Source organism: Neofelis nebulosa, chromosome 10 (genome assembly GCF_028018385.1).
Source record: "Neofelis nebulosa isolate mNeoNeb1 chromosome 10, mNeoNeb1.pri, whole genome shotgun sequence".
Classification (NCBI taxonomy): domain Eukaryota; kingdom Metazoa; phylum Chordata; class Mammalia; order Carnivora; family Felidae; genus Neofelis; species Neofelis nebulosa.
Genome location: NC_080791.1, coordinates 54,620,003 through 54,680,950, shown reverse-complemented (window position 1 = coordinate 54,680,950; position 60,948 = coordinate 54,620,003). Strand labels below are relative to the sequence as shown.

At 39.9% G+C, this 60,948-nt stretch overlaps 2 protein-coding genes and 2 long non-coding RNA genes across 5 annotated transcripts; 2 read left to right on the top strand and 2 right to left on the bottom strand.

Moving 5' to 3' along the window:
* Positions 1–265: 265 nt before the first annotated feature.
* Positions 266–7,009, bottom strand: LOC131487218 (uncharacterized). Its single transcript, XR_009249663.1, has 2 exons — positions 5,274–7,009; positions 266–3,521 (listed from the first exon to the last, which is right to left on the bottom strand). It is a non-coding gene; the product is annotated as an uncharacterized LOC131487218 (long non-coding RNA).
* A 56-nt stretch (positions 7,010–7,065) lies between these two features.
* AQP11 (aquaporin 11) lies at positions 7,066–21,054 on the top strand. Its single transcript, XM_058687670.1, has 3 exons — positions 7,066–7,982; positions 15,142–15,258; positions 20,714–21,054. The coding sequence occupies exons 1-3, from the start codon at positions 7,361–7,363 to the stop codon at positions 20,791–20,793; spliced, it is 819 nt and encodes a 272-aa protein (XP_058543653.1). The 5' UTR covers positions 7,066–7,360; the 3' UTR covers positions 20,794–21,054.
* An 11,572-nt stretch (positions 21,055–32,626) lies between these two features.
* CLNS1A (chloride nucleotide-sensitive channel 1A) lies at positions 32,627–51,610 on the bottom strand. 2 transcript variants are annotated; one of them, XM_058687671.1, is made up of 7 exons: positions 51,377–51,609; positions 45,888–46,024; positions 42,699–42,806; positions 41,939–42,046; positions 40,653–40,826; positions 35,886–35,975; positions 32,627–33,368 (listed from the first exon to the last, which is right to left on the bottom strand). In XM_058687671.1, the coding sequence occupies exons 1-6, from the start codon at positions 51,499–51,501 to the stop codon at positions 35,908–35,910; spliced, it is 720 nt and encodes a 239-aa protein (XP_058543654.1). In that variant the 5' UTR covers positions 51,502–51,609; the 3' UTR covers positions 32,627–33,368; positions 35,886–35,907. The 2 variants fall into 2 exon arrangements, with proteins under 2 accessions (XP_058543654.1, XP_058543655.1); XM_058687672.1 differs by lacking the exons at positions 32,627–33,368; positions 35,886–35,975 and adding an exon at positions 36,019–36,040 and having other exon boundaries at positions 51,377–51,610.
* A 57-nt stretch (positions 51,611–51,667) lies between these two features.
* Positions 51,668–56,286, top strand: LOC131487220 (uncharacterized). The gene is made up of 3 exons (XR_009249665.1): positions 51,668–51,920; positions 52,207–52,264; positions 55,938–56,286. It is a non-coding gene; the product is annotated as an uncharacterized LOC131487220 (long non-coding RNA).
* The last annotated feature ends 4,662 nt before the right edge of the window (positions 56,287–60,948 follow it).

The window sequence follows — 60,948 nt, the reverse complement described above, 5'->3', positions numbered from 1 at the left end:
TTGGGTAAATTCCCAGCAGTGCTATTTCTGGGTCATAGGGTAGATCTATTTTTAATTTTTTGAGGTACCTCTACACTGTTTTCCAGAGCGGCTGCACCAGTTTGCATTCCCACCAAAATTGGCAAAGATAAAGTTAAGCTTTCACTTTTTGCAGATGACATGACATTATACATGGAAAACCCGATAGACTCCACCAAAAGTCTCCTAGAACTGATACATGAATTCAGTAAAGTTGCAGGATACAAAATCAAAGTACAAAAATCAGTTGCATTCTTATACACTAATAATGAAGCAAGAGAAAGACAAATAAAGAAACTGATCCCATTCACAATGCACCAAGAAGCATAAAATACCTAGGAATAAACCTAACCAAAGATGTAAAAGATCTGTATGCTGAAATCTATAGAAAGCTTATGAAGGAAATTGAAGATACAAAGAAATGGAAAAACATTCCGTGCTCATGGGTTGGAAGAATAAATATTGTTAAAATGTCAATACTACCCAAAGCTATCTACACATTCACTGCAATCCCAATCAAAATTGCACCAGCGTTCTCCTCGAAGCTAGAACAAGCAATCCTAAAATTTTTATTCAATATTTTTATTGAAACAGTTATCCATGGAACCTGAGTGGTCCCCAAACCAATGAGTAAGATGCTGCCATCTTGTGGCATTATTTTGTAAGGCCAGGTGTGTAATCCAACAGTGAGGAGAGCCCAATAAGCAAAATTATAACCATACCTAATACTTTGCACTTTTGTTGTCTTCCTAATTGTAACATAATTTTGTTTCTCCAAATATATTATTAGGAATGAATCAATACAACAACATAAGAAAATAGGTAATAACTGACGACAAAATAATAAAGTTGCCTCTCCTACTCTTTACTAGTAGTGTATCGCCTTGTCAATTTACTTAATTTTTCTGGGTCTGAAATTTTCTTATCTATAAGATGGGGACAATAACACCCATCTCATAGTATTGCTTGAAAGCCAAATTAAAATATATATGTCAAGATCCTGGAAAATTGTGGACATTTGACATGTATTGGTTCCTTACTCCCTTCCCTTCTTTCCTGATCCTTTTCCTTTTCTCTATTTCTGAGCTCTTCCCACTGAAGATATCCTAGCCTTCTGTTTTCTGACCGCTTCCCTAAGTATTTTCCCCATTGTTCTTTCAGTTTCCGGGCTCCACCCTATTCCCACCCCCTCGAACACACACACAGAGGGGGTGTCCACATTTAACACACATGGACCCTTACCTTGGTAAGGTAAAGCTCAGTAAGCCTCTCTCCATTATCCAATATGGCTAACCACTCCTCCACTTCAGCATTTGTGCTGTTGTGGGTATTGCAATGCAAAACACCTGCTGGGTTTCACTGAGCAGTTTTCCCATTGCTAATAGCATTCATTCTATGATCCCATCAGAGTCTGGTCCCCTCAGATTCTATCTCTTACCCCTGACCCTTTCACCTCAACCCTGGGACACCTGACACACATACATCTCCCTCTCTGGCCTCATTTCCTACCATTCTCTCACCTTACTCACTCTGCTTTGCCCACTGGCCTCCTCCCTTTTGCTGCTCCCTTTGCCCTAACAGCTCTCCTAGAAAACCACATGGTTTGCTCCCCTACTTCTACAATTTTCTTCTCAAATATCACTTTATCAGAGAAGGCCTCCTTGATAGTCTGTATAACTATATAAAATAACACAAACACACAAAGTCCCAGTAACTGTCCATCCCCCTTATCCTGCTTAGTTTTGATTTGTAGCACGCCTTACCACTCATCATGTTGCTATAAAGGTGAAGGAGCTGGTAGCTTCTTAAAGTGTTCTTGTTGGGAGGGAAAGGTTCACTTGGTGGGGCATTGGTTCCTCCATAGGGGATTGTTCCAGGAAGCATTAATTATGTATGTTGGCTGGGGATAACACATGTTAAAATAAATCTGTGGAAACGTATTTTTCATTCTTGCTGCTCTTACTCCTCAGCACCTTGTCTCTCTTCCCCTTCATATATTTTAGGATTCCTGCTTCTTCTGGTTTCATCTGATTTTAGTGTTTTTCATTCATGGTAGGAATCCTAAACCCAGAGTGCATGGAAAGGCTTCAAAAGGACACATGAATAACTTGAAATTATTGGCAAGATTTTGAGGGTATGTTTGTTTTCTAGGGCAAAGGTCTATGACATTGATCAAATGCAAGGAGTCTATGACTTCCCCCACCTAAAAAATGAAAAACCATAACTGTACAGATGACAGCTGAATATTCCCCTATCTTAATATGCATAATACTTAAACATTGTTTAATACTGTCTTTCTCAATAGCTTAAGCACCAAGAGTAAAGAGATAGTATTTATTATTACAGTGCCTAGTGTACTGGCTGACACCTAATGCTCAATAAATACTTGTTGAATGAATGAAGACTCCATGGTGATAAAAAGCCTATTAGTCATTCTGTCCATAACCTTCATTGAACAAGTATTGTTCTGGGGCTAGGGTGTCTCTTGACAGATCCATTTAGATTTTGTTCTGCATCTAGAGATAAGGGAAGAGTTATCCTACTAAAAAATGCAAAACTCACTTTTAACATAAAAGAGCCAGTCATAGTACACACTGTAAGAAAGGTTGAGTAAAGATGAAATAGCCAGTTGAGCATCAGAAATGGAACAGTGAAAAGGAAGTTAGGTGGAGTGAAATTCAGAAAGAGGTAGCTCCGTAACTAGAACTCAAAGAGTTGATAAACCTGGCAAGAAATCAGATTTGTCCAGTTAAATTCTAAAACAAAAATTTAGGCATACATTCAAAATCACCAGTCCCATCATTAACGACAAAAGGAAGTTGAAAAACAAGTTGGTTGAGGTTTATATTTCTAATAGATGAGGTGTAATGAAAGGGACTTCTGGCATCTGTGTACTTAGTTTTAACTTTTATATTAAAAAAAAATACACTCTGACTCAGGTAGTTAAATTGCATTTGGGGAGTGTGGGTGTGTGTGTGTGCATATTTTATAAATTTTTATATTTAACAGATTTTAAAGAGCTTCACAGATACCTTAGCAATAAATCCTCTTAGTTTGTAGACCTGTTTTTCAGGCAACAGCGTCCTTCACAGTAAATAAGGGACTGCAACAACAGTTGCGAAAGAGTAATTGGTTGGCTCTGCTTCCATTCATTCTGCAGGAAAGCCAAACTTCCTTATTTTCTCCCAAATGGTTTTGTGAAGTCCCAAGTGCCCCTCCAGAACAGTTGTCTTCACTGCCATTTTCTTCCTGACTGCCCCAGCTCTGGCTCTCTGTAGAAACCCCTTTTATTCTGTTGAGGCTTAAAGGGCAGGCAGCCCTCTGATAGCTGCCGAAAGAACTCAGCAGTTGCTGGTGCCCACACAGAACTGTCCCAAGGCAACTGAGATCTTGTGCTGAAGCTTTTCTTCCTAAATAGTTGTGGTGATTTTCACCATCTCTTGTCATTGCCAGAATCACCGGGGCCAACTCAGGCTCTGTTGAAACCACCTGGTGTTCCAATTCTACTAAAAAAAAAAAAAATTTAACAGCAACTCCGATGCTATGTGATATTTTATTTTTAGCAAACTTCTAATTTTAGTTATAGATTAAAAAACAAAAATAGTTGTAGATTTACAGAAAAGTTGCGACCGCAGAAAGTTATATGCCCCACACAGTTTTCCCTATTATTTTGTTTTTTTTGTTTGTGCTTTTGTTTTTTAAGTTGATTTATTTTGAGAGAGAGAGAGAGAGAGAGAGAGAGAGGAAGGGAAGGGCAGAGAGAAAGGGAGAGACAGAGAATACTTAGCAGGCTCCACGCTGTCACTGTCAGTGCAGAGCCTGATGCGGGCTGGGCTCAATCTTACAAACCGTGATATCATGTCATGACCTGAGCTGAGATCAAGAGTCCAACGCTTAATTGACTGAGCCACCCAGGCACTCCACAGTTTTCCCTATTATTAACATCTTACATTACTATGGAACATGTCATACTTAATGAACCAATATTAATATGTTACTATTAACTAAAGTCCCAATGTTATTCAGATTTCCTTAGTTTTTATCTAACGTCCTTTAGCTGTCCAAAGAGCCCATCCATGAAACTACATTTGTTTGTTTATTTAAATTTTCTTTAAAATTTTTTTAAGTAGGCTCCACGCCCAATGTAGGGCTTGAACTCACAACCCTGAGATCAAGAGTCAGATGCTCTACCAACTAAGCCAGTCAGGCACCTTTATTTATTATTTTTTTTGCGTGCATTTATTTAATCTCTACCCCCAACTTGGGGCTCAAACTCACAACCCCAAGATCAAGAGTCGCATGCTCCTCCAACTGAGTCAGCCAGGCATCCCAAGACAATACATTACATTTAGTCATCATATCTCCTTAGGCTCCTCTTGGCTGTGACAGTTTCTCAGACTTCTCTTTTTATGACTTCAGCAATTTGAGGGACACTGGTAGGGGCATTTTGTAGAATAGCCCTCAGCTGGGATTTCTCTAATGTTTTTCTCATGATTATATTGGTGTTATGTGTTTTGGAAAGGAAAACCATTCTCATTACGGGCCATTCTCATTACGTCCTATCAAGGGTACATACTGTCAACATGACATCACTGTTGATGTTAACCTTGATCCTTTAGCTGAGATAGTGTTTGTCAAATTTCTCCACTGCAAAGTTTCTCTTTCTCATCTTCCCCCCACCACACCTTTCCATAGTATTCTCTTTGAAAGTAAGTCAATATGCATAGCCCACACTTAACAAGCAAAGAGCTATGCTTAGACTCCTTATTCAATTATTTATGTATATAACTTCATGGATATTCAGTTTATACTTTGAGTTATAATCCAATACTAATTTATATTCTCAATCCGTGTAAGTCATTCTTTTTCACAAAGATACTGGTCTTGGGAATTGGAATTTTAAGATCTGCGTTTGCAAGATGCACCTCTGTCACCCATATCAACAGACGATTTTGCTGAAGGAATTAGGGTAATTTGAGATTTTTGTTTCTGAATATAGAGATTGATTTATGTGATGTGAAATACTCAATTACAAGTCATTGGTTTTCTTCTGCTCTTGTTCTAATTGAAATGATGCCCCAGATCTTTTTAATGACAATATATAATATTAAAATTTCTAATCAAAGTTCAAAAGACTAAGTTTTCTACATGGCTCTTGCTAATGACAGTGAATTATCAGCAGAGCAGTAAACAAAATATATTCACATTCTCAAGTGACTTTTAGTAAAGGGGAGCAATGAAAGGGTTACACTCACAGGACTGATTTAAAAGCTACCCCTTTGGACAGCAGCGACTAGTTTTAATTTACTCTAAATTCTTCATCAGGCACCAATGCAGGAAAAAGGAAAGGTGCAAGTGGTTCTTTTCATTATTTTTTTAATGCTTATCTTTGAGAGCGGGAGTGGGGGAGGGGCAGAGAGAGGGGGGCTGAGAGGATCCCAAGCGGGCTCTGCGCTGACAGCAGCAAGGCCCATGGGGGGCTCAAACTCACACACTGTGAGATCATGACCTGAGCCGAAGTCGTCGCTCAACCGACTGCACCACCCAGGCATCCCCACTACTTATTTTTTAATGCAGAGAATGTCTCTCGGCATCCCCCCCCCCCCCACACACACAATTCGGAGTTGTAAAGAGAACTTTCATTAGTTATAAAAGTGCAAGTTGAGGGGCGCCCGGGTGGCTCAGCCGGTTGAGCTTCCGGCTCTTGATTCTGGCTCGGGTCACGATCTCAGGGTCCTGGATCAGGCCCCTCAACAGTCTATGCCCCGAAATGTGGAGCCTGCTTAGGCGTCTCTTGCTCGCTCGCACTCTCTCCCTCCACCACTCTCCCCTGCTGGTGTTTGCGCTCTCGCTCGCTCGCGCTCTCTCTCTCTCCCTCAAACGAAAAAACAGGACAAGTTGAGAAAGGGGAGGAAAGGTGAAGAGAATCATCAAGAACACCTGCCAAGTGCCCTCTTATCACTGGAAGCTCAGGCTAATTATTCCTCTCATTTTGTTCCTCTCTCCTAAGAATGTGGACTCTTTTCTTGGTCAAGAGAGCCCGGTGGCGGCAAGACGGAGGTGGGACAGGGCTGAGGCATTTGAGCCTGCCTCCCACCCGCCTCTCCCCTCCGCAAACTCTGACACCTGTGGCATTAGCTCAAAACCAGACTAGGTGCGAGGTCGGAGGAATCCCTGACCTTCTCCAACAGCTCACTCACAATGGGCCGCCCCAGATAGGTGAGCTGTTGAGAGTGAGCCGCGGCGGCAAGAGCCCTGGACTCTGGCATTACCAGACTTTAAGCTAGCACTTACTGAACACTTTCTGTGTGCTCGGCTCTCTTTGCTAGTGTTTTCATGTTATGTTGTTATTTGAGAGAGAGGGGAGAGAGAGAGAGAGCAGGGGAGAGGGGCAGAGGGAGAGAAAGAATCCTATGCAGGCTTGGGGCTTGATCACAAAACGCGGGGATCATGACCTGAGCCAAAATCAAGAGTCCAGTGCTCAACCCACTGAGCCACCCAGGCGCCCCTTCATGCTTTTCCAAACAAATTGAGGAGGTCGGTCCTATGACCCACAACCTGCGAGGGAGCTGAGGAAAACTAAAGCTCAAGGAAACCCAGTTACGTGCCCATGTTCACACAGGTCAAACCCCGTTCCCTCGAATCCAAAGTCTACTCCCGCTAACCACCCCTGGCCTCTGCGCCCCACCTCCGTCACCTCCCGTCTTCTCAGTCGCTTCATTAATAAAAACGAGGTGGTTGGCCGAGATGATCTCTAGGAGTCATTCCAGTAGGGCGGTTTTACCGGTTTAGGAACGAGGAAGGAAAACCAAGGTCTTCCCTTCAAACCAAGTGTCAAATCGCAGCGAACGCGCGCGTTTCCATTCCGTGCGGTTCGAAAGCGCCCTCAGCCCCGGCCTGGGGTCCTGGGGTCCCCGGTGCGGCTGCTCGCAAGGGCTCACGGGCCCCCGCGCGCATGCGCAACGGTCCCGGCGCGCGGCGTCCCTTCGCACCCTGCCGGACTCGCGCCCGCTTCCAGTCCCTAAAGGAGGCCGAGGGGGCGTGGGCGCCTCCGACCCCCGCAGACCGTTGGCCCTTCAGCTAGTGCCCTAGCAGAGCTTCCCTTGCCGCCCCTCCTCTCCCCTCCTCCCCGGCTCTGGTCCCAACACCCTAGCTCCGAGTCGGGGAGGGGGGGAGGACTCCTCCAGCGCGACGCCCGGGGGCCTCCTTCTGGCCTAGAAGTCGGCCCGCCCCAGGGGCGTGAGGAGGGGGCGGGGCTGACGACTTGGGGACTTCGGACTCCCGCCCCTAAACTGCCTTTGCCAGAGCCAAGCGGGCAGCCTAGTCTGGCCGGGAGCGAGCCATGACCGCGCTGCGGGGCCTCTGGCCCGAGGTGCAGGACAACTGCACCTCGCTGGGGCTTATGCTGTTGCTGGTATTGTTCATGGGGCTGGCCCGCGTGGTCACCCGACAGCAGCTGCACAGGTTCACGATGATCCACACCTTCGTCTTGGAGTTTCTGGCCACCTTCCAGCTCTGCTGCTGCACCCATGAGCTGCAACTGCTGAGCGAGCAGGAACCCGCGCACCCCACCTGGCCGCTGACGCTAGTGTACTTCTTCTCGTTGGTGCATGGCCTGACCCTAGTGGGCACCTCTAGCAACCCGTGTGGCGTGATGATGCAGATGTTGCTGGGGGGAATGTCCTCCGAGACGGGTGCCATTAGGCTGTCGGCTCAGCTGATTGGTGCCCTGTGCAGCAGGTACTGCGTAAGCGTCCTGTGGAGCCTGGGGCTGAGCAAGTATCACCTCGACGAGAGGAGCTTCGCTTGCAGGAATCCCATTCAAGTGGACTTGCCCAAAGCGATCATCACGGAGGCCATCTGCTCCTTTATTTTCCACAGCGCTTTGCTGCACTTCCAGGAGGTCCGAACCAAGCTTCGTATCCACCTGCTGGCAGCAATCATCACCTTTTTGGTCTACACAGGTTTGTTATTCCCACAAAACACATGGCATGTCCGGAGCCTCTATGACCTGAGGCTCTAAATTCATTACCAAGGCACATTTGAAAGCCCTACACATCTGCGATGTCAATATTGGTATCTCCATTATTCTGACCATTTTGCAGCGTGTTCTTTACCAGTAGTGCAGACATCTAGATCCTCCATTTAGGAGCCATTACTGTGCTGAAACTGAGATCTTGTGAGATATTGCCAAGGGTTCAAATATCCTACAAAGGGATAGTTTTAATGGTAGAGAAGAAAGATAACTTATCAGCTACCTCTTCCCTCATGCCAACCTGACACTCTGACTGAAAAATGATCGTGAGTTTAAAAAGCTCCTTCCAATTTAAAGCACAGGCTACATGACTGGTTAGTAGTCAGAGGGAGGAGTAGAAGTTCTGTAGTTTTTAGTTCTTTTTATTTTTTTAAATTTTAATTTAATTTATTTAGTTCTTTTTCTACAGAATTAAAGTCATTTCTTATTTCCTTAACAAGTCATCTTCAGTTATAGAAGAACTTTTAAGTGGCCTATAAAGAAAGATGTGTTTTGAAATTAAAACTTGCTTGAAATTAAAGATGCTTTTTAAATACAAATAACTTGAGAAATCTGCTGATTTCTGGCAACCGATTTGTCTACTTTGACAGATGTCAGATGCAGTGGGTAACCTGGATATCCTAAATGGGACAAGAAAATCCAAAAAACAAAATTTTAATGATGAAATGTGTCATTTTAAATGATGACAACAAACTAGCTTCATTGAGACTATATAAAATGTTTTGGAGACAGGACTCTGATAAAAGGAAATTAGTGGTAAGAGTCTATCTTCTACCCATTGGAACTATGAATAGAAGCAAACCTAAGGATAAGGTCTCCTAAACATTTGCTTGGCTTCCCAGGATAAAAATGAAAGACTTTTCAATCCAGCTTCCCTCCTTTAGATCTAGTACTATACTTTGTGTAGACACAGATGGAAATAAAAGGTATAGAAGAGAGGGAAGCATATATGTATATTTGAGGGGTTGGTGAATAGCTGCTTATTAAAGTTTTAGGTTTTGGCTAAAGAACAAGCATGCCACATGGAGGAAGAGAATCATCTCTTGCAAAAAGTTATGTCACTGGTTAGCTCTGTACTTATATAATTAATGGTGTATCCTGAAGTTTTCCAGATAATCCCAACATAAAACTAGAGTTGAGAACCACTGCTCTCATCCAGACTTGTGCTGGCCAATTTGGAAGCCACTAACCACGTGTTTATTTAGATTTAAATTAACTAAAATTAAATATTCAGTTCCTCAGCTACAGTAACCACATTTCAAGTGGTCAGTGGCTAGTGGGTTAAGTATTGAGAGCACTGGAGACTGTTTGCAGGGGTAGAACCTAATAGACAACTATGAATTACTACTGTTACAGAAATTGATCTATTGTTATCTTTCTTTTCTGCCAATATAAGGGAGATAAGAATATTCATCAGGCAATATACCAAGAATACAGGAAATATATATGAGTTATCTTAGTTAATCCTTAGAAAAACTCACTGATGGATATATTATTCCCATTTTAAGTAAAGTGAGGCTCACAAAAGTGAAATGTCTTATCCAAGGTCACACAGCTAGAATGTGCTGGAATCATGGTACTGACATTAAAGGTTATACTCATTTCATTATCAGCATTCCTACACTGCATTCCTCAAAAGTAACAAAAATATGTACATACAATTGAACATTCTTCAGCCATAAAAAGGTATTAAGTTCTGATAAATACTGTGACATGAATCAACCCTAAAAACATTATGCTAAGTTGAATAAGCCAGACACAAAAGGACAAATGTTGCAGGACTGCACTTATAAAGAAATCCAGAATAGGCAAATTCTGGATAGCCAGAGAGTATAGCCAGAAAGTATAATAGAGGTCACTAGGGACTAGGGGACAGAGAGGAATAGGGACTTTCTTTAATGGGTACCGATTTCCTATTTGGGGTGATGGAAACGTTGTGGAAATAGTGGTGATTGTTGAACATTGTGAATGTAATTATTGCCACTGGATATACACTTAAAATGGTTAAAATGGTATGTTTTATGCCATACATATTTCACCATAATTAAAACAATTTAAGTTACAAAAATATTCTGTTGGCAAATAAGTTTGGCAAACACTGGATTAAACAGATTTTCTAATATTAAGACTTTAAAGAGCCTTTACTGCTCTGTATACACTGCTGTATATTGTGGAACTACAAAAGGAGAATATGGAAGTTTTTCAAACTTATGGAATCATTTTGTCTAGGAGTATGTAGCAGAAGAGAATACACTTTGGGTGTTGCTATACTAAGCCATTTCACTCTCCATTATTTTCTATGTATATGACATAACTTTAGACCAAAGTTGTTCCAGATGGAATGAACTGTCTTGGGACTGGTTGAGTTTCTGTTTTATCAGGCAGAAGTGAGGCTTTTGTAAGAAGGATTTAAGAAAGGATAGGGAAGGAAAGCCAGGGGAAGGGTCAGCTAAGTCAGGTCTCATTACAAGCTTGATATGTCTTTTAACTTCTAAGATACTATTGGTACTGATTTGACATAGTTGCATGCTGGGATGTTTCTTTAATCACTTGTACTTTGAGAGCACTGAGAAGTCACCAGTACAGGTCGCATCAAGGTAACTGGTTTTGTATTTTAAGATTACAGAACATAGCAGTCCAGCAACATGGCCCAGGCTCCTCCAACAGCCAGTGACCATGTGTCTGGTTCTCTATTTATTGATTTAGCACCCTCGACTTTTGATGTGCACATGGAGGCCATTGATGTTATTACCACTTAACATGTATTCATTGTCTTCCCAAATAAAGTAAAACAAAAATGCTATGTGATTTATTAACATATTAGAGCTATAAAACTATTAATGTAAATTTCAAGCAAATCTTCCTTAATTTAGATTTTGGGAGAATTTAGTTCAATGAACAGGATAAGACAGAGGTGCATTCATTGTATAATTACAGTTGACCCTTAAGCAATGCAGGGGTGAGGGGCACTGACCCCCTACACAGTAAAAAATCCATGTATGACTTTGATTCTCCCCCAAATTAATAGCCTACTGTTGACTGGAAGCCTTAACCATTAACAGTTGATTAACATGTATTTTGTATGTTATATGTACTATATACTATACTAAAGTAAGCTAAAGAAAAACATTAAGAATATCATGAGGAAAATATGTTTACATTACTGTACTGTATTTGTCAAAAAAATCTGCATATTAGTGGACCCATGCATTTCAAACCCACGTTATCCCAGGGTCAACTGTAATTAGACATTGAAAAAAAATCTGGTATTTTACACGTCTAAGTTGTCTTTATTACTGCACCTTTTCATTTCCTTTGTAGAATTTTTAATTATATACTTGTTTCCAGAGCTCTTCCTCCACCAGACAGAAAGCTTTATGAATACAGAAACTAAAATTGTTTTATTCATTATAACATATAACCAGGTCTTAACATTGTGTCACCTGTTACAAATATATAGCATTTTTGGAATGAGTGAATGAATGAATTAGCAAATACTCTATTCACATTAAAAAATAATGCTTAAGAAATAATATATATCTGGTATTTTATATTTTACACCTAAGGGCTTTAAAATTGGCCTAATACATTGTTTGAATAATTTGTAGTATTTTTAATTCATTTCATTACTACATTCAGGAGTTTTTGGTATCCTTCTAAATGATGAAGAATATAGGTAAGGTTATTTGTCAAAGGAGAAGGGAACTAAGTCCTTTACATGTGTTTGCTTTCAATACAATAACCATATGAAATAAGTGCTAAATTACAAATGAAAAACTGCTTCAAACAAAGGTCCAAAACATTTATTAATATAGTGGCTAAGGGCACAGGTTTGGAGTTGTACTATGCCCTTAGAAGAGATGCTTAATTTAGGCCTGCTTCCTCATCTTTTAAATGGAGAATAAAAAAAATAAAATAAAATAAAAAAAATAAATGGAGAATAATAGCATCTATCTCTTGGGACCATTATGAGGAATATAAATAATGTGTTTTAAGTTCTTAGCATAGTACCTGGCACAAATATTCTGGTCACTGGAAAGGGCTAGCCTCCACTGTAAATTAGTTCATTGACGTTCTGGCTTATACATGAGTCTTGTGATTGTAATTAGTGCATCCTGTCATAGAGAATTTGATTCCCTTTAGGAGTATTGAGAAACATTAGTATCTAGAATTGCCAGATTTGTAACTTGGACTTTGACACAGTCTTTAACTGTGGTAATTTCACCAAGTTCGTGCTGTCCTGTAAGACTCTGGGCAATCAGCCAGCTCTATCTTCCCACTGATACCTCTTCTTCAATATATATTTTTTATGACTTCTCCCCTTCAGATGTCAATAAATAGTAACATTTTTCAAAGCCATTTTGTTAGTCCTGTGCCTGATGAATTCACATTTAATTACACAATGCATGAATGTGTTTGTTCTTTTTGTAAAACATTTGAACACTACCGATGAGACTAAAAGTGCCTTTTGACTGCCACCATCCATGCCTGTCTCCTCTCCCTCCTTGCTTGCTCTTCCCACAAGGATAGTCCTCTGCACATGCATGTGTGTATGTCTTTCCAAACTCTTTATGTGATTTATTATACATACAGTTAAGACCCTATATAAACTATTGTTTTATGTATGTTCATGTTAATGTAAAAGGTATGATGCCTTTTTGCAGTTTACTTTTTTTGGTGGTGGTCATTTAGTGGTATCTTGGAGATCTACCAGTGTTAAAGTAGTAAAGAGATTTCTCTCATTATTTCAAAATACTGAATGTAATTCCAAATTATGAAGCTTGCTTATTTAGCTACCTTCTTATGAATGGACACTCAGGTTTCCCCCAGTTCTTTGCTACTATAAACAACGTTGTGTATGTCTACTTGTAAACAAGTATCAGTAGTTCTCTACAACAGCAGTTTTCAGCGGGAAAACTCCCCAGGCAACACTCAGCAATGTCTGGACACATTTTTAAATGTTACAATGGTGGGGGAGATGGCTGTGCTGGCATCTAGTGGGTAAAGACCAAGGATGCTGCTGAACATCCCACAATGCATACGACAGCCCCATGCAAAAAGAGGTATATAGTCTAAAATGTCAAAGCCAAAGCCACATGTTTTGGGCTTTTGTTGACACAGAACCTACTCCTGATAAAGAATTTCTGTATCAGTTAACTGTTGCTTAAAATCATGATTCTGTGGATTAGATGGAAATTCCTCTGAGATCTTATAGCTGGGCAGTTGGCAGTGCTAGAAGAGCCCAGGTAGCCTCACTCGTGTCCAGCAGTCGGTGGCAACTGTCAGCTAAGGTGCCTCAGTTATACTCCATGTGGATTCTTATCCTCCAGCCGCCTAGACCAGCTTACTTACATGGTCAGGGCACTGTTCCAAGAGAGCAAAAAGTGGAAGCTGATGGATTTACTGAGACCTGTAATTCACTCAGCGTCACTCGTCATGTTCAGAATTAGCACAGCATCACTTCTGCTGCATTCTGTTTGTCAATGCAAGTTGAAAGCCAGTCCATATTCAAGAGAGGGGAATAGACTTTACCTCTTGGTAGGAGGAGCAGCTTCACCATGTCACATTCAATAGAATTAGACATGTGAGGATTAGAAGATAAGGAGAGTAAAGTAGTTTGAATTTTATGATGGCAGAAGACTGATAGATCGTGTTCTTGGACTTAATGGAAATAACAAAGACCTAATGGGAACACCAAAGTGAGCTAATTATGAGGGTGGTGGTTTTCTATTTTACTGATCCATGTCTTAAAAAAAAAAACCACAGGTAACTAATATTATAATAGCTTATATTACATGGTATTATAAAGACCTGTGTAAGTCAGTATCTTTTTACCCATAATGTCTAGTATGTAGGAACTCAATTTTTTTATTGAACTGAATTGACAATCCTGTTGGTGCTTGGCAGTTGCAGGTCTAACATTCCAGGATTGACTATTCAAGAATGATTCTGAAGGTCCATGACATGGTATCATTTAGAATTGCTGAGACGTGAATATGAGTCATGCTGTGAGGCTGGTGTGCTAGGAAAAACTCTTAGCCACGGAGTGAACTTAGTTCACTGGTCAATGTGTTCATCTTGACATGGCTTGTTTTCAGCCTTATCAAGTATGAAATCTCATTAGTGAAATCTTATGAAAGGGTCACTTAGTTTCTAATTTTACTGCATTTTATAAAGGCAACATACTCTAGTGGCACATGGCAGGGTAAAATTTGTGAAGATCTTGGGATCTGTCTCTGTGGCTGAGTCAGAGGCAGATGTGTGTGCCCAAGCTTCCACACGGAAGAAGCAACAGAAATGTCATTGTCTCAGGAATATTCTTAGAGTGTGTTCTGAAAAGCTGAGCCACACGTCTGGTACCACCAGACAGGAAGTCCAGCCTCCTCTGCTTTTTCTCACTTGCTTGTGAGGCCAGCCAGAAGTACAAACTCCTAGGCCCCATGTCAGAGAACCTGGGTGTAGAGCTGTACCATGAATCCTGAAAAGCAATCAACAGTTAGAATTTGTGCTTATCTTTCCCAGCTGCACACGACCACTCTTTTTATTTAAAAAAATTTAGTAACCACTTTATTCACATGCCATTCACAGTCCCTTCTTCAGGGTTCTCTCTGTTGACAAGTAAAAACAGAGTCAGTGATAACACTTTGGTCCATTTTACTTTTGTTTTAAACACAAAGATATACTTAAGTCCAAGAGGATTCTGGGGCATTGTATCCATTTTAAATGTATTTTCATTATTATTCATTCATTTAAATTGGTGAATGTTAAGAAGGGCAGCCAAGTCTCCCATTTCATAAACTTGTAGGAACAATAATAGAGTAGATTAACTTTCAATGTGCATTCTGTAATACATAGGAAAAGCACTGGATTAAAACTCTTATGTCCTTTTTTAATACCTGGCATATTATCATCTATAATCTATTTTTATACTCTATAATATGCACGGTGGTTCTGCAAAGGAAGATTATAGCATAAGAATACTTAAACACCTAAAACAAAGTAGTTGTATCTAGTAACCCCTTTATTTCTAGTTACATGAAAATGTAAAATATATGGTTTGGTATCATTCTGCTTAAAATGTATTACAGGAGGAAGTCTAACAGGAGCTGTATTTAATCCAGCTTTGGCACTTTCACTACATTTGAAGTGTTTTGATGAAGCATTCCTTCGATTTTTTATAGTATATTGGCTCGCTCCTTCTTTAGGTAAGCATATTTTTATTAATATGATTAAAAGATTAGGGTATCTTAAAATACGATAGGAAGTATCACTGTAACATGTCAATTACCAAAGCCAGAGTATGTACAAAAGGAAAATGAAAAAGGTAGTTAACATACCTGAAATAACGCTTTATGTGTACAGTATCCTTTAGAACTTTTTATCTTCAAAGAAACAAAATTACGTAGTTAAGGGTAGTCCATTCCATGCATGATACCACCTTAAGAAACCCTCAGATATATGGGCCAAAAAGTGAGGAGTCATTCCTTCCATTAAGAAAATAATTTTTCTGGGGCGCCTGGGTGGCTCCGTCGGTTGGGCATCCGACTTCAGCTCAGGTCATGATCTCGCCATTCGTGAGTTCCAGCCCTACGTCGGACTCTGTGCTGACAGCTCAGACCCTGGAGCCTGCTTCAGATTCTGTGTCTCCCTCTCTCTCTGCCCCTCCCCCGCTCACACTCTGTCTCTGTCTCTCTCAAAAATAAATAAAACGTTAAAAAAAAAATTTTTTTTTTTTTAAATAATTTTTCAAGAGTGCCTGGCTGGTTCAGTCTGTAAAGCATGCGAGTCTTGATCTTGGGATTGTGAGTTCGAGCCCCACACTGGATATAGAGATAACTTAAAAAAAAAAAAAAAGCCTTTCTTTCGTGCTAAAGGAATTTTTTTTTTCCAAATTTGACTCATTTTGCAGAAGAGCATCTCATGAAACAATGGGTACCTGTAATAAATATAGTTTTAAAATTATCCACAAATTGTATTCCTGTTATTACTATCTGGATCAGTTATATAAAACAGATATATGAAAACAGATATGTAAGATATATAAAAAACAGATATATAAAACAGGTGTATAAGTTATCAGCATTTCTTGATTTTGTTTCATCATCTCTCTTACGCCTGATTATGAATTGTAACTATAAATGAATGTGAGGATGCCTGGACTTTATTATTTCATCCTTCTTTTTGTCCACAGCAGTTTTTGTTTCTTATTGCTCATTTCTGCCAAAAAAAAAAAAAAAAAAAAAAAAAAAGAAAGAAAGAAAGCGGGTATATCTAGATGGGAACATTGGCATAATAGGTTTGACTAGCCGTCACACCTGACTCCTCCTGTTCACCTTCCATGCTTTTATTTCACAGTTAGTACCTGTTATGCTCAGTCATGATATTTGTGGACCTAAACAACCTAAACCTGAAAAATGCCAGAGAAAATCTGTATTTTAAAGTGCTAACAATGGCAGCTGTTGTTCAGTTCTGCAGATTGCTCGTGTTTTCCAGTAACTTCTTTAAAATTTTCTCTACTCTTGATTTCAAAAAATTAAAAAGGTCATTGATGTTCATGAAGCTATAAAGGTCACTAATTGGATAAGTCTACTGATAGTTTTTGTTTGGAAATATTCTCTTAAAATGTCATATTTACAATCCACATGTATTATTAATGTTATATATTCGTTATTGTGCTCTAACTCTATGTTAACAGTAGGCCTATGACTAAAGAATTATTTCATCCATTACTTGAAAGAATACTAAAAAGTACTGCTTTCCAAAAAATTTTTAAAAGGAACAAAAATAAAAGTAAATAAAAGGAAAAAAAAATCAGAAGTAATGACATTTTCTGTAAAATGGCCGTGACTTTGTTCCCTCCCTCCTTCCTTCCCTCCTTCCCTTCCTTTCTCCCTCTCTCCCTCTCTCTCTCTTTCTTTTTTTTTTAAGCAATCTCTATGCCCAACATGGGGCTTGAACTCACAACCTCAAGATTGAGAGTCACACCCCACTAAGTCAGCCAGGCACCCAATGTTTTTTTCTTTAATCAATGTTTTCCAGCCTAAATCACTTAATAACTTCTTCCTGGAAGAATATACTAGAAAAAAATCTCATGATAGACAAAAAGGAACAGTCACTTTGGACGCTTTAGAAAGTGTACAGACCAGAGAGTAATAGAGTGGGGAAAGACTACATTCTGTTCATGTTAGCATAGTCCAAACAGGAAGGTAACATTACTTATAGCCATTACCAAAACATTTTATGGAACCACTTATCCCTTCAAATATCCAAACACCCAAAGAAAAAACACTTTTATTCATTTCTTTCTTCCTATTCAAGGAATCTTTCAAAAATGGCATTGGGGGGCACCTGGGTGACTCAGTCGTTTAAGCGTCTGATTCTTGATTTCGGCTCACGTCATGATCTTAGTTCATGGATTCAAGCCCCACATGGGGCTCTGCACTGACAGCACGGAGCCTGCTTGGGATTTTCACTCCCTCTCCCTCTGCCTCTCCCTGGCGCTCTCTCTCTCTCTCTCTCTCAAAATAAATAAACTTTAAAAAGATCTTATAAAAAGAAATTGGGATTATACTTTTTAGCAATTTCTCTAGCTAGCCCTAATTGGCTTGTTGAAAATATACAAAGATTCTTTGTTGGCCTATGGATCTCCTAGCTTTTTTCTAAATAGACTTAACTGAAATTTGTTACAGCTTTTTGTTTGAAGAGGTATGTTCTATGCTTCTTTAAGAAGTTTAGGAATGAAGAGCAATACAAGAATCCTTCAATAGATGTGGATAAGAGATATATGTGAATAAATTGCAGTTTTTAGAATATTGAATTCCAGCTCGCTGTTAAATTCTGTCATTCATTGGGGCGCCTGGGTGGCTCAGTCGGTTAAGTGGCTGACTTCGACTCAGGTCATGATCTCACGGTCAGTGAGTTCGCATCGGGCTCTGTGCTGACAGCTCAGAGCCTGGAGCCTGTTTCGGATTCTGTGTCTCCCTCTCTCTGACCCTCCCCCGTTCATGCTCTGTCTCTCTCTGTCTCAAAAATAAATAAACGTTAAAAAAAATTTTTTTTAAATAAATAAATTCTGTCATTCATTGAAGTTACATTCCATTGCAAAAAATGGCACCAAATGAAATAAGGTCACAAACTATAAGAAGGATGGGAAAAATAAGAAATTGTCATTTTATGAGAGGCCTTCAAACAGCTAAAAGATGAGGCATCAAGACAAACAAAACCCTGTTAAAGCCACATTAGGCAATGCTATTGAGTGAGACGGAAGAGAGTCATCCCAAGATAGCTTTCCATTCTTGACCAAGCAGGGAGCAAACTATTCTTGGAAGCCATACTCTTTGTTTTTCTTCACAGCAGAGGTACTTATAATTCCTCTAATGGATCCTGCCATCTTCCCAAAATTAATTTAAAATATGAGAAATGTTTGGGGTGCCTGGGTGGCTTAGTTGGTTAAGCGTCCAACTTTGGCTCAGGTCATGATCTCGTGGTTCGTGGGTTCAAGCCCTGCATCAAGCCCTGCATGGGGCTCCCTGCTGTCAGCATGGAACCTGCTTCCATCCTCGGTCTCCCTCTCTTTCTGCCCTTCCCCTGCTTGCTTGCATGTTCTCTTTCTCAAAATAAATACTAAAAAAAAAAAAAAAAAAAAAAAAAAATATATATATATATATATATATATATATGAAATGTGACAATAATAATGCATATAGAATTCTCTAGTTTACACATTCCATAAAATGAAAATTAGCAAATTCTATTTGCTATGAAACTGAAATTACATTTTGGAAAAAGGTTTAAATATAACAATCTAGCTTTGATTTCATAAAGAAAATGTCAAATTTTGTGGGTCAATTAACATATGGATTGTTGTTTTTTTTTTTTCCATTTAAAGCCTTTGGTGGCAAATCAGACTCATTTTTCAACAGTATATTAAGCTATCCATATGCTAGTTAAACCTAAGGTTTCCTGTTTTGATCAAACAGGACTAAAATAATATCAATGTGCATGTGACAGAACTCATTCTTAATCTGAGTTTAAGCTAATTCAGAGCTTTAAGCCTAAATATGTTAAGATAAAAACATTAATTATTGCAGACTTCCCTTTCAAGACAGTGATGTGAACCCTGTGACTATCTCCTCCAGCCCTATTCCCTATGGAAAATCAACCAATGGCCACCTGCTAGATTTGCCTGGTGTGACCTCAAAAATAAAGATTTACTAATACATGACTTTTTAAAACATATTTTAAATTGTTAATTTTTTTTTAACGTTTATTTATTTTTGAGACAGAGACAGAGCATGAACGGGGGAGGGGCAGAGAGAGAGAGAGACACAGAATCTGAAGCAGGCTCCAGGCTCTGAGCCATCAGCCCAGAGCCCGACACGGGGCTCGAACTCATGGACCATGAGACCGTGACCTGAGCTGAAGTCGGACGCTTAACTGACTGAGCCACCCAGGCGCCCCTTAAAACATATTTTATATTTAAGGTGTAAAATCTCAGCACTTAAATTTTCTGTTTTGTGCTTGTTAGAGCTCTAGTAGCTATTAATATTGTGACTGATGAAAAAAGAAGAGGAAAGTCATGTTTGAGCATTGTAAATGAAAACTGAGCACTTTCAGTCGCTCTGTTCTCCCAGTACATGTCTGGGGCATGGAGGGGACACAGTGTTGCCATTTTAGAGAAGAGCAAATGGAGACTCAAGTCGAGAGTTTCTAACTCAGGAGGTCAGTAATAGAGCGAGAACTAGAACTCCAGATCTTTCTATTTATCCTTTTATTCTCCCTACCCCACCATCCCCCCCCCCCCAAAGAGAGAGAAAGCAGGGGAGGGGCAGAGGGAGAGAGAGAATCTTGAGCAGGCTCCACGCTGAGCCTGACACAGGGCTCGATACCACGATCCTGGGATCATGGCCTGAGCCAAAATGAAGAGTTGGATGCTCAACGGACTGTGCCACCCAGGCACTCCTATTTATCCTTTCAATTCATTGTTAAGATCCTTCTAGTTTTACCGAGTACGCACTGTTTTTAAGGATTCATGGTTGAAGAAAAATAATGTGAGAATGTTAGATTAAAAAATATCTACTGGTTTTGGGTGATGGGGATTAAGGAGGGTACTTGTTCAGATGAGCACTGGGTGTTATATGTAAGTAATAAATCACTAAATTCTGTTCCTGAAAACGTTATTACACTATATGTTAACTAACTTGGGTTTAAATAAAAATTTTTTTTTTAATTTTTTTTTTCAACATTTTTTATTTATTTTTGGGACAGAGAGAGACAGAGCATGAACGGGGGAGGGGCAGAGAGAGAGGGAGACACAGAATAGGAAACAGGCTCCAGGCTCCGAGCCATCAGCCCAGAGCCTGACGCGGGGCTCGAACTCACGGACCGCGAGATCGTGACCTGGCTGAAGTCGGACGCTTAACCGACTGCGCCACCCAGGCGCCCCTAAATAAAATTTTTTTAGCAAGTGTTCTTGAACACACACACACACACACAAATAAAAAAATAAAAAAAAATATCTGAATGTTTCATGTAGAATTGATGCAGCTCTTTTAAACATAGTTTTCCAAATCTCTATGTATATAATCTTAAATTATAGCCACTGAGTGATTATGAACTTCCTTATAGATTGTTTTTATTTTACTCTATTTTGTCTTTCAGGTATATTGTTGATGATTTTGATGTTCAACTTTTTCCTTCCATGGCTGTATAACAACCATACAATTAATAAAAACGAATAACTATTCCAAAAGACTCAGACTAAGTTACAGGACAGTCAAGCTGGAGGTGATAAAGATTTTATCACCTCATATTCAACATCCTGGCTGCACTGGACTCATCAATGTTTAGCTTCCTCTGAGGAAGCTGCCTTGTAGTTTTCATCACTGGAACTGAAAGAAAAAATTACTGTGAAAAGGAGATATCCTGTGTTTCTCAGTTAAGACTTGTTCTTTTGAGTGTGTATTAAATGCTGCTAGAAAAGGCATTACATGAAATATAAATCTCAAGTGATAATTATTAATTTTGATGGGAAAAAAAAAAGCAGAGGGGGAGAAGGGAAGGGAAGTGATGGTAGGACCACAGAAAGAGTGTGTACCAAGTATCATCTGAATGAACAGGATTTTTAACCAATGTATGACCAGTCATGCTTACAGACCCAGAAAGGGTACTTTTCAGCCACTACCTCACACAGTGATACCATCAGCAGTGTCACCTATCAACAGGAAAGTTGCTTGGGGAAGTAGATTATACATCCACTCACACTCAAGGGGTTTCCCAAATTTTAAATATATTCTAATCTAAAATATTTTCTCTAAACAGACAATCTCACTAGCTTTAGGCAGGTTGTTATTCTTGAAGAGAATAAACAAAGCACTCACAAAAGGCAGGAGGTAAGCTTTTCACATTCTCATTTGATCCTAACAGCTACCTTATGTAGTAGGTAGGGCATGTATTTTTAATCTCCACTTTACAGATAAGGAAACTAAGTCCAGAGGGGTTTGCTGTCCTGACTGAGGTCAAAAAGACTTCTATTTCAATACAAAAAATTTTCTCAGTCATCATTATGACTTAAAGAAAAATTGAAGATTTTGAAGCAACGTTAAAGATTTTATCATCTTTAAAACTTTATTATAATCTTTCAAATATTTAAAATTTATTTAGGAATTAATTAGTTTTTGTTTTGTTAGGTTTAAACAGCCTGTTAGTTTTCTTCCATTAGCTTTCTTTTATTGTATGAGGTCTCCTTTTCCTTAAAAGTTCAGGCCATAAATAAGGGTAAGTGCATTCATTTCTCTTCATAGGAAATTCCATTATCAGGGTTAGAATTGAAAGTAAAAAAATATGGGGTGAGATCAGATCTGTTTGAGTAATAATTAAGCAACTGATAAATTGCCAGGTAATGTAAGTGCTGTTTCGTGATCAGCTTGTAGATAGTCACTCTCTTTACACCTGCAGACAGGACTGAACGGCTCAGGCTACCTGGCAAGGCAGCGAGTTTGAGGATCATGGACTTTGACTCATGAACTTAAAAATACCATAGTAGTTTCTCTTTTAAAAAGCAGAATTCATGAAACTGTTACAGTAGCTAAACACAGTTTTATTTGGTCTGCACAGTATTTTAAAATAAATAAAAAGCTAGTATTTTAGTCTTGTTCGCGCGAAACACCATTTCTGGCTTCTTGAAAAACCCAAAAGATCTGGCAATACTAGGCCTGAGTCCTATCATGGCAACACAAAATAAAGGTTGTTCCCTTTAAAATGATCCCTCTGCCACTCCCTATGTCTTCCAAACATGAAACTGTGTTTCAGTTACTGTTTCGTGAGTAGTATTAATTTGTGAAAACACCCAGCCCTCTAAACTCGTCAGAATTTGGGTCTGAGACTGTGGCCTCTCAAATAGCAGTTTCCTCTACACCGCCTCGGACACTGGGTCTGGAGGTGGAAGACTCCTCTCTCCTCATTGCTGCTTCCCATCTGTTTTCCTCTGCTCCCTCCATTAAAATCCTGTCATCGGGCCGTGCCATTTGCCACCTGGGTACTTCTTCATGCAGTCATCTGCCCCAGAATGCCCTCAACATCCTCCCCCTTCCCCGCCCCCTGGCCATGCCGTTCCTTTAAGGGCCTAGTTCCTGTCTCACTCTCGCCCTCTACCGCCATTCCAGTTCTAGCTCTTGGGGATTTCAATACCCACAAAGATGACCGTTCCAGTGTCCTGGCCTCTCAGTTCATTGGTTGGACTTGAAAAGCTTTTCAATGATTTTTTTCCTTCTGTTTTGCCTCAGCTACAACTTTGTTCATAAACTTCAGCTTGTCTTTACCAGTAACTCACTCTTGTAGGATCTCAAACCTCTAACCCCTCCTAGCTTACTCACTCTGGCACCTCATTTGCAGTGATCCTTTGACCTCCATGGAGAACCCGTCTCCACTAACAACACCACCTTTCCACATCTCTCACCCCTCTCACGTATCCCCCTTCTCCTAAAACAGCTTAAATTACACACTTGCAGAGAATCTTAACTCCCTTGTTCTTTTGTCTCATTATATTCACATGGCTTAACCACAATTTGATTAAACCCAGCTGTCCGCTTATTCCTTGCCTGCACCTGAACATGAACTAGAAAAAAAGAAAAAAAAAAAAAAAAGATACAGCAGTAGGACAATTCTTTCAGAGGTTTGCCGTAAAGAGAAGAAAATGTGGGCGGTAGTGGAAGGGGGAAATTAGGTCAAGAAAGAATCTTTTTTTAAGATGGGAAAGATCTTGGCATGTGTATATTCTGAGGGGAATGATGCAGCAGAGAGAAAGTATTTGATGATGTAGGAGAGGAAGGGGAGATTTCCCAGGTCCATAGTTCTTAATAGGTTAGTGAAGACAGAATCAAGTGCACAACTCTGTGGTTGGTCTCAGCTAGAAGCAAAGCTAGATCATGTACAGTAGCAGGAGAAAAGGTAAGCACATGCGGGCACAAGAAGAGTTAGATAGGCAGATGTGCCCTGAAGCACTCTAATCAGGGCTTCAGCTCCACCATGCTTGCCAAGCCCATCAGTGACTTCCATGCTGATAAAGCAAGTTCTTGTCCTTATTACCTACCGGCAGCATTTGATAAAACTGATTGTATCCTCCTGAAAATACTTCATTTCCAGAAAATCACTGCCTTCTCAATTTCTTCTGTTATTTCCTCCTCTCCCCACACTAAATGATAGTTTCCCAGGAGTTAGTCCCCTGAGCTCTTTTCTATTTATAGTTATTCTCTTGGTAATTTCATCCAGTCTTGTAGCTTTTTTAATAAATGATTTAAAAAAAAAATTAAGTTTATTTATCTTAGAGAGCACATAGGTAGGGAAGGGCCAGAGTGAGAGGAGGAGAGAAAGAATCCCAAGCAGACTCCATGTTGTCAGTGAGGAGCCTGAGGCAGGTCTCAAACCCACGAACCATGAGATCATGACCTGAGCCAAATTCAAGGGTTGGATGCTTAACCAACTGGGCCATCCAGGCACCCCCCAGTATTGTAGCTTTATAGCAACTATATCCTAATGAATGCCAAACTTCTATCTTCAGCTTGTACAACTTTCTCGACTCCAGACTCCTATCCATCCATATATTTGGTATCTCTACTTAGTTGTCTGATAATTCAAGTTGATACATGCAGCTTTAGCTAATCCAAACTGCACGGAGCACCTAGGTGACTCAGCCTGTGCTGTTAGCACAGAGCCTGCTTGGGATTCTCTCTCCCTCTCTGTCTACCCTGCTTGTGCTCTGTTTCTATCAAAATAAATAAATAAACATTTTAAAAAACCAAACTGCATAGCATATCCATTCTTTTATTTTTATGTTTATTTATTTTGAGAGAGAGAGTACACACACACACAAGTGAAGGAGGGGCAGTGAGAAAGGGAGAGAGAGAATCCCAAGCAGGCTCCGCACTGCCAGCACAGAGCCCTATGTGGGGCTCGAACTCACAAACTGTGAGATCATGACCTGAGCCGAGATCAAGAGTCAGACACTTAACCAACTGAGCCACCCAGGCACCCCTCCATTCTATTTTTAAAAACATTTTTTTTAAGGGGTGCCTGGGTGGCTCAGTCGGTTGAGCGTCCGACTTTGGCTCAGGTCACTATCTCACAGCTTGTGAGTTCGAGCCCCGCATTGGGCTCTGTGCTGACAGCTCAGAGCCTGGAGCCTGCTTCTGCTTCTGTCTCCCTCTCTCTCTGCCCCTAACCCACTTGCATTGTCTCTGTCTCTCTCAAAAATAAACAAACATTAAAAAAAATAAAATAAAATAAAAACAATTTTTAAGTTTATTTTGAGAGAGACAGAGTGCAAGTGGGGTAAGGACAGAGAGAGAAGGGGAGAGAGAATCCCAACAGGCTCCACACCATCAGCACACAGCCTGAAGTGGGGCTCGAATTCATGAATCTGAGCCAAAATCAAGAATCGGACTCTCAACCGGCTGGGCCACCCAGACATCCCTAAAGCAATGCTTCTTGTACATGTCCCTCTACATAATGTTTCTCTAGGGTATGTAGGCTTTCCTACTTTGCATTATGGCCTACTAGCACAGTTTAGTACAAGCCTCCATTTACTTACTTTTGTCCAGATTACTCCAATAACTTCCTGTTGTTTTTTTTTAAACATTTTAATTTTTTAAAGAAATCTCTACACCCAACGTGAGGCTCAAACCTAAACTCTGAGATCAAGAGTTGCATGCTCTACTGACTAAGCCAGCCAGGTGCCCCAATAACTTCCTATTTCTAATGCTTGAGTGATCCTATTAATCAAATCATGCCACCGCTTCCTATTTTAGACCTAAAGACGTGTCTTCCTCTAATTAACTCACAAAATTACAGGTAACTTGGGGTGCAAAATATTAATGTTTTAGGAAAAATTACATATGAAGTAAGTTTGACTACTGACATCACTGCCCTATTTAGCAATTTTCTGTGAACTAGTTATTTAAAACTACACTGTAGCAAAGCTGTACTAAATGAATGCTAGAGCTAGAACAACTGTATACCATCCTACATAATGAATCATTTTCCTTGTAAAAGCATACAGGATTCCACAACTTCTGACTTTTAAAAGACATAGTAAACAAAATGAAAAGACATCACAGACTAGGAGATTAATATCTAGAATATATAAAGAACAGATCAGTAAGGAAAAAAAACTTAAAAATTGGGCAAAAAATATGAAAAGTCCAATGTACACAATAGGAAGGTGTTCAGTCTCACTAGTAATCAGGAACATGGAAACTACAATCACGATGAAACCTTACTTTCAAATTCGTGAGATTGGCAGAAAATTAAGTCTGGATACATTAAAAGCTGGTGAGGATATAATCAATAAATGTTATTCCCTAACATGGCAGTGTAAATTGCCCCAACTGTTCTGGAGAACAGGTTAGCAACATCTAGCAAAGTTAAGAACTGTTTTTAATGAAATTTCCATTTCTGGGATTAGTAGAAATCAATGTTTGTGGGTCTGGTGGGAAATGTATTATTGTAGGCATAACGGGAAGTCGGAAAGGTACCGCAATAGAGAAATGCACACGTGTGCATGAGGCATGCACGAGGATTTCTGCTGCAGCACTGCTTTCATAATGAGTAACTGGAACCTTAAATGCCCATCAAGAAAATGGATGAACTGTGCTATAGAGCTGCCTGTAGCAACTCGGATAACATTTTTATGTGCTAAGTAGGAAAAGCAGCACAAGGATTCAAATAATGAACGTTTAAAAACATGCAACCCAATACCACATAGCGTTTAGATGCTACATACATGTGGAGCAAAAATGCAAACACATACATAGTTATGACAAATGCCAAATTTGGAACAGTGGTTACTTCTGAAGGGGAGGAAGGGAGATCAGGGGAATACAGAAATCTTCAACTGTGCTTGTATAATTTTATTTCTTAGCTGCATGTGAATATTTGGTATGTTACATTAACCTTTTACTATACCAAACATACTTCAGAACACAGGTTATTTATAAAATAGGTAGTGATAACCAACTTTTCCTTTACCTGCTTTAACTGCAGAGTTGTTCATTTACATAATGAATGATAAATTTTTAATTCTTTGAAACTTTTTTTTTTTAATTTTTTTTTTTTTAGCGTTTATTTATTTTTGAGACAGAGAGAGACAAAGCATGAACAGGGGAGGGTCAGAGAGAGGGAGACACAGAATCCGAAACAGGCTCCAGGCTCCGAGCTGTCAGCACAGAGCCCAACGCGGGGCTCGAACTCACGGACCGCGAGATCATGACCTGGGCCGAAGTCGGCTGCTCAACCGACTGAGCCACCCAGGCGCCCCTCTTTGAAACTTTAAACTGATTTATATATAGCCAGCTTGCTATTCCTCAGGTAAACAAAAACAACAACAAAAAAATGACCATGGGGGATGTGTTAGTTTTCTAGTATGACCATAACAAAGTTCCACAAACTGAATGGCTTAGAACAGAAATTTTTGTCTCACAGTTTTGGAAGCCAGAAGTCCAAGATTAATGTGTCACTAGGGCCATGCTCCCTCTAAATGCACTAGGGAAGGATCTGTTCCAGGCCTCTCTCCTAGTTTCTGGTAGCCTAAGGTGCTCCTTGGCTTGTAGATGCATCACTATAATCCTCTATCTTCACATGGCCTCCCCCTGCCCATGTCTGTCTGTGTCCAAATTCTCCCTTCTGATAAGGACGCCAGCTATATAAGATTAGGGCCCATCCTAATGATTTCACTTTAACTCCACTTACCTGTGTAAAGACTTAACTCCAAATAAGGTCATATTCTGACATACTGGGTGGGGGTTAGGACTCCCAACATGTTTTTGGGGAGACGCAATTCCACCTAGAAATGGTTAAAGACCCGAGTCCCCCTCCTATCCCGGCCCCCCACTTCTCTTTCAGGGATATTTTATGTACACCTAAGTACACGATGATATATCTCCACTGTAACCTCCAGCCCTTTTTCTTTTATAGAAGTATCTTGATTTTTTTCATTTAATGTATCTTTGAGTTTATTTAGTATTAGTATATAAAGATCTACCTAATTCTTTTTGAGGAGTACAGTTTTCCATTATACAGATGTACTGTAAGTAAGTGACCCAGGCTTAATTATGGACAATGAGGTTGTCCTTGGTCTTTTGCTTTCACAAATAAAGTTGCAATGGGGGCGCCTGGGTGGCTCAGTTGATTAAGCATCCAACCGTTGGTTTTGGCTCAGGTCATGATGTCACGGTTTCATGAGTTCAAGCCCCACATTGGGCTCTGTGCTGACAGGGCGGAGCTTGCTTGGGACTCTCTCTCTCTCTCCCTGCCCCTCCCCACTCCTGCTATCTCTCTCTCAAAATAAACTTAAAAAAATTTAAAAAATAAGTAGAGTTGCAATTATTATCTTTACATATATGACTTTTCCTAATGTGCAAATTTATAGAATAAATTCCTTTAAATGGAGTTTGAGTCAAACAATATTTCCATTTTTAATTTTGACAAATAGTGTGACCATCAGTTTTTATAAAAAATCTTTTATTATGTACAGTCTCAATTTATTTTTTTTTTTTGTTTTGAAGATTTACAGTTGCAGCAGACAGCTATAAGTTTCTTGCAAGCCAGCATCTGAGTATCCTTTCTATTTGGGGTAATCCACCACTGTGACTACCTGCGTTAAAGGAAGTGCCCTCCCACTGCGGAAGCTGAAGGGGCCAGATACTCCTGTTTTCTGTCCCTGGCAACACACAGTCCCTGCCAATCAGGACTCTGTGGTGACTCAAAAGGCATGGAATCAATTAAAAAATCAGTCTAAAAGCAACAGAAGAATCATAGCATCTTACATAGGCCACTCCTAGTTGCTAATCTTTTTATGAGCCTGGTTTATTTCCGTTTTCCTGTCCATCTTGTGAGCTACCAGATAGTGTTCCAAAAGACTTTTTTCTGCTTAAATTAGCCAGAATTGGATCTACTTACAACTAGAATTAATGCTAATAATTTTTAGTCGCACTTTTATGAACATAAATTGCTACACTATCCTACTTGCACTATATACCATGAAGTCTTGGTCTGCTGTATTTTTGGGTAAACCTGTATTTGCTTTTCTTCATAATTCTGTCAGCTATTTACTGCTGCTACTGATATGCCTGATGCAACCACCCCTTTTTTCCTTTTCTATCCTGTTGCATGACTAGAAACTAGATGCTCAAGTACACTGGACCTGTTTGTAGATCAGGGATAGAGACTTGCACTGAAGGCCAAGAGGTCCTATGAGGAAAATGAATAAATTTCATCACATCTATTTTAATTGCTCAGAGGATGTTTCAATTTCAGACTTCTCGGATATATCCTAAGAGGTGAGTTAACACTGCATCTGCTATTTCTTCTTTCTGTTATGAAAAGAATGAATTACTACTATTGTGTAATACTTAACATTTTCTGAGCCATTTTCTAGGTACTTTTGTTCTAAGTATATTAGTGATTCATATAATCTTCAAAATAATAATTTTAAAAAGTCTTAAAAATTAGCCTCCATACACTTGCATTTAGCTTTTATTTTCAGATTCAGATGAATCTGAAATCTTCAGATGAAGATTTTATTTTCAAGTAATCTCTACACCCAACGTGCAGCTCCAACTCACAACCCTGAGGACGAGAGTCACATGCTCTACCTACTGAGCTAGGCAGGTGCCCCTACTTTATCTTCCTAGAATTATATTATTAACAAAAATTCTGACTAGGTTCACTGATCTCCCAAAAGTTTTGGGACTGACTTCTCATCTGCAATTATGACATTCCCCCCCACCATTACATATTGGTTTTACTTATGTATATATGAGCAGAGTGAGATCTAGTGAAAATGTTTCAGTTTCAGTTTCAGCTCCTTTGTCAAGGAATAGTAATAATTCTATTGGAATCCTCATAAGAGATCCGCTTAGAATTACTATGTATTAGCCAAAGAGGATGGGTGCCAGATATAGATTCATCCATTCTAGAAACACTTTTAAAACAGGAGATGCATGAGAATTAGCTATATATATAGTAATAAGGATACTATCTAAAACCATGCAGATAAATAAAAATTCTATCTAAAAAATCTAGTATCTCTCTGAACGAGTAATTGTTCTTTTTTTTATTTTATTTTAATATTTTTATGAGAGAGAGTGTGAGTGGGGGAGAGGCAGAGAGAGAAGGAGACAGAATCCAAAGTAGGCTCCAGGCTTTGAACTGTCAATACAGAGCCCGACCTGAGGCTCGAATCCACAAACTGCAGGATCACAACCTGAGCCGAAATCGGACACTTAACCGACTGAGCCACCCAGATGCCTGAATTGTTCTTCTTAAAGTATACCCTGTCTTCTTCTAAAAGTAAAGGGCTATATAACCATGATCATCTGTGCATAATCTCTCATCTTTACCAATACTGACAGAGATCCTAACAAGACCTCAAAATACATAATGTACAAAGATTAATAAGCTTATTTGGGGGTGCCTGGGTGGTTTAGTCAGTTGAGAATCTGACTTTGGCTCAGGTCATGATCTCATGGTTCATGAGTTCAAGCCCTGCATCAGGCTGTCTGCTGTCAGCACAGAGCCTGCTTCAGATCCTCTCTCCCCCTCTCTCTCTGCCCGTCCCCTGCTCACTCACATGCTCACTCTCAAAAATAAACTTTAAAAACATAAATAAATAAGCTTATATGAAAAGTATCAATATCTGACAAACTGATCTGTGGGAGGAGAAAAACCCACTGGGATCATTTTAATGAATACATTTTTAATTTTTTTTTTAAAGATTTTTTAAAATTAATCTCTACACCCAGCACGGGTTCAAACTTACAACCCCAAGATCAAGAGTTACATACTACTAACTGAGTCAGCCAGGCACCCCTATGAATACATTTTTTAAACGACAAAATTTAGAACAGATGACTATAAACACTAGCTTTAATGGATATTTTGGATTATTCACATTACAGGGGAAAATGTCCACGGCTTTTCTTTAAATTTCCTCTACATCAAGAAATAGGAAGCAAACAATCCCAGTAACACTGAAATTAAGTTCAAACAGAATCAAGAAATGTTGGTTTACTGATCATTATGAATTTCATTTTTAAGAAGTCTGACCTGATCTTTTTTTTTTTCACCTATCTTCTCAAAGCTATGGGAGCAACTGAATATTATAGAATGTTATTACAGCTGAATCTTTGAAAGTCACTTAATCTAATCCCCTCATTTTACAGATGAGGAAATAGGTCCAGAGAGGTTTAAATACCTTGTCTGCCAAGCCAGAACTAGATGCTTGGTCTTCTACATCTTAGATGACTGCATTATGCTGACCACAGCAATGCCTATAGGAAACAGTGCACCGAATCTCCTTGACATTTTGACATATTTATTATCAGAGCACTTTATTGCTTCACTGAAAGTCACGAGTATAAGTTTGTAAGTATGACTTCAAAAAAGGACTCAAACAGAATTTCTAAGATTAGACCATGAGAATACCCTGTTTACTGAAGAAGACATAAATGTCTAGGATAGAATTATGAGTGCTGCTGAGATTGCCAGCAGAGAAATCTGGGAACTTCCTGTGCTGTCCACTGAAATTTAACATTTAAAATCCTGCAGTGAAGAGAGAACTTGCTTCCTTTCAACTGCTGGCAGATGGGAAGGTTCTATAGTGTTATGGAGCACAGGCTTCAAAAACACAGTTCACATGGCACCTGGGCGGCTCAGTCAGATAAGCATCCAACTCCTGATTTTGGATGAGGTCATGATCTCATGGTCATGGGATCAAGCCCCATACTGGGCTCTGCACTAAGCATGGAGCCTGCTTAAGATTTTCCCTCTCTCTCTCTCTCTCCCTCTGCCCCTCTCCTCCACTCATGCTCTCTCTCTCTAAAATTAAACAAAAAAATCACAGCTCACTATCTATGACTTTACCTATTTTACCTCTCTGTAGCTTCCTCATCTCTAAAGTGGCATAACTGGGTGGCTCAGTCGGTTGAGCATCCGACTTCAGCTCAGGTCATGATCTCACGGTCCCTGAGTTCAAGCTGCGCATTGGGCTCTGTGCTGACAGTTCAGAGCCTGGAGCTTGCTTTGGATTCTGTGTCTCCCTCTCTCTCTGCCCCTCCCCAACTTGTGCTCTGTTTCTACCAAAAAATGAATAAACGCTGAAAAAAAAAATTTTCAGTGGGATAATAAGGGGCGCCTGGGTGGCTCAGTCGGTTAAGCGTCCGACTTCAGCTCAGGTCATGATCTCACGGTTCATGAGTTCGAGCCCCACATTAGGCTCTGTGATGACAGCTCAGAGCCTGGAGCCTGCTTCGGATTCTGTGTCTCCTTCTATCTCTGTCCCTCCCCCACTTGTGCTCTGTCTCTGTCTCTCAAAAATAAATAAATGTAAAAAAAAAATTTTTTTAAGTGGGATAATAAAAGCACCTGTACCTCATAAGGTAGTTAAGAAAATTATATGCATAATTATATGTATAATGTATATAAAGACAGGGCTGATACAGAGAATGCCTTAGTCAAGTTCAGTTTCCATTTCCACATGGCCCTTTTACTTGCCTACTGTAGCAAATTCAGTATTTCTGAGAGTCTGCTGAGAAAAAAGAAAATCAGCTTTTTCCAATCTACCATGCAGGATGACAGAAACCAAGTGAAACTGCTAACAAGAACACTGGGCTTTGTGGTCACAAACTAAAGTTTAGTCCCTAATTAGCCAAGTGATCCTGAATAGCTTTTCTATTTTAAAAGTGCTATAATGGTATAAAAAGTCCAAGTATACATCTGTAATTATAAATCAGCCTCACAAATACCCTGGTGTCTGAAAACTAAAAATTGAGAGTCAATAAGTATAAGAAATTACCTGATCCAAGTGCAAGAAGCAGAAATCCCTTGAAATGCATTCAATCTTTGCCCTATTAAATATTTGCCAGAAACTCTAACTGTACATTTTCTTACTCATTTCATGTTTATATTCTCAACAAAAGTCAAACAAAAATAAGAACTGTTAAGACTCTTGTTTTTTACCAGTTTTAATTAAAAAAATTTTTTTCTCACTAATGGTTTTAGTCAAGAATGAGAGCACAATAATATAGAAAACCTAGATTTATTTGTTTGTTTATTTGTTAAAGACAAAACAATTATCCTCTGAAGTACTCTGAGGACTTCATCCCAATTTCATTTGGTTAGGGAAACCGACCTAAGAGGTTACAAATTAGAGGATAGAACCTAAGAGGTTATAACAAAAGAGACTGGTGAAACATGGTGAAAGGAGTAAAAGCTAGTCAGAAGCATTTGTTAGTGGCAGTAGATGTGGCTAGAATGTTTCCCAAGAGGCTCCCTAAAGATGCCTGAATGAACTGATCTAGGCCCCAAATTAGTCAAAAGACCCTTACCCTGGGGGAGAACAAGCAGAGGCCAGGATGTGAGATCCCTTTGTCTTTGTTTTTAAAGGGTAAGGGGATCCTTAGGCTCTAAAAGGATGTATCTTAGTCTCAGCCTCCCTCCTTCCCACCCAGTCCACCTTCATAGGCCTCCCAGGTGACAGAGACACATATAATGAAGGCAGGAACTATAGGCCTATTCAGAGGGTACTTGCACAAAGAAAGTTTTAGCGTAGATGATAAACTACAAATACCCTCTTGGTTAAGTTAATTCACCTTTGTTAATAAAGGTCATAGTCTCTTCTGCTGGTGACAACTTTTTGTCTCAGTATAGTCTGTCTCAAAAAAGAACTGGTTCAGGTAAGTTTTGGAGAAGAAAAAGACTTTCATCAACACCCACTCCACAGTAGAAGAGGCACCAAGTTCTTTCCTACAGTTATGAGCAGAATCTGAAAAACAAAAGATTTATAGTGTTTACAATAGTAATAGTAGCTGTAATTTATTGACTGACTAGTCAAGAGTGCCAGAGAACTTAGATATATTGTATCTTAGTCTTTGCAACAATCCTGCCAGGTAGTTTATCAACCCCATTTTCAGATGAGGAAACTGAGGATTAGAGAAATTATATGCCTTTATCCAAAGGCACAGAGGCCGGCATGTGGTAGAGCTGTGATTCTACCCTGTCCCCTTCATTCCATCTCAGGCATTGAGAGGTCCTTGTTCCATTATCTTGAAAATCTTAATGGTTGCATAAACACTCTAATTATTCCTTCTCCACTCCTTAATTTCAAATGATTAAAAATTTACAGACATTGTTTGGAATTCAGGTCAATTATCCAGATGAAGAACTTGTATAAACTTTATGAATAAACTCTCTCTCCACTCCAGCTGTAGCATAAAATGAATAGAAAACAAATCATCAGCTCATTAGAAAGTTTGTGGCTATTTTATGGTTATTTCACCATAAAATTACATTACAAAGAATCCTAAGAATTCTCATCAGTGAATTGCAGTAACATCTCATTTGTGTAACCATGAGTGACATAACAAACGAGTTTCTCATAATCCTTATTAATAGAGTGGTTGGTACTCTCTGAGTAGTCTATTTTTCAAGAAGAAAGATGTGAAAGCCAGAAGATCAAAAAATGTTTTCCAGTTTCAATAAAAGTAACTATGTAAGCATTACTGAACTGAAAAAGTCAACATACTATAAAGAACATGACAAGTAGAAAAGTGAGAAGGAAAGGAGCCTTAAGTTGGCACCAAAAGATTTCCCATACAGTATAACAGTGAAGTACCGATATCTGGAATTGTGAGATCTGAAAATTAAAGTTAACAGAGCTGCAGCAATATGAACACATAATTTTAGCTAACTGCCAAGGAGACAATGCTGGTTTTAGACTATATAGCTACTAATGACAGAAATAAATGCTGTGGAAATAAAAGTTAAGTATTTAAAGGAAGAGGTATAAATCACAGAACTCCTAAGACATTATTTTCTGATAGTTCCACTGGCAGCATCTGAGAGGAAAGCAGAGATTCATTACCATTTTTCATGGTTAGTATAAGAAGATATGTCCACAGTGGCAATAATTTGGAAGGTAAATGGAACTTGGAAAAAGGAGGGTTCTCACAACCCAAATGGATGACTCACAGTAGTATAAGAGTCAAACCAAAATATATAAATCTTGCCACATTATTACTATATGCTTTAAGAAAATAAAGGACCTGGGCAAAGTAACATCTCAAAGACTGGAAGACAGACAGCATTCAAGAAAATGCCATCAGGTCAGAACTAGAAGGACATTGTAGAGGGAGAAAAGAGACAACAATTTTAACAATGTAAAAATCTTAAAGCTTAAAGGAAGGCTTACTAGGATTACTAGTCTTAGAGCTCTATATGGTATGAACTAACTATATATGACCTTCAGCTACTATCCAATACACAGTTGAGATACTCAAGCTGGCAAAGAACAATGTATTTCTCAGAGTAACATGTAGCAAAGTCATGGACAAACTTTATGCAAAGCTCTCAAGAACATGTCAGGGAAAACTGGCTGTGAGCTCTTACGTCAGTCAGGAAAAGCAGGTATGGGGGCACCTGATGGCTCAGTCAGTTGAGCGTTTGACTCTTGATTTCAGCTCAGGTCATGATCCCAGGCTCGTGGGATTGAGCCCTGCATCAGGCTCTGCATTGAGCATGGAGCCTGCTTAGGATTCTCTCTCTCCCTCTGCCCTTCTCCCTTGTGCTCTCTCTCTCTCTCACGTACACTTTTAAAAAGAAAAGAAAAGAAAAGCAGGTATGTGGCAACTTGGGAAATGACTGCTTCTGGACAACTGTACATGGACTTAACAGTTTGGCAAATCAGTCCTGAACACTAAGGTACCCAGGACCTTGGTCCTCCATTATTTTCAGAAGGACAGAGGCCAATACAAGATTATGATTAAAAGCTTAAATGCAGTTTGGAATTACTTCTACTTCTGCCCTAAACTTAATAGCAGTGAGTTGCAGCAAATCTCTGCTTTGTTTTTTCTGATGAATGTGTTACGGTTTCAAACACCACAAGTGGGAAAAGATGACACACCGGGACATGATCTTACTCTGCTGCTCCCACCTGAGCCAACCAGGGAGCTCTTGATTTCTGAATAACGGGCTAATGGCCTCCTCCTGAGTTCACTGAAGATGAGCGATTATTCTTCCATGCCTCAATGCCTAGCACTACCCAATGTCTAGCACAATGCATATACTTAATATGGGATAAGTGCTCAGTAAATGTTAACCTGAATATCGCTGTTTGCAGACCTCGATTTCTTAGGGGAAAAAACCACTTAAGTCTCAATAATTTCAGAAATGGGTAACTAACATTTTTCCAAACTGCTAATTTTATAGAGTTCTCCTGAATCAGGAAAATAAAAACTAATTATTTCACAAGATTCAGTGACAAGGGAAAAAATAAACTACTTACCCCACAGCAGCATAAATCATTTTCAGTGATCAACATCTGCATCCTCAAACTGTCCAGCAACTGTTGGTGTAGTATCTACCTCCATCCCATCTGAAGGAAAAAATCAACTGCTGAGCAACAGTCCACTGAGCTCTTCAGACAGGTAAAGGTTCAACCTACACATCACCGGAAGGAAGTTAGTGCCCTCTGTTGGTAACAACTATTTCTTTCTCTTCTGAAAAAGTAACCAGGAACAAACCAAGAAAGAAAAATGCCACCTGTACACTTAACATTTACTTTGTAAATTTTCAACATTAACACTAAAAGAACACTAGGTAAGAACTTTTGAATATGGTAAGCACCAACTGTTCACTCTTCACAGAACTGTGCTGGCTACTTACTGTGTAACTTATTACTATTAAAGGTAAAAAAAGTCCTACCCTTACAAAGCTTATGACATAATTTTGAGAAAAGACAACATAAGTAGAGTGAGATTCTCATTTCATAGGGAAAAAAGAGTGTTGGGGAGAGGGGAAAACCGGGAAAAAGTCCCTCTGGAAAGAGTTGTTTATAGCTGCTTTCTCTACTTCCTCACCTCCCATTCACCCTTAAGTCTTTAGCCCACAACAAACTGGCTTCTGCCTGAGTCCCCTGGCATCTGGACATGAAGCTAGGCATACAAATGCAATATGTATCTAAAATTAACTCATCATTGGGGTGCCTGGGTGGCTCAGTTGGTTGAGCAATGGACTTCCACTGAGGTCATGATCTCATAGTTTGTGAGTTCGAGCCCCGCGTCAGGCTCTGGGCTGACAGCTGGGAGCCTGGAGCCTGCTTCAAATTCTGTGTCTCCCGCTCTCTCTGCCCCTCCCCTGTAATGCTGTGTGTGTGTGTGTGTGTGTGTGTGTGTGTGTGTGTGTGTGTCTGTGTGTGTGTGAATAATAAATAAACATTGAAAAACAATTTTTTTTAATTAAATTAACTCATCATCTTTCCACATAGAAAGGTTTCTCGGAGCACCTGGGTGGCTCAGTTGGTTAAGCGAATGACTTGGTTTCGGCTCAGGTCATGTTCTTATGGTTCATAGCCCTGTGTTGGGCTCTGGGATTGTCTCTCTCTCTACCCCTCTCTCTGCCCCTCCTGTTCACACTGTCTCTCTCAAAATAAAGAAACAAACTTAAAATTAAAAAACAAACTTCTGTTGGGGCGCCTGGCTGGCTCAGTTGGTAGAGCATGTGACTCTTAATCTCAGGGTCTTGGGGTCGTGAGTTCAAGCCCCACACTGGGTGTGGAGTCTACTTAAAATAAAATAATTAAAAAAAAAAAAAAAAAAAAGAAGAAATGTTTTTCTTTCCGAATAGTCTTACTAAAGGATACCTCTCACCTGTGTAATCCAGAAACTCCTACCACATCTCTAACTTCTGTTGTTTCTCTCTCTTAAACATCTCTCAAATCTGTTAAGTCTTGTGACATTCACTGCTACTACCAAATGCAGGCCACGATCTCTCATCTAATTTAAATCATAAGCTACTTAACAGAGTTTCTCTTCTATCTTCCAGTATTTCCCTCTGCAATTAATTTTCCCTATCAGAGCCAGGATCACCTTCTGAAACAATCAAAATAAAATTCTTCACATTCTCACTGATCTAAGCATAACACTGAAATTCTTTAACACAGCTTTCAAGTTCCTTTAAGATATAGCCCAGTTCACTAATCTACCTTCACCTGTTCCTGTAACAACTCTCCTTCACACTCAGAGTTCCAGACATAAATGAACCACTTTCAGTCCCCCAGAGATGAATAATCTCTCGAACTTTTGCACATGGCTGATCCTGTTACCCACCTCTCCCCTCTACCTGTATGCAATCCCCTTCACTCAAGTCACTTTTATTCCTCTTTCAGATCTTGGCTTGGATGTCACTTACTCCATGAAGCTTGAATCCAGAATCTCTCTCTATCCAGGCTGGGTGAAGAGTTCAAACTCTGATTCCACAGCTTCTCAAGCTTCCCCTATAACTCAATGCTATATCACAACGTACTATAACCGCCTAATTAGTTCATTTATTTTTCTCTACAGAAGAATGCCACTGATAGGAAGACAGTAATCTCATCTCTTTTGAGCACCGCTGTATTCTCTGCACCCGGCATAGCAGTTCAATAAACACTTCTTACATAAATGAGCACATGAAGCACTGAAATGCCACAAGTAGATAGGGTATATTTAAATGGCAAGGATTGAAATTTACCAAGACAGCAAATTTCAGGTGTTCTCACCACAAAAAAAGGGTAACTATATGAGAAGATACATATGTTAATCAGCTTAACTGTAGGAATTATTTCACTGTATATATCAAAACATCTATGGGGCGGTTAGATGGTTCAGTCAGTTATGTGTTCAACTTCGGCTCGGGTCATGACCTCATGGTTCATGGGTTCAAGCCCTGCATTGGCCTCCGCACTCGCAGCATGGAGCCTGCTTGGGATTCTCTCTTTCTGCCATTTCCCTACACACTCTCTCTCAAAAATAAATAAACTTAAAAATTTTTTTTAAATAAAAATAAAATAAAAACATCCTGTGGCATATCTGAAATATAATTATTTAAAAATTTTTTAAAACAAATCAAATTTAAAGAAAGAACTGCACAGGTCAAACTAAATAAATAAATAAATGGCAAAAAGAGTGGCATGGCTACTTAGGACTTTAAAAGATGGGGAATTGTATAGGCTGAAGAAGTTTTATATATAGGCAACTCTCAGTATGATAATAAGGCTTAGGAACAAAGGCCAAAATCTCATTTTAGCAAAAAGTGTTTGTGATCTTAAAATCATTTGCTATAAAGCATTAAATAAGGAATTTTACAATTAAAAAAACCCCTTCAGTGACGAAAGCCTTTTCAATGTCTAAGGACACCCTCCCATCAATAACTGTAATAAAAAAAAAAAGTAACATCTTGGGGTGCCTGGGTGGCTTAGTCAGTTAAGTGTCCAACTCTTAAATCTCAGCTCAGGTCTTGATCGCAGGGTTGTGAGTTAAAGCCCCACAGTGGGCTCCATGCTGGGCATGAAGCCTACTTTAAGAGAAAAAAAAGGTAAGATCTTGAATTCTTTCAGCTAAGAGTTTGGTAGAGCACTAGAAATCATCTGAACCATCTCACCCTACAGCCTATGTTAGAGGCTCACCAACTAGGATTTAAAATGGAGAGAATACACAAGGAATAACAGTGTGACCCAAAGCCTAAACTTTTCCAAATTAAAATATCCCAGACTTCAGAATCCCCAGGTCAACATGCTATGTGCATGAGGATATTGATCACAACATTATGACAGAAACTTACATGTACCACTGAAAGAAAAATTATGCTCTCTTTAAGAATGTTCTGCATCACTAAAAATTAGAAGTGGTAAGACTCTATAGCAACATAAAATACCAGTATATATTAAATACAAGATGCAAGAAATGCTTATAACAGGGCCTGGTATATTCTTTTTGCATATTAGCTCATTTAATCCTCTCACCACCTATTAGCTATTTGACCTCAAGCAAGTTATATGATCTTTCTGCGCTTCAGTTTCTTCACCTGTAAAATAGGGATGACAATGGCATTCTTGGAAGGATTAAATGAGTACATATGTGTAATGTGCTTAAATCAGGGTCTGGTACATAAGAGCAGTACCTGAATGTTCTATTGAGAGTAGTAGGAACAACACTGGAGGTATTTGGGGCAAAGGCAAAGTTGAGGCAACCACAGAGTGTTCTCAAGATTAACATGGCACAGTGAGCTGGAGGCAAGGATGATCGAGGCAAAAGATCTACTACTATAAATCCAGCGTGAGAAGACAAGGGCCTAGGATTGAAGGGTAACAGTAATAGCAAGGAAATATGAAAGTCATTTATTTTATTAATGTTTATTTATTTGTGAGAGAGAGAGAGAGAGCGAGCGCGGAGGAAGGGCAGAGAGAGAGGGAGACACAGAATCCGAAGCAGGCTCCAGGCTCCGAGCTGTCAGCACAGAGCCCCACGTGGGGCTCGAACTCACAAACCGTGAGATCATGACTGAACTGAAGTCAGACACTTAACCGACTGAGCCACCCGGGTGCCCCATTTTTGGTTTTTTGTTTTTTAATGTTTATTTATTGAAAGTCATTTAAATGAAAAATCCATGGATCTCAGTATTGGACTAGAGCAAGGAATAAGAAGTAAAGGCTGCACCAAAAGAATACTTCAATATTCTGACTGAAATAGGCACTCAGAAAAGCAAACCAGTCTAACAGAGGAAATATTTACAAAGAAGCTTACAAAGTAGAGACAAATGAAACAAATTTGAAAGCCTCTTGATTAAGGTCCAGAAATTTGTCACAAAACAAGAACCCAAGTGTACTGAATGCTGCCTAGCCCTTTAAATCAAGTGAATATCCTAGTTTTGCATATAATCACATAGGAATTCATTTTAAAAATAAAAATAGCAGCACTGATATGTACACACACATATATATACACACAAGCAAACAAAAAAAGACTGGAATGATATGCAACAGAAAAATTAATGTCTTTCAATTATAATTACACTTGATTTTTCATTTCTTCTTTGCCTGTGAAAAACATTTAAAAATGTTTTGACTGTGAACAGACTATTTTTGTAGTTGGGGGAAAAAACCAAAAAAGTTGCACAAGTCTGAGATTTTTCTGTCTTAACAGTTTCCAAAAGAACGTGTATATCTCTCCATAGCTTCCCTCATTGCCCAAATGACCATCTGACTATTCACACTGAAAGAAAGAAGGATACTCACCTTCATAATCTCTTATTGAATCTTCTGTCCGAACTCCAGCCATGTTGTATTGGCTGCTCACAGACTGAGAAAGCATTCCTTCTAATCTCTCCAATGTGGCTTGGCCTTCTGCTGTTAAATGGGACAATCCTTCTTCATAGGTGTAAAATGTAGGGATGTCTCCCTGCCCTTGTTCTAAAAAAATAAAATGCTTTTAAACTATTATAAAACAATTAGAAAAAAATGGATAATCAATAATGCATTTATTGAAGATAGGTACAGTTTAAAAAAGGCTTCCAGGAAAATATTTTTCAATATTCGTTTAATACACATACATAGGTCATCTGTTGAAAACAGAAATACAAAGAAAATGTATCTACCGTCTAGGATGAGAAGAGATTCCAAAAGATAATGGGTCAGTAAACAGCAATTCTTAAAAAAATCAAATGTCCAGGCACTAGAAGGCAAAGAGGATGTTCCTAAGGCAAAGAGTCTTATATTATCCTGAGATGGGAAACTTATAGATGAGTGCAAATTAATTTGGTATTAATTTGTACTGATGGTTCTTTCGGGATTAAAATATATGCTCCTTTTAAAAACTCAGAAATTCTGGCAAATACAAAAAGGATAAAAAAATAAAATCAATAAAAAATCTCAGTGAAGATGGGAATGTATTCAGATATATGAAGGAGAATTCCAGAACCGAGTTTGTCTCAGGCCAGGAAGTGGCTACACATGGAGGAAAGGGCCTTGGACAGCCAGATCGGTGGAGATGAGAGCAGTGGGGAAAAAGAAAAGAGAACAGCAAGCACCTCAAGTTACATGAATCTACCAGGCTAGCGATTGCATTCTGGTCTGGGGAGGCAAAGAAAAATGCTCCTAGATAAGTGAAATATGGTTCTGGGGGGAAAAATGACTTGGGAAATGAGCTGTTTGAAGGAGTATATTAAGGGAAGATGTAAGCAATACAGGCTTCAAGTGGTGGAGGGAGAAAGCCTATTCTTTGGGAGCATCTGCATCAACTTAAAAGACTCTCCCAACCCCAACTTTCCTATCTACCATTTCCTTTCCTTCCATTTATCTCTATCCATTTTCTGACCCCAATAATATCTGCTTTCTACCCTTAAGCTTGGAAATTCCACAGTTTTTCCAAGTTGACTTTGACATGAATTGTGCCATTCACTTTTATTAATAACCACACTATCTAGGTATTTAATAGAGATCTAAAGAACTATAATCTCATACCTGTAGTACAAACAAATGCTTAAAATGAAACACCACATTTAAAAAAAATCCATTTCACTAACCATGTGCTTCCACATCATATTCTTCTCCATCGTAATCATCTGAATCTTCATCCTCAGGATCTGGATGCAAAGCCTGGCATTCACACATTGCAGTGAACAGTGCCTCCACTGAACAAGGAAATTAAATTGTAATAAACATTCTTTTCTGGCCTGTGTACAGTAAAATTTTAGTAATATAACCACCAGTCCAAATAAATTCAATGAGTAGACAAGAAATATACCACAATCACACTATTTACAAAACCTGCCAAATTCCAAGGAGATCAATCTTGAAAAGTGCTTGATGGCAATGGACAAGTTACAAAATAAGAGTTCATTTCAAGATAATGTTGAGATCTCTTCATGCCTGGCTGGATTTTCTGAGAAAAAGAGCCAAAGTCCTGGTCAGACTGCTGCTAAATCAGGGTGAAGCCCCTTTCAGTTAGTTAATAGGGCTCTTTCCAGCTATCCTTGCGTCATTCACTTTGGAATTGCCAGGACTCCTTGCCCTCTATCTGGTAAGATTCAAAGTCAACAGCATCATGTCAAAAAAAATAACCAGATTTGTCCATTCACAAAACACACCAAATAATATGGTGTCTCCTATGCTCTCACTACATTTACAGTCTTCGGTATTAATAGGTATCGGGTCCTCAGTGATATGATAGATGTTAAAATGAAGAAAAGGCAATAGAACAGAGGTAATGAGGATAAAGGTAAATGGGGTGTGGGGAGTATTTGATACATAAAGGGAAAAAAATCAATTCTACAGAATACTCACATGCTGACTTATCATTAGGCACAAATCTAAATTCAGCAATAGGTTCAACATCATCATCACTGTCGTCTTCTTCTTCTTCTTCCTCAGCAACAGATTCTTTTGATTCCTCTAGAAAGGGAATAAAAATAACTTTTTACATCATGTTTAGGGGTGCCTGGGTGGCTCAGTCGGTTAAGTGTCTGACTCTTGATTTCGGCTAAGGTCATGATCTCACTGTTCCTGAGATCGAGCCCCATGTAGGGCTCTGTGCTGTCGGCGTGGAGCCTGCTTGGGATCCTTTCTCTCCCTCTATCTCTGACCCCTCCCCCTACTCATGCACAAGCACTTTCTCTCTCTGTCAAAATATATAAACACTTATTTATATTTTTATTTTTTTAAATGTTTATTTTTGAGAAAACGCCAGCAGGGGAGGGGCAGAGAGAGGGGGAAAGAGGATCTGAAATGGGCTCCGTGCTGACAGCAGAGGGTCCAATGCAGGTCTTGAACTCACAAACCTTGAGATCATGACCTGAGCCGAAGCTGGATGCTCAACCAACTGAGCTATCCAGGAACCCCCATAAATAAAATATTTAAATTTGTTCACTTGTTTTGGAAAAAAAAGAAGCCTAAAATAATTTCTTAAAGGATGTTTACTGATGTATCAAATACTGCAACTGTTACATCAAATGATAAGAACATGGTTATTTTAAAACTAAAAGACTGTGGACTGCCTCTCTGATCTAGTCACACTGTACTTCACTGAGCCCTAGGGATTCTAAGCTTCCTTCGAGGTCATGGTGGGGGTGAGGAGACCCAAACAGTCAGGCCTCTAACAAGTATAGTTCTATTGTTACCGGTTTCTTTTACCTTTCGCCATGAACCAAAGGGTTCAGTAGCAGTTTGTAATCCACTGATGTGATTTATCACTAATAATTTACAGGTGAGAAAACTAAGGCCCATGCAAGTTAACTAATCCAACAGATAAATTACCAAAGTCTATAGGCAAGGAAAAAAAATACAAATGTTCAATAAAGAGAACTAGAACATGCTGCTGGTAGAAGCAGAAATTGTTACAACTATGCTGGAGGTGTGTATATCCTACTACCCAACAATTCCTCATCTAAGTATATATTATGTACACAAGGAGTTTGTACATAAATGTTTATTGAAGTACTATACGTACTAGTGAAAATTTAAAAAATAAATGTTGATAATAAAAAGAAAACAGATGTATTGTTATCTGGTCATATTTTATACATGGACTGCAATTTAAAAGAACAAGTATTTGTATGTATCAAAATGCACAGAGGGGTGCCTGACTCAGTTAAGCGACCAACTCTCATTTTCGGCTCAAGTCATGATCTCACAGTTGTGAGACTGAGCCCTGCATCGGGCTCTGCACTAACACTTTGAGATTCTCTTTCTCCCTCTCTCTCTGCAGCCCCCCGCCCCTGCTCTCTCTCTCTCTCAAAACTAAATATAATAACATTAAAAAAAATGTACAGATTAAATAATGTAACTGGGTGAAAAAACTAGTTCCAGAATATATATAAATAATACCACTTACCAATTAAAATTTTAAACACAAAATAAAATCATTACATGGCCTATGGATTTGTACATATTCAGTAAAAATCTAAAAACTTAGAAGGGAAGGACACATACCACCTTTAGGATAATGCTTAACTCGGGAGGCAGAGTAGGAAACAAAATGGGGAAGGTACGAAAAGGATTCCAACAGTACTAATACTGTTTTATTTCTTTAAAAGTTATGAAAAAAATGTTAGAATTTATGCTACATAATAAATATTGAAAAATTTCATTACTTTCTGCACATTTCAATGTTTAAATTATTTTATAATTTAAAAAATCATGGGGCTCCTGGGTGGCTGAGCCGGTTGGGCGTCTGACTTCAGCTCAGGTCATGATCTCACAGCTCGTTGAGTTCGAGCCCCGAGTCAGGCTCTGTGCTGACAGCTAGGAGCCTGCAGCCTGCTTCAGATTCTGTGCCTCCCTCTCTCTCTGCCCCAACCCACTCGTATTCTGCCTCTGTCTCTCTCAAAAATAAATAAACATCAAAAAAAATTAAAAAAAAAAATCATGTCAGGAGTGCCTGGTTGGTTCAGTGTGTGGAGCATGCAACTCTTGGTCTTGGGGCTTTAAGTTCGAGCCCCACATCAGGTGTAGAGATTACTTAATAAAATCTTGGGGTGCCTCAGTCGGTTGAGTGTCCCACTTCAGCTCAGGTCATGATCTTACGGTTCGTGAGTTCGAGCCCTGCATCAGGCTCTGTGCTGACAGCTCAGAGCGTGGAGCCTGCTTCAGATTCTGTGTGTCTCTCTCTCTGCCCCTCCCCTGCTCCACTGTCTCTCTCTCTCAAAAATAAATAAACAAAAAATAATAATAATAAAGTTAAACTAACACAATATAGTATAAAACTTCTCATTTACACTTAAAAAATTAACAAGTTTTAATTTCGTGCCTAATTTGCTTCTTGTTTGGAATTTTTACAATCCATTGTCCACAACCCCCCAAATGGATTTTCTTCTCTTTCTTACACCTTCTTTCATCACCTACCCTAGATTTTTATGAACCTTTGTAGGGATCTCCAACAGCAAAAAACTTGGGAATCTTGTACCACAGGACTTTTCAACCTTGGCACTACGAACACTTGGACTGGGTAATTTCTGGTTGTGGGAGGCTGTCCTGTGCCATGTGGGATCTCTGGCCTCTAAACTACTAGATGCCGGTAGCACTCCTCCCCTTTGCCAGTCATGAAAATCAAAATGTCATTGCGTAATGGGGCCAGGGGGACACAACACTGTCTGCCACTTAGAACCACTTCTGTAATAAAATGAAACAAAAAAGAAACAGCTTCTACACTAAACTCATGGAAGCACAAAGTATACTGATCCAAGCCTCTAAGGATGCCAAATATAAATGCCTTTACAAAAACAAAGAATAAACAGTTAAACGCAAGAGGAAAAATTAGAAATATAAATCCGCAATAACTGAATAATTCTAAATGCAAACATATAGAAGGTAAAAAACCAGTGCCCAAATTATTTTACTGAGCTGAAATTTTGCTTAATAAACTATTATCCAAAATAGGTCAATCGTTTGAATATTATCTTATGATCAAAGACTGCTTTTTAAATATATGTAATATTCTCCCAAAGGAAGCTCAAGATTAAATTACACCATACATACCTCCAAATTTGGCATTCACCATAACATACAAATGCTCTCGTGGATAGGCATTTAGGTCCCTGGACACCGCATGCAAGCTAATAGTGGGGTATTCCAGTGAGAATCCTAATCCAGAGCCATCTAACCAAGACAGGCGGCTGAAAAACACGTATAAGGAAGATTATTTTAAGAAATCAAATCTTAATTTAAGCCTAAAGTTTATAAAGGTTCATCTTGGACACTTTATGCATGTGGAATAAATTCAAGCTTGGTGTTTAGAAATATTCCTAAAATAAAATTCAGCAGCAGGAACTGAATTTCTTTAAAACGAGAACTGTTAAGTTCTCTCCTCTAGGTAAAAATTCAAAGAGTTGAAATGTAATTTCTTAAGTCACATGTGTTTCTATGCGTTCCCTCTGGTTGTATCTGGAATGTCTTCTGGTGCCTTCCTTTTGCAAATCCTCTTCAGTTGGTTAAGTCCCAGCTCCTCCTTGAGCCCTCCTCCAGTTACTCCTGTCCATAATGATCTTTTTCTGAACTGCACTTACGTCCAATAATACGCCACTGAGCACTTAACTCCGTGGCAATGAATCTCATATGTACCCTGACAGAATGTGAGCTATGACAGAATGTGTCATATTTCTTTATGTCACATTCTTCAAAACCACTAGCATAGTGTTCAGCATGTAAGTATGCAATAAACACTTGGGAGTCACTAATTTCTCCACTAACCCTACATTAAATGGTGAATACATAAAATGGCTGTAATCAAACTTACCACTAGTTAGAAAATACTTATCCCACGGAAAGACTGTATGAAGCCTTTCATTTATTCTGTAGCTTTAAAAGAAAGCTACAAATAAGCAAGGTCTAGTTTTCCCTCAAAAATGGCCAAAAGGAAATATTTTATTGGTATAATAAAGGAAACATATCACCAAAATCAGTATATTGAATTTTGAGTAAAGGCAGGATAATTTTTTGGCAATACTTCACCCATCTGGAGCTGCACCACTTAGCAGGGGGAAAAAAAAAAAAAAAAGGAGCAAAAGATCCTTAAGAAACCACACAGAAAAATGTTAATGCGATAAAAGTTAATGCAATATACTGGTTGCCCAGGGCTGGAGGTAAATACAGATTAACTGCTAACAAGTGCCAGTTTCTTAGGGGGTGATGAAAATACTCTAAAATCGATTGTGGTGATGGTTGCACAGCTCTGCAAAGAGACTAACAACCCCTGAACTGTATACTATGTAGATTATCTCAATAAAGCTTTTATTAAAAAAATAATAATAATAAATGACAATAATGCCCCACATCTTCTATTTCCTATACAATTTTTACAAGCCTGGTTGTTCAACTTCTAACCAAGCAAAAACAAATACAATAAATGAACCTAGGACTCCCTTGGGCAAGAACAATGACAGTGCAGCAGTCTGAGATCATTCACATTTCCATCCAACATGCTTAGCAAAAAGGAAAGGAAAGGAAAAAGGAAACCTGGGAGTCTTAAAATCATAAATCTTAAGAAGCTTAAAGAGGTAAAAGCTCTAGAAATGATTTTCTAGAATGATTCATCCCATTAGTTCCAAAGAAATAGATTTTGTTTTTGTAATTAGATTGTGGTGCTGTATGTGCCTTTCCTGTCCACTGCTTTTCTCTTTAAGGAAGTTGCAGATGAAATCGTGCTCATATCAAAGAAGTATTACCAGTCCCTTACTAAAACTCTATTATTTTAAGCAAATAAACTCCCTTTCCTCACCTCAACAATCCCCAGAAATTATCACAATTCAGAAAGTAGTGCTCCAAATTTGGGTGTCCAAAATGATTTCAAATATTTAGAGCCACAAAATTTTAATGACTCAATTAGCAGATGGAAAAACTGAAATATAAAACAGACTCAGTGCCTATCAAATTATGGTCTTTATTTTAAAAAGCACATAATTGCTCTGTAGTTCCTTATACTTGGGACATGGATATGCACTCTACAGAAGAGAAGCCAAGTTCCACTTAAAAGAAACATTTACTCTGATCACTATGTTCTTACTCAACTTTTCACATATTCTAGAAGGTCATGATCTCACGGTTCAAAGATTCGAGCCCCACGTAGGGCTCTGTGCTGACAGCTCAGAGCCTGGAGCCTGCTTCGGATTCTGTCTCCCTCTCTCTCTGCCCCTCTCCTGCTCTGTGTCTCTTGGTCTCTCAAAAATAAATTAAAAAAACATTTTAAAAAAATTTTTAATAAAAAAAAGATAGTAAATGCAAAGGAATGTGTTGCTAATTTCCAATGCTTTTGGAAATATGATCATAAAGTATGCCTTTATTCCTGGCATGAGGTGAAAAACAGGATACAAACATAAAAGAGCAAAGTCTTGAATTTGGGATGACTTATTTATCTGATTTAAAAATAACTTTGGCAGGGCGCCTGGGTGGCTCAGTCGGTTAAACGTCCAACTTCAGCTCAGGTCATGATTTCACGGTTCGTGAGTTCAAGCCCCGCGTCAGGCTCTGTGCTGACAGCTCAGAGCCTGGAGCCTGCTTCACATTCTGTGTCTCCCTCTCTCTCTGCCCCTTCCCTGTTCATGCTCTGTCTCTCTCTGTCTCAAAAATAAATAAACATCTAAAAAAAAATTTTTTTTAAATTAACTTTGGCATAAAATATAAAATATAATTTAATTACCTACTTTATTTTACCTGTTTAAAATGATCCATTTTGAATGATTCATGCCTCTGATCTCTTCCTTACTTAGGTAAAAAAGTCAACTTTCTGTGAAAACTAAACTTTGAAAATAAGCTTGAGAGTTCCATATCTCTCAGTACACATCTGAGAAACTACCTAAAACCAAATAAGACCCTCTGCCTCTTTGCCTAAAATCCTAAAATAATTTTCCCAAAGCCCCTGGGCTATAAAGCCGAGCTCATGGAACACGGCTCTCTTCTTCTCCATCCTGATTATTTTTCCACTCTTTTCCACTTATTCATTCAGATGAAGAACTGCTAGATGGTATGGGTGTGTGTGTGTGTGTGTGTGTGTGTGTGTGTGTGTGTGTGTGTGTGTGTTTCATATCCTGGCACACACAATATGGTTTCTCACTCTTGCCTCTGAGCATCCTGTTTCTTATTTACTTTTCCCCTTAGTCCACCTCATTCACTCGGCTAACTGTTAACCCTCATTTGTCAAATCTTCTAGTGAACCTTCCCAGTTTGTTGAGGCCTTGATTCTTCTATCAAAACTTGGAAATGCTAGGTAGGAAAAGAACAAAAAAGTGGAAAGAGACCAAGGAGGTAGTGCCAACCATGAGTAAAAAGGGATGAACATAGGTGTTCATGGTACTCATAATATTCTGTTCTTAACCTAGCTGGTGGACATACACAGGTTGGTTTAATTATAATTCTTTAAACCATCCATATATAATGTATATTCTTTGCTGTATGTATATTTTACAAAAATACTTTCTTAAAGAAGAGATTTATTAGTGAAAAGCTGAAATCAAAGTTTTTTAAACATATAAGAGCTTAAAAGGAGTTTGTACTTCTTCAGTGCGATACCTGTATTGTGGTTATACAGAATGTCCTTGTTCTTAGGAGATTTTTGCTAAAGTACTTACAGTTGATGTGACAACATGTCTGCAAGTCTCAAATAGCTCAGAAAAAAGATAAATGTGGTAAAATGTTAACAATTTATGAATCTTTGTGTTAATTAACAACACTTGCAATTTTTCTTTAGGTTTGAAGTTTTTCAAAATGAAAAGACAAGCACAGGACCTTGTCTTCCTTCCCTAAACAGTAGTTATATTACAGGAAGCCATCAAAACGCAGAGAAGCCACGGAGAAAAAGGGATGGTGTAGGGGATAGCAATCTACCTGTGCTACACTCCCCATCACTTAAAAGAAACTGCTCTCCCAACATCATTAAAGATCTCCTTGCCATTACCCAAGAGACGCTTTTCAGGTTTTATTTGACTGCTCCTCCCTCTTGTCTATTCTCAAGTCTCTCCTTCCATAACCTACCTCTTAATGCAAATGTGTCCCCAAGGTTCCATACTTGGCCCTCTTCTCTTCTGGGGTATCTAACCTATCCCCCATGAGTATATACTAACCTTTATACTAATGATTTCCAAACCTCTATCTTTAATACCACTCTCTCGGGGCGCCTGGGTGGCTCAGTCGGTTGAGCACCTGACTTCAGCTCAGGTCATGATCTCAAGAACACTCCATGAGTTTGAGCCCCGCGTCGGACTCTGTGCTGACAGCTCAGAGCCTGGAGCCTGCTTCAGATTCTCTGTCTCCCTCTCTCTGCCCCTCCCCTACTCATGGTCTGTCTCTCTCTCTCTCAAAAATAAAAACATAAAAAAAAAAAAAACCCACTCTCTCCAGAAACACACTCTTATTATACCCAACTAAGCACACATGCCCAGACCAAACTCTAATCTGCACCTCACCCCAAACTTGCTTTTCCTCCCATCTGTATTTCCTATCTCAGTAATTGGTCAAAAGCCTAAGCTTTGCTCAGGGCTTAGATTTCCCTCAAACCAAGGGTTCTTTACATATTTTTTGTTCCCTCTGTGGTAGGCAGAAATTTGCCTCCCTCATGACCTTCATCCCCTGGTGGTAAGCCTATGAATACATTTGTTACCCAGCAAAAGAAACCCTGTGTATGCAATTAAGGTTACTACTCAGTTGACAACAGAACTGGATATTCTGTGTGGTACAAGGTAATCACATGAGCTCTTAAAAGGAGAGAATTTTCCCTGGCTGTAGACAAAAGTGATGCAGCAGCAGAAGTCAGACAAATTTGAAGGACAGAAAAGATTTAATGTGTCATTGTTGGTTTGATGATGAATGGAACCATGCATCAAGGAAAGGGGTCCTCAGTCCTACAACTGGTATTTTAGACATGTCTGTAAAAGTCCAGTGCTCCAAATGGCTGAATAAACGGGTAATTCCTTCTAGGAATGGAAATGGGAGTCAGAAATGGGAAAAAACGAGAGATGGGAGTCTGGTCCCTCTGGATATGACCCCCAACTTGAATGGGAATGAGGATGTTCCTCTCCCCACCCACACTTACAGAAAAAAAGCTATACCCCTTAGCCAGACTTTCAAAATCCTCCACAATCCGCTCCAAACCTACATATCTTGCCCAGAGCAACACCTCCCGCACCTTTTCACAGAAAAGACCATGCACATCGATGATCCTCACTTAGGGGCTGGAAACTCAAACACCTTAAAAGGAGACCTTGAATCAAGAACAACGCACGCACCAGACCTCGGGAAGACAGGCCGTCAAGGAGAACTCCGGGTGAAGAAGAGAGGAAGGCTCGGGAGGAGAGGACGCCCGAACAATCGAGTCTTCGCCCCGTCAGAGGCCTCTCCGAGGCGACCCGGGGCACGCGCTCCGCCTCGCAGCAGTCCCCGAGGTCGCGGTCTCGCCCCCGCCCCGCCACTCAGCCCCCGCCAGCAGGAACAAGGCGGCGCACAGAAAGCCGGCATTGGGGAACAGGGACCCTGCCTACCTCTCAGCGATGTAAAGGGTGCCGGTGCCGAGGCCCTTGCCGTTCAGCACAGCCTCGGTCTCTGGCTGCTGCTGCCGGAGCCCCTCAGCCGAGCCGGGCGGCGGGAAACTTTTGAGAAAGCTCATTGCAGCAGGGAGCGCGGAGACACAGGCCGGGAACGAGCTGAAGCACCGCCACTCCAGCGGCTCACCTCGCCTCGCCTCGCCCCGCCCCGGAAGCGGTGGTGATCACCCAGGAAGAGCAACTTAGTCCGCACCGGAATTTGAGCCCCGTCCACCCGAGAGAGAGACGTTCTGGGGCAAGCTCTCGGAGGCCTGAGGGGACTGGGCGGTGTTGGTCACGTGACCCCCAGGCCCCTCCCCCTCGCCCTTCCTAAGGCTCCAGGCTGGAAATAACTGAGCTCTCTCTCCACAGTGCTAGTGCTGCGTTGTCACAGCAACCCTTTGAGAGTGGAAGCACGATGAATAATAAACTCCTTTTTCTACAGAAGAGGAAACCGAGGCCTGAGCCTTGGATGGGAATCAAAGACCACACTCTTCTAGAGGTTAGAGAGCTCGTAACTGGGTTCACGGCTCTTCTAGCTTGCGCGGGCCTCATCCCAACCTTTCCACATCTCAACATAACAGCCGCTCCCCCGACGTCACTCTGGGTCCTGAAGCTGCCCCTGTGCGGGAGCTGCGTGTCCCCCGCCCAGTCTCAGGCAGGCAAACGAGCCCAAATTGGTAATTAACTCTGGGCAAAGAGTTGGCTGGGTCAGAGAGGAGATGGGGCGCTAGGGGGAAAAGAATAAGTACTTCGGATTTGAAACTCTTGCTTTATCTCTTTGTTAGGCACTGAAGAACGAAGTAACAACAACAATGAAAACTTTAATCAGAATAATAGCAAAAGGTAACTGAGTGTTAGGTGCCAGGCACTGTTCCAGGCACTTTCCCAGTATTATTTCATTTCCTCTTTATGCCAATTATATGGGAAAGTGACTGTTGATCCAGTTTTACAAATAGGAGGCCTGAGGCATTAAACTGAAGAGCAAGACTTTAGCCGTGAGAGACCTAGTGGAATTCAAGGAAGTCAGTCTCTAGGCCAAACTTTTCTTGCCTGTGAAATCAGTATGATCATACCTGTGCTGTAGCACTGTTGAGGCTGGATGGGCAGACATGTGGAGTAGCTGTATTTCTATCTGTTGACTAGAGGAGTGTTCGATTTTTTTAAACGGATTCGTTTGTTGGTAGCAAGACTAGAGGAGGGGCACTGAGCAGGGAGAGTATTAGGAAGTTGTTGCTATAGTATAGGTGAGAGAGTAGCAGTAAGAATGGAAATGGAATAGAGTCTAGAGCTATTACAAAGGTGAAGTCCTCAGAATCTGGAGGGACACTGAGGGAAAGAAGGTGGCAAAAATGAAGAAGAAAATGGATGAAGAAAAGAAGCCAAGGATGATTTCCAGGCTAAGTGATTGGATGCTGGTTCATTTCTTCAAGATGGAGAATCCAGGAGGAAAAGTAAGTTTTGAGAGTAGCTAACAATCTAATACAGGAAATGGAGAATTTCAGGGTTCCTGAGACAGCTGCACGCAGTTGGCCATATAGTAAAACAGTCAGTGCTTTGCTCAGAAACAGAATCCCCCAAATCATGCAGAGAGAAAATTGGCTAAAACCTGTATAATAATTTCATATCAACTTGACATAGTTTTTATAGTGTCGTTAAAAAGCAGTTGTCTCTGGGCACCTGGGTGGCTCAGTCGGGTAAGTGACTGACTTCGGTTCAGATCATGATCGCACAGTTCGTAAGTTGGAGCCTGGCGTCTGGCTCTGTGTGGACAGCTCAGAGCCTGGAGCCTATCTTCAGCTTCTGTGTCTCCCTCTCTTTCTGCCCCTTCCCCGCTGGCACTCTGTTTCTCTCTCTCTCAAAAATAAATAAATATTTTTTTAAAAAATACTAAAAAAAGGGGGATTGTCTCACAGCAAAACATTTTATTCAAGTTAATGACTGAAGAAAAGGGATCTTAGCTATGACAAGGAACTCTTCACCTCTTACAGTGACAGTCTCAGAGGAAGTATCCAAGCATATGTACATCAAAGGGAAGCATATCACCAAGAATTTAAAGAAGGGCAGGATTTGTTCCTTTACTTCCTATATAAATCCCTATAAGTAATAAAAGTAGACATTTAAGTCTCACATATGTATACAGTTTTACTTTTCAGAAGAATGCTCTCACCCATTCTCTCTTTTGGTCTTTATAATAATTCTGTGATGTATGCAAGGTGGCTGCTATTATGCCCACTGTATAGATGAGAAAACTGAAGATCAGAGCAATTAAGTGATTTGCTGCGGTCTACATTACTAGTATGCAGCTAGAAATTAAATTCCTGCCTTTTAATGTCAAGCTTAATGTCTTCACTACAAACCATCACCTTTTAGAACTAGTTGGCAGAGAGGTATAAAGATGTTCCTGCCTTTTGGCGATAGTAAGAGTTAAGCTTCCTATAAATCCATTCTTACTAGGATCATACCCTTGATATGTACTCTTAAGACTCTTGGGGTGCCTTTGTGGCTCAGTTGGTTGACCATTGTACTCTTGATCTCAGCTTGGGTCCTGATCCCAAGGTCGTGGGATTGAGTCCTGTGTTGGGCTCTGTCCTGACTGTGAAGCTTGCTTAAGATTCTCTCTCCCTCTCCCTTTGCCCCTCTCCCCTGCTTACATACACACATTCCCTTTCTCTGGAAAAAAAAGAGGCAGGGAGTGTGTGGCTCTTGAATAAGTGATAGAGTTGAAAGAAGGAAAACTACTAAAGTGTGTACCAGGACTGGCTATCTTCTGAGACCTCCAGCCTTCCTTACTAGTATCTGACACATTGTGGCTCATGACTGGGACCTCAGAGGGAGCTATCAGCTGGAATACCTTTAAATAGCGTCTCCATGGGGCCTGAGCTTCCTCACAGCATGGTAGCTGGGATTTGAAGTGGAGAGTCCCAAAAAAGAGACTGATAGAAGCTGCATGCCTCTTCTAACCTAGCCTTGGAAGTTACAGAGAGTGACAACAGGTAGGGTCTGCTGGGTTTTTCTTTTTCTTTTTCTTTTTTTTTTTTAATATTTATTTTTGAGAGAGAGAGAGAGAGAGAGAGAGAGAGAGAGAGAACACAAGCAGGCAAGGGACAGAGAAAGAGGAGGACAGAGGATCCGAAGCAGGCTCCATGCTGACAGCAGAGAGCCCAATGCGGGGCTCAAACTCACCAACTGTGAGATCATGACATGAGCTGAAGTTGGATGCTTAACTGACTGAGCCACCCAGGTGCCCCTCTTTTTCTTTATAAGTGAACTTTGTAGTATGATCTGCCATGGAATACCTGCACCCTTGGCTGCCACCTTGACTACAGCTTTGGGAGAGACTTTGAGGCAGAAACACCCAGCTAAATGGTCCAGGTTCTTGGTCCACAGAAACTGTGAGATATTTGTTATTTGTTATTTAAAGTCACTAAGTTTTAGCAATAACTGATAGATTAGCTAAAGAGAAGTGAGAAAGAACCTTGAATAGACTTTAGTCACTGTGCTTCTCCTTATACACTTGACTTGGCAAACTTACCCATGCCCATGGTTTGAACTACCCTGTGTAGGTAACTCCCCAATCTCTATCTCCATCCCAAAACTCTCTTGAACTATAGACTTTTACATCCTGCAGCCTGCTAGACATCTCCATTTGGGGGTTCCACAGACCCTTCTCATTCAGCTTATCAAAAATTGAACTTGTAAACTATGGACTTTGAGTGACAATGATGTGCCTCAGTGTGAGTTCATCGGTTGCAACAAATGTACGTCTGTGGTGGGGAATGTTGATAATGAGGGAGGTGAGGCATGACTGGGGTAGTACTAGGAAATCTGTGTACCATCTGCTCAATTTTGTTGTGAACCTAAAATTGCTCTAAAAAATAGTATTAATAAAAATTTGAATTTACCATCTTCTCATTCAACTCTGCTGTTTCTCTAGCGTCTTATTATATGGAAAAATACCACCTTACGTTTAGGTGCTCAAGTTAGAAACCTTGAATCTATATCCGTATGACCTTATTCTCCCTCACTCTTCATATTCGGTAATAATTAATTATAATTTATAATTATTAATTATAATAGGAACAAAACCAGCCACTAACATTTATGGAGGGCTTACTGTATGATAGGTACTCACTGTTCCAAGCAATTTATGTGTATCAGTCTTCATAGCAGCCCTAGGAAATATATACTATCATGATTCCTGTTTTACAGATAAGAAAACAAGTCAGGGTGAAGTAACTTGCCCAAGTCTATACCTACTAAGTGGCAGAGCTTGATTTACAATCTATGCTGTTGGGCAGCAAAGCCTGCACACTTCATTTTACTGCCTCCAATCAACCAAGTTCTGTCACCTCTTAACTCCTGTCTCATGAATCTGACCCCTCATTTCTCCTCCACTATTGTGCATTCAGGTCCTCTCTGTGTTAAGCCACTATAAGAGCATCCAAACTGTTTGCTGAACCCAGAGGCCTCATCGTCTTTGGGGAAGAGACATAAGAATTATATTCTCATGTGGTAGGTGCTGTATTGAAGTCTGCACTAAGTACCGTGGGATTGCCCTTCGTGAGAATCCAGAGAACTTCTAGGAGAACATGATGTTTGAGTTGCGTCTTGAGGATGAGGAGTTCAAAGATAAAAGCATACGTAGAGGTAATTCCATTTCATTGCACAAAGATAGGAAGGAGCATGTAGTGTTTGAGGAACTGCAAGAATTTGTGTGTGGCACATGATGGCATGGTGGGCCTGGAAAGTCGGCCAAGATGGGCTGGGAAGGGCCATGTATATAGCAAGCCCTTGGCATTCATGAATGACTTGCCACCAATTATCCCTCAAATCTGTAACAATTTGCTAAAACGACGGTGGGATGATGAATGAGCCTAGCTGACTGCCCTGAACTTGTACTCAACTTAGCTTTCTTGCCTCTTACCATGACTTAAGGTACCTTTCCACTCTCAGAAAATTATACTTCACTGTGTTGGGTTTCCTTTGGCAGGGGAGGGGGTGGTTGGAGGAGAAGGTACGATACACGCTATGGTGATATTCCTGAATTTAAGAATTTGAGAAGGTCTCTGTTAACATACATGGACAATGCCACATGTGAGCAAAAGGTAACTTTTATAAGGTAATGGGTGATGAATATGAATAAACAGAAAGATAAGTAAAATTAAATAGATGAAGAAAAAACATGAATCAGAAAAAAAAAAACTACAGAGAAAGTAAAAATGATAAAGTGATAAAACAAATTAGAGTAGTGACTTTGTATTCTGTGCTAGCCCAGGTACTTACATTTGTTGTGACACCTATCTATCACGGGCTTTTAACTTTAAAAGGAATTGCTCCAGGGGCACCTGGGTGGCTCGTCAACTAAGCGTCTAACTTCAGCTCAGGTCATGATCTCTGGGTTCATGAGTTCAAGACCTGCATGGGGCTCTGTGCTGATAGCTCAGCGCCTGGAGCCTGCTTCACATTCTGTGTCTCTTTCTCTTTCTGCGTCTCCCCCCCACTTTCCCTCCCCCCACACTCTCTCACTCTCTCAAAAGGTAAATAAGCAAACAGGGGCACCTGGGTGGCTCAGTCAGTTGAGCAACTGACTTCAGCTCAGGTCATGATCTCACGGTTTGTGAGTTCTGTGAGTTCGAGCCCCACGTTGAGCTCTGTGCTGACAGCTCAGAGCCTGGAGCCTGTTTCAGATTCTGTGTCTCCCTCTCTCTCTGTCCTTCCCCCACTCATGCTCTGTCTCTCTCTCTCTGTCAAAAATAAACATTAAAAAAAAGGTTTTTTTTCTTTTTTTTTAATGTTTGTTTATTTTTGAGACAGAGAGAGACAGAGCATGAACGGGGGGAGGGTCAGAGAGAGGGAGACACAGAATCTGAAACAGGCTCCAGGCTCCGAGCTGTCAGCACAGAGCCCCACGCGGGGCTCGAACTCACGGACCGCGAGATCATGACCTGAGCTGAAGTCGGCTGCTTAACCGACTGAGCCACCCAGGCGCCCCCAAAAAAAGTTTTTTTAAAAAAAAGTAAATAAACATTAATAATAATAATAAAATGAAATGAAATAATTGCTTCTGGGGCACCCGGGTGGCTCAGTTAAGTGTCCGACTTCGGCTCAGGTCATGATCTCATGGCTCATGAGCTCAAGTCCCGCATTGGGCTCTATGCTGACACAGCTGAGAGCCTGGAGCCTGCTTCAGATTCTGTCTGTCTGTCTGTCTGTCTGTCTCTCTCTCTCTCTCTGCCCCTCCCCCACTCACTCTGTCTCTCTCAAAAAAAAAACAAAAAACAAAAACAAAAACAAAAAATAGGAATTGCACCTATCCCATTGATTTTTCAAACATATGGTTTGAGAAGTTAATCCACTTAATAATGCTTCACAACTCCTATTGCTTACACACCAAGGTGCCAGGCAACATAGTCTCCCACCGTGTACAGGGTTTTTAGAAGAAGGTTAACATTAAGGTTGTAAGGTTCATTTCAGTTTCCTTCTTTGTCCTTCACTTGCAGGGCAAGGATTATCAGGGAAGATGGGAAATCTTGGAACAGGCCCAGGAAGTGAGTTCAGGCAGTGATGCCCTTTTTTAAACAAACCACTAAGGTCCCTCTTTTAAATGTATAGCTAGTAGAAATCACACAGGGCCTCACTTCACATCAGCAGACATTGTTTTGGATGCCAGAATGAGTCTGAATGAAAAAGTGACCTAAACTGAAGAAAGCAGCTCATGTTACAACATTCGGTGGCAGAGATCTGCTGACCAGAGGTAGCAATTTAAGAAACAATGAGTTTCAAACTAACCTATTAGGGTCTAGGGCCGGTGAGGCGGGGTCCTCAGCTGCCATTGCCTTTCTCTGCTGAAAACCTTCCATGTCCCCTCAGGGCTGCTGCTGACCAAGAAGCAGAGTGTGCTCTTGCCCTTGCCTGGGTCATCTGGCTTTTAGAGATTATGGGGCGTTTTATTTGGTTCTATAAACTGACTAATTTATTATGAAGGGCCTTTATTCAGAAAGATCTTAATTTTTTTTAATCTGCAAATAAAAAATACCAAAGAGAAATGCACTAACATTTTGAGTGGTTATTTCTGAGTGGTGGCGATGTGACTATTTAATTTTTCTTACTCTTCTCTGTCTACTATAAGCATATATAAATTATCAATAAAGGAAAAAACTTTATTTAAAAAGGCTAATAATGGGAGAAACTCTAGGACTTAAGAGAATTGGCCTTCTCTGTTGTTAATGGTTTTCAGACAGAAACCTGAAATGGCTCGTTGGGATGACTAGTAACTTCTCACCCAAGAAACAGTGAGGCTGAGTGCTTTCTTATAAACATGCAAGCTTAGTGGGGTTATTATCTGCATTAAAAGAAGTGTATTATTTGCATTAAAAGAAGTGTAATAGAAGAATATTTGCATTAAAAGAAGTGTAATAGAATAATCTTAGAAAAATCCTTAATCTGTGAGCCTTGGTTTTCTCATCTGTAAAATGGTAACAATACCGCTTCTACCTGTGATTAGGTGAGTAAGTGAGATTTATTTTTATTTAAAAAAATTTTTTTAATGTTCCTTTAAATTTATTTTTGAGAGAGAGATGGACAGAGTGCGAGTGGGGGAAAGGCAGAGAGAGAGGGAGACACAGAATCAGAAGCAGGCTCCAGACTCTGAGCTGTCAGCACAGAGCCCGATGTGGGGCTCGAACCCATGAACTGTGAGATCATGACCTGGCCAAAGTCGATGCTCAACCGACTGAGCCACCCAGGTGCCCCAGAGAAGTGAGATTTATTTTTAAATGAATTAAATATATAAGGCATTTTGCTAGGCATTGAGGATTGAGAGCAGATAGCCCTTGCCTATTTTAAGTTCAAACAGTAGATGGAAAAACAATTACTATTGTTTAAAAGTAATTAAACTACTACTTTTTAGTAATAAAAAGAGAGACAGAGCATGAACAGGGAAGGGGCAGAGAGAGAGGGAGACACAGAATCCCAAGCAGGCTCCAGGCTCCAAGCCATCAGCACAGAGCCCGACGTGGGGCTTGAACCCACGAACCACAAGATCATGACCCGAGTCGGATGCTTAACCGACTGAGCCACCCATGCACCCCTTCCTACAAAATTACAGTAATCCAGACTGTGTAGTACTGGCATAAGGATAGCTGCATAGATCAGTGGAATAAAATTAAGAGTCCAGAAGTAAACTCATACATTTCTGGCCCACTGTGTTTTGACAAGGATGCCAAGGGAATCCAATGAGGGAAAGAACAGCTTTTTCAACAAATGGTGCTGGTACAACTAGATAGCCACACGCGAAAGAATGAATTCAGATCTCTGACCCCTTATACAAAAACAATTCAGAATGGGCCAATCACCTAAACTTAAGAGCTAAACCTATAAAACATAAATTTTTGTGACATTGCATTAGGCAACAGTTTCTTAGGTATGACACCCAAAGCATGAGTAAACAAAAAAACCCCCAAATTGGACATCATCAAAATTAACAACTTTTGTGTCGAAGGGCACCATCAAGGAAGTAAAAAGACAAGTTGAAGAACCGAAGAAAATATTTGCAAGTCATGTATTTGGTAAGGGTTGGTATATAGAAAGGACGCATAATTGAAGAACAAAAATACAGATAACCCCATTTAAAAAATGGGCAAAGGATCTGAACAGATGTTTCTGAAAAGAAGTTAAACAATTGGCCAATAAGCACGGGAGAAGATGCTCAATAATCATCTAGGAAATCCAACTCAAAACCACAGTGAGAAACTACTTCATAGCCAGTAGGATGGCTATAATAATAATAATAAAAGACTGAATCATAAGTGTTCTCTGATATGGAGAAACTGGAACCCTCCTGCATTGCCAGTGGGAAGGTAAAAAGATACAGATACCGTATAAACAGTTCAGCAGTTCCCGAAAACGTGAAACGAGAGTTACCATATAATGTAGCAATTTAATTCCCAGATATGTAAGAGAACTGAAAACATTTCCACACAAAAACCTGTACTCCAATATTTGAGGAGAATATTGCAGTACAATATTCAGAGTGGAAACAATCCAAATATCCATCAACTGCTGAAGATAAACAAAATGGATGCATAAACAATGTAGTAGAATATTGTTCATCCATAAAAAGGAATAAAGTACTGATTCATACTAAAACATAGATAAAGTCAGGACGCCTGGGTAGCTCAGTCGGTTAAGTTTCCAACTTTAGATCTTGGCTCAGGTTCATGAGTTCAAGCCCTGTATCAGGCTCCGTGTGGTCAGCGCGGAGCCTGCTTGGGATTCTCTGTCTTCCCCTCCCCCCCCCCCAACTCTCTCTCTCTCAAAATAAATAAACTTTGAAATAAAAAAATTAAAAAAACCATGAAGTCATGAAAACATGCTAAATGAAAGAAGTCAGACAAAAAAACTCACATATTATGATTCCATTTATATAAAATGTCCAGAATAGGCAAATACTTACAGACAGTAGATTAGTGGTTGCCAGGGTCTGAGGGGAAGGGGAGAATGGTGAATAGAAATACTGAGCTAGTAAT

What these genes read in the sequence shown, in the direction of transcription:
- AQP11 (XM_058687670.1), top strand. Translation starts at nt 7,361, where the DNA reads ATGACCGCGCTGCGGGGCCTCTGGCCCGAGGTGCAGGACAACTGCACC. An exon ending in CACCTTTTTGGTCTACACAG is followed by an intron (nt 7,983 to 15,141) that starts GTTTGTTATTCC and finishes AATGTATTACAG; the next exon opens with GAGGAAGTCTAACAGGAGCT. An exon ending in TTGGCTCGCTCCTTCTTTAG is followed by an intron (nt 15,259 to 20,713) that starts GTAAGCATATTT and finishes TTTGTCTTTCAG; the next exon opens with GTATATTGTTGATGATTTTG.
- CLNS1A (XM_058687671.1), bottom strand. Translation starts at nt 51,501, where the DNA reads ATGAGCTTTCTCAAAAGTTTCCCGCCGCCCGGCTCGGCTGAGGGGCTC. An exon ending in ACCCTTTACATCGCTGAGAG is followed by an intron (nt 46,025 to 51,376) that starts GTAGGCAGGGTC and finishes CGTGTTTTTCAG; the next exon opens with CCGCCTGTCTTGGTTAGATG. An exon ending in GGTGAATGCCAAATTTGGAG is followed by an intron (nt 42,807 to 45,887) that starts GTATGTATGGTG and finishes TTCCCTTTCTAG; the next exon opens with AGGAATCAAAAGAATCTGTT.